Source organism: Saccopteryx bilineata, chromosome 3 (assembly GCF_036850765.1).
Source record: "Saccopteryx bilineata isolate mSacBil1 chromosome 3, mSacBil1_pri_phased_curated, whole genome shotgun sequence".
Taxonomy (NCBI): Eukaryota; Metazoa; Chordata; class Mammalia; order Chiroptera; family Emballonuridae; genus Saccopteryx; species Saccopteryx bilineata.
This window is the reverse complement of record NC_089492.1, coordinates 156120608-156192696: the sequence shown is the minus strand read 5'-3', so window position 1 is coordinate 156192696 and position 72089 is coordinate 156120608.

Genomic DNA, 72089 nt, shown 5'->3' with positions numbered 1-72089 from the left:
TCATCAGATCTGTATGAAACCACAAAATACTTCAAATAGCCATGGGAATCCTGATAAAAAAAAAAGAACAAATCTTGAGGTATCACACTCCCTGACTTCAAATTTTACTACAAAGTGATAATAATCAAAAGAGTGCGGTATTGGCAGAAAAAAATAGACACACAGAACAATAAAACAGAATTGAGAGCCCAGAAATAAACCTGCAAATAATTTCCAACAAAGGAGCCAAAAACACACAATACAGAAAAAAAAAACTCTTCAATAAATGGTGCTGAATAAATTATAAATCCACATGCAAAAGAATGAAGATTGTTACTTGTCACCAAACACAAAAATTAACTCAAATTGATCAAAGATTATTTACTATTTGTTGCAAATTTGTACCCTTAAACATCATTCCTGCCTATTCTCTGTCCATAATTTGTTTAATCATGAGTTAATACTGAAATTTTCAATTCACCTTGAAGAAATTTTGCCTTTCTTCTTTGATTTTACATTTGTAAAATGTAATTTCTTACTCTAAAAATATTTACCGAAATTACTCATATGTAAAATAACCACAAAGTAAATTACCAACATCACTACTTACAACAAAATTACTGAATGGAAACCCTGGCCAGTTGACTCAGTGGTAGAGCGTCAACCTGGCATGTGGAAGTCCTGGGTTCATTTCCTGGTTGGGGCACACAAAAGAAGCACCCATCTGTTTCTCTGCCCTTCCCCCTCTCCTTCCTCTCTCTCTCTCTTCCCTTCCCACAGTCAAGGATCCACTGAAACAAACTAGGCCCAGGCACTGAGGATGACTCCATGGCCTCCATCTCAGGTGCTAGAATGGCTCCAGCTGCAACGGAGCAACACCCCAGATGGGCAGAGCATCACCCCCTGGTGGGCATGCCAGGTTGATCCAGGTCGGACACATGTGGGAGTTTGCCTCCCCGCTTCTAACTTTGGAAAAATACAAAAAAAAATTACTGAATGAATTTTAACACTGCTTTGCAGCTCTATTTGTCTCACAAAATATTTCACTATGGATACAAAAGTTAAATGATATCTTCTCAAATTACTTGAAATAGTACTTTTCTTTGTGTGGATTATGTCACCAAATAGACAAAGAGTAGGTTCATGCACTTCAAAGTGTTTTGAAATTGCATATTTTTGAATCTGCAAAATATTGACAATTCAAAGAAGACTTATTTTCACCTTATACTTTATACTCTCTATCCTTTCCTTTAGGTAATGAGTTACATTTATCTTTTAGTTTATCTCTCTAGTGTTGCTTTTTGAAATTACAAGCAAATAAGTAATCAATTATGCTGCTTCTCTTATATTCTATATTTTGCTGTTTGCTCTTCATGAATACAGATCTTTCTTATTCTTTTTTTTTTCTTTTTGCCCCATATAATTTCTTTGAGTCAGTGCTCTACTGATTATTCTCACAGTTTTCTACTAATGGAGACACCTGGGATATTTCCAGTTATTTTCTAATACTAATATGTCACAATAATTTTGTGTGTATACTTTATTATATTTTGGGTGGTATATCCATGGGACAGATTCCTAAAACTAAGATTTGTGAATTAAATGGTAAATTCAAGCATAATTTTTCTAGACATTGCCTAATTATTCTCTCTCAAGGTTGTATTATTTTATATCTTTACCATCAACATATGATAGACCCTGTTTCTTACAGTCTTGCCTACAAATTATGCTAACAATAAAGAGTGTTTTGTCAGTGTGTCTAAGTGTACTCTTGAGTTTCTTCCATCATGAAGGAAGTTGATCATTTTTTTCATGTGTTTAAGGGCCATTTCATTTTCTGTGCAAATTGCCTGCTATCATGCCCATGTTGCCATCAGATTACTCACTTTTTTCATCTCAAATCTTTAAAGTTCTTTATTGTTAATGGCATTCACTGTCTATGCTACAACTTTGTCAATGTTTGTCTTGAATTTTTGTATAGTAGGTTTTGTTCACATGGGTTTTTGAGATGGCACTTGATATTTTGAAGACATGCCTAGTTGCAGGGCCTCCTCTGGACAAGTTTTCAGACCCACAAGTTTCCCTGGAGAGGTCTGAGAAGCTGCTACTTAGACACAGTGAAGCTACTGTAATTGATAATCAGACACAGCTCTGAGTCCCCTGAATCCTCACTTCATGAGCCAGTCTAGTCAGAAGTGTCTTGACAGAAGGAGGTCTAGGCTTGGCCCCTTTGTCTTCAATGCAGTGGAACCATCTCTCCAGAAGGAAGCCCTCTGGTCACAGATGCTTCCAAGACCCTCAGAAGCAGCTTGGATCCTGCTGAGGTGCCTCCATTCCTACCTAGAGCTGCTCATCTCAAAAAAGAGCAGTGGCTGTGTTGTCCAAAAAAAGAAATAGTATATTCATGTCACCAGGCATTTTCCCTGCCTGGGTCTGAGGAACAACCACGTTCTTCTGACTTAATGAAGGCTCAACTGGAGTGTGTTATGTTTATGCTGTTAAGGCACAGAAAAATGGCTCCCAGGGACTACATTATGTTGTATGCTCTGGCACACAATTAATTCAATAGATAAATTTCTAGTGACTGACTTACTCTAAGGCCCCAATGCCTAGTGGGAGTCTGTGCCTAGGATAATGGGCAGAAGGTGGTGGCTGTTGGTTCAGAGGAAAGCACAATGGTATGTTCATGTGACCTGAAGCCCAAGGAGACTGAGAGGAGTATCAGGTCATTTCACCCTATGGTCAGAGAAGGAAAAGTGAAGACAACATTTGATGACATCATAATCTTGTCTACTCTCATCCCTGTCACCATCTCACAATTTAAAACAATGATAATATTGTAATAACTATGTGTGATGCCATCGGTACTAACTAAACCTATTGGATTGATCACTTTGGAAGGTATATAATTGTCTAATCAATATGCTGCACACCCAATACTAACACAGGGTGGGGAAAAAGTAGGTTTACAGTTGTGAGTACATAAAACACAAAATTTATTCTTAAATTTTTCATTAAAAAATATTGTAAACCTGCTTTTGTCCCATCCTGTATAATATTGAATACTAAGTGCAATTCAATAATCAAAAATTTAAATAATGATAAAATAATATTATTACAAGACATAGTTTTATATGAGCTTTAAAATTTACAAAGCACACTCACATTTTACGCTCGCAGAAAGCACATTAGTGTGAGAGGAGGTGTGTGGAAAGACACTGCAGAAACCAGAAAATTGAAACTAAGTACAACTCATGAGCACACAACTAGCAAAGGGGCAGCTGCCACCTGAACCCAGACTGAACCAGCCTGAAGAAGGGATACACGTGTAGTCCCAGGCCGCCCTGTGTTTAGCGGGGCTCATGCTTGCTTCAGTGCTCTGCTGTTGACATTTTAAGATTCTTAATTTTCATACAGAGGACCCTATATTTAATTTTATACAAGGTGCCACAAATTATATAGCTGGACCTGCCCAGATTCCATGTTTTTTTCTTCTTAGAATGAAAGTAGTAAATCAAAACTTATTAAAACAAGAGTTCTTGAACATCTTTTGTTTGAAATATAATTGATAATTTAGGTTTTGTTCAGAAACAATAGCCAGATTATTGAAAACCCTAACACCCACCAGATGAAGTTCTGGCTGCTTTACCAGATTTAGTTAGCCCCAGCCTCGGGCCATGTGCAGATAGGTGCCTGATGACCACTTTCTATAACATTCTTTAGTGCTTAAAATGCATAAGAAATAACTTTGTTATTTAAATCAGCCCCAACTCCTTTTTAAACCAAATACAGTGCAAAGATTTGTTTAAAAGAAAAGAAAAAGAAAAATATTTATTTCCTTCAAATTTTATTGTACTGAATATTGATTTAATATGTAGACCATAATGTGGAACTCTAAAATATATTTTTCTCCAAAAAGACATATATATGAAAGGTGTGTTTGTGTTAATATGATTTAATCAACAATCTCTGGTTTGCTGGAGCATTCTTGTCACTTTCAAATATATCTCATATGACAGTACAATAGAAGTCTCATTCATGGTGTTCTAGGATCTCAAAAAGCTTCTGTTTACAATACATCTTTAATTTTTTTTCCCCAAATATATAAGTTGCTAACATTTGAAAATTCATGGAGTAATAAATTTAAAGACTATTAGGGCCCTGGCTGCCTAGCTCAGTAGATAGAGCGTGGGCTGGCAGATGGATGTCCTGCATTAGATCCCCAGTCAGGGCACACAAGAAAAGCAACCATCTGCTTCTCTTTCCTCCCTCTCTGCCTTCTCTTCCTCTTCCCCTCCCATAGCCAGTGGCTCAATTGGTTTAAATTGGTTACCCCAGGCACTGAGGGTAGCTTGACTGGGTTGAGCCATCAGCCTTAGGTGCTAAAAATAGCTTGATTGATTCAGCATCAGCCTTAGATAGGGGTTGTAGGGGCACATACAAGAATCTGACTCACTATCTCCCCTCTTCTCACTTAGGAAAAAAAAAGAATGTTGAATGACAAGAAAAAAAAAGAAAATGAACAAAGATAAATCCCAATCAATGTATATTTGCTTATTCTCAAAGCAGTTTATATGAAACCTCTTATATTCTGGGCTCCTTACTAAGCACTGAAATTCAAAGAAAAATAATATAAATATAAAACATTTTCTAGAAAATATCATTGGGTGTATCCTAATGACTGACAGAATATATAAATATATAAACTACCTATTGTTTTCTTTGCTATTATGTGCAATAAACTCAAATAAGCTGTAAAAACGTTGAGAGAGAGAAAGGCTTCCTGACATCCATCAGTTGTAAGAGCATGATGGCCAGTTTACCCAGTTTCTCAAATAAGTCGATTAGAGGATACCCAATTTGATTTATTTTTCACTTGGAAATTAACAGAAAATGGATCTTGATATAAATTCCTCTGCAGGTTTTATTATATTGACATTTTCAGTGGATAGATAATATATAGAACCCTGGGGTATATTACTATGAAAGATGCTATTGATTCTATCAGCAGCATTGTCCTGCAATTTTCCCTTATAACTATTTATGCAACTCTCCGTGATTTGTATTTCAGTGTAATCATTTTCTGTGGTGGCTCCAATTTTTTCTCCATGGGTTACCTAAGCTATGTACTGGAACAAGGCTTGATTTTAAGCTCAAAGATTTGAGGTTTCGTGTTAGAATAATGGAGAGGAGATCAAAGTTTTAGAGTGGGAATTAATTGTTAAGGATGAGAAGGAAATATTAGTCTTTTATTTTATTAGTTTCATGAGGTGGATCAGAGATAAGCAGTGGCAAAGTAGGAGAGTACAGATAAAATCAGAGGCATTTCCAGAAGGGTAGTAAGAGAGGAAATTAGCAGGAACCTGAAGCTTGAACAAAGTTGCCTCTACTTTTCCTTGATCTTGTTCCCTGTTGGCTCCTCTGGGAGCTCCTTTGGAGTACTTTGTAGGCAAAAGCATCATGACTGGCCTGGAGCAAGGTGGGGGGACAAGGGTTGGCTTTCCCTTGTTTAGCTGAAGTATAGTGATATCAAGGTGATTGCACAAAAATGTTCATTTACTCTTTCTTCACCCACAGTGAGGAAGAAACAAACAGAAATGCACATGGATAGACATCAGAGCCCCTGGTGTTCAGGCGCATCAGAATCAGAAAAGTGTGTTCACATCCCGAGGCCCTCTTAAGGAAGGTCTGGGGAATTGGAGATGAACACTCTGATGGGGCTTACTCCACAGAGGAGAACAAAAATCCAAGAACTGTAGCTCATCATTTTGCCGCAACTCAATCTCCAAACTCAGTCTGAGAATCATGAGTCAGTGTATTTGATGCAGAGGGGGGCATGCAGTGCTGCCATTGCCTAGTAGCCTGTCACAAATGCAGCAGTGTCCTGGCTTTCCTGTAGATTGAAATTGCCCACCCTTGAAATTGTAGCCCCTTCTCCATCCAGTTATGAGAGGAGACCTTGGCCAGGGCTCTTAGATGCTTGGCCTTTTTATTTTGTGCCTCAGTGGAGAGATTATCAGCCCCAGTCTTGTCAGTGACATTATTTTCCTTCCCTTCCACATTCCTACAGGAACAGAGATGCAAGACTCCCTTAGAGTTCGCTTTCTTAATCTAGGAAATGCACAGAGCCTCTTGCCTTGTAATACACAAGCTGTCTCATTCATAAAATCTTGTCCTGGAAAATGCTTCATTCATTCCTGCAGAAGACCCACAATTGGGAGAGCAAGAGCATTCAGAACCTTGGGAGCTGGAGGACAATAGCAGAGTGTTTGACAGCAGCTTCCAGGCTGCTTTAGCAAAACGCACCAATGCCAGGGAGAGATTAAACCACCGCCGTTCTTTTTACTTGTCTCTCTGAAGCAAGAGTCTCTTCGCCTACAACAGAGATGTCAAATCCTCAGGACCTGAGTGAGAAAATGACATATTTCGCCATGGATTTGCAAGAAGTCATATCCTTCAAGACAGCAAGGCATTTTTCTTGAAAACATTTGCTGTTGAAGGAGAAAACAACAATTGGGGGATTTTGTGGTCAATCAGAACTGCACTGGTCTCCTCTCAAAATGCCCACAGTGCACACCCATGCCAGGCCTCGGAGACAGGCTGGCCTTTTCTGCTACCCCAAATGCACATGCCTCCGTTTCAGAACCTAATCACAGGCAACTCAAATCCCACCCCCTCATTATCTACATTAGTAATTGCAAAATAATAAACATGACAAAATTCAGATTAGCAGGGCATCCGGTGTAACTCTTTTTGCAGAGAGAGTCCTCTGGAATCCCAAGCATAATAGGTCTGTGTTTATTTCTCCACCAGCAGCATAATGTGACTGATTTACAGGAGTTTAACTCAAGTGTTAATCTGACAGTGACGAAGAGCTCCTCACTGGCACAGTCACTTACACTATCATATTAGTTGCCTCCTCTATTAAAGCAGTGTGGTCGATAATTGCAATGCTTTTATGTCTAGTGGTCTGACAAGCCTCTCTTCAAGTCACATACAGGCGGTCTAGCTCTCCGCTCAGCCCAACAGTGGCAAATAATTTAAACTGAGAAAATATTGTTCTCTTCATATTGTGAAGCAAGGGCAGTTCAAGGAAAGTGAGACTGTGCATGGCGACCTGCTGGTGTGTAGTAAAAAAAGATGGACATGATACTGGGCTGGGAGGACAATTAAATCTATTTTGCACCAATGTGTTGCTGGACAGATGAGTTTCCACATGGCAGAGCTTTATGATCTTTAAGGTAGACTGAACTAATAGATTGGTGTGGAGCGCACTGGAGTTAGCAAGGATGAGAAAGCAGGCAATAGTACATTTGAACTACAGGTTTCTCATATGCTCTGCGTCATGCTGAGTTTTTATAGCTCCTGGCATTCAAAAAGCCTGTTTCAAAGAGGTTTGCGCTAGACTGGGCAAGCAGTTTTGCTCTGCAGATATTGTCGCTACCGATTTAGTGGAATGCAATTAGGAAGCCTAAATTAAGTGGTAATGGAGAACCAGCTCTTGAAACTGGGGTTTCCACGGCAACCACTGCTTACAATACAGCCTTCAGTTAGTTTTCCCACTTTATCTGCAAAATGCACAATTGAGCTTTAAAACAGCTCGGTGCTGAAAAACGCACAGTAAACAACTGTTTGCAATGAGAATTTTACACTGTCTTTAAATACAACAAACTATCACAGAAAATTTGCTTGTCTGCGCTAATAAAGCAAAATCTGAGTTTCCAATCAGTGAGCAATTTTTAAATTTATTATTCCTTTCCTGTTCGGGGGTTTACCTTTAAGGGTAGATGTCACAAGTCATTAGTTATCTTAACTTTGGTCATTCTTGCTCCATTTTCAGCTCCCCTGACAATCCCTGCATCCTAGTGGGACCCCTTGCTCACGTGCATTTTCTTCCTTCAAGTACAGAATTAGTTGTCTTAAATAAACATGCTGTGTGCTCTTTCTCGAGGTTCTCTTTATATCTTGATAATGCTATATAACACTTTACAGATTTTCTTACATGTCCTCTTTGTATCAAATTGTAGACTTGTAAGACTTTCATATTTACTGATTTGCATATATCCTTTTTTCCTATTACTACTCCTTTGAGTCTCTTAAAGCTCACATTCCATTTCTCTAGACATTCAGTGTTAACCAGCTAGGAACTTTTATGCCAACATATGTAGACAAGACAGAGTTCAAAAAAATATCAAACGAGGTATAGTTTTAAACACATAGTTGTTAAAAATAACCATGAAGAATTTGTACTTTTGTAAAATCCATTCTTTCATGGAAGGGCAGCAATATTTTATTACTCCATGGTTGCCGCTTTTGTTTAGGTACACCAGGAAAACACACGTACATATACGATTCTATGTATGTATGCATTTTCTTGTATAAGTGCCAGCACTAAGGGTATGAGCACTAGAACATGTCTAGACAGACTCAGGCGGCCTTCACAAAACAGAAGGTAACATCGCCCCACAGTTTGTGACCTCTCAAGGTTGTCATATTGTACGTATGTTATTTTCAATGTAAGAATATGCAGAGAGAAGGGCAGAAAACATGTGTGTATCAATATATTACTTTTCATTTATGTGGTTTTTTGGGAGAAAACTAGATTCTAGTATCACTTGTCATGTCAGACCTCCCTTTTATATGTTCGCTATAGACTTGGCATGCCAGCTGGGGAGCATGCCCTTCCCAGTAAACCTGAACCTTCAGCAGTACAGCATTGGCTATTTCAATTCTGATTAGTTGCACAGTATTCAGTTTTGACCTCACACATATTTAGTTGTTTCCATTGCTTTATAGAGAACTCCATTACTTATCACAACTCAGTGATACTGTCAAATCAGCTTCCACAATTTTTACATTTTCAGAATGTAAATATTGAAAAAAACGAAGAAAAAAACACAAAGGATTACATAAAACATTTGGGCTGCTATTTTAATAAGGCTCATGGTATTTTAAAAAGGGTCTTTGTTGTGTATCTTGACATTATTATAAGTGCAACCAAAAAACATTAATATTGTTCTTTGTTTTTAAAATACGTCAGTTAACTTAAATTCTTTAGAATTTAAACTTTGAGAAAGCAGGCTGGATGAAGCAGAGGATTTAATCAGTGTCTTAGAGGACAAGATAAGTGAAAGCATGGAAGCAGAACAGCAAAAAGAAAAGAGGTTCAAATAGCCTGAGGAAACTGTAAGAAAGCTCTGTGACAACTTGAAGAGAAATAGCATCCACATCATATGGGTTCCTGAAGGAGAAGAGAAAGAACAAGGGATAGAGAACCTGATTGAAAAAATTATAGCAGAAATTTTCCTAAATTGATGCAGGAAAGAGTCATACAGGTTCAAGAAGGAGAGAGAACCCCATTAAAAAAGAACCCAAAGAGGTCTATACCAAGACACATCATAATCAAAATACCAAAGCTAAGAGATAAAGAAAGAATACTAAAAGCTGCAAGAGAAAAACAGTCTATCACCTACAAAGAAGCCCCTATAAAGATGACATACAATTTTTCAACAGACACACTTGAGGCCACAAGGGAATGGCAAGAAATATGCAAAGTAATGCAGAACAAGAAGCTACAACCAAGACTTCTTGATCCAGCAAGGCTATCATTTAAAATTGAAGGAGAAATAAAAAGCTTTTCAGACAAAAAAAAGCTCAAGGAATTCATCACAACCAAACCATTACTGCAAGAAATGTTAAAAGGCCTAATGTAGAGAGAACAAAGTGGGAAAAATATCTAGTAAAAGGATTGTAAAGTTAAAGAAAAAATGGCAATAAACAACTACATAGAAATAATAACCTACAATGTAAATTGATTAAATGCTCCAATCAAAAAACTTAGGGTAGCTCAGTGGGTAAGAAAACAGGACCCATATATATGCTGTCTATTGGGAGACCCACCTCAATACAAAACATATACATAGACTGAAAGTAAAAGGATTAAAAAAATTATTTCATGGAAATGGAAATGAAAAAAAAAGCTGGGGTAAACAATACTTATATCTGTCAAAACAAATTTTAAAACAAAGGCTATAAAGAAAGTCACTACATAATGATAAAGGGAGCAATCCAACAGGAAGATATAACCACTATAAATATCTATGCACCTAATATAGGAGCACCTAAATATATAAAGCAGACTTTGATGGACATAAAGGTCCAGATCAGTACTATAATAGTAGAGGATTTCAATACCACACTAACATCATTGAATAAATCCTCAAGAAAGAAAACAAATAAAGAAACAGCAGAAGTGAGGGACACACTAGATAAACTGGATTTAATAGATATCTTCAGAACATTTCACCCTAATGCAGCAAAATATACATTCTTTTCAAGTGCTCATGGTACATTCTCTAGGATAGACCACATGTTAGGGCATAAAATGAGCCTCAACAAATTTAAGAAGATTGAAATCATATCAAGCATCTTCTCTGACCACAATGGCATGAAACTCGAAATCAACAACAATAGAAAAAATAAAAAACACTCAAACACTTGGAAGCTAAATAGCAAGTTATTAAATAATGAATGGGTCAACAATGAGATCAAGAAAGACATCAAAAATTTTCTTGAAACAAATGAAAATAAGCATACAACAACTAAAAATGTATGGGACACAGCAAAAGCAGTCCTGAGAGGGAAGTTCATAGCATTAAAGGCAAACCTTAAGAAGCTAGAAAAAGCTGAAATAACATAACCCTGTAACTAAAAAACTAGAAAAAGAATAGCAATTAAAGCCCAGAAGAAGTAGAAGGAAGGAAATAATAAAGATCAGAGTGAAAAAAAATGACATAGAGGCTATAAAGGCAATATAGAAGATCAATGAAACCAAGAGATGGTTGTTTGACAGGGTAAACAAGATAGATGAACCTTTAGACAGACTAACCAAGAAAGAAAGAGAGAGGGCTCAAATAAATAAAATTAAAAATGAGAGTGGAGAAGTAACAACTGACACAGTAGAAATACAAAAGATTGTAAGAAAATATTATGAAGAATTGTATGACAAAAAATTAGACAACATAGGTGAAATGGAAAAATTCCTTGAAAAATATAATCTCTAAAACATCAATCCAGAAGAACCAGAAAACCTAAATAGACCAATTACAACAAATGAGATCGAAAGAGTTATCAAAAAATTCCCAATAAACAAAAGCCCTGGGCCAGATAGCTTCACAGGTGAATTCAAGGAATATTAAAAAAATAACTAACTCCTATCCTTCTCAAGCTATTTCAAAAAATTTAACTGGAGGGAAGATTTTCAAGCTCCTTTTATGAGGCAAGCATAATTCTGATTCCAAAACAAGGCAAAGACAACACAATAAAAGAAAACTATAAGCCAATATCATTGATAAATTTAGATGTTAAAATTTTCAAAGAAATATTAGAAAACCAGATCCTGCAATACATGAAAAAAATCAAACATCATGATCAAGTGGGACTTATTCCAGGGAGGCAAGGCTGGTACAATATTTACAAATCAATCAATGTGATTCATCACATAAACAAAAAAAGGGAGAAAAACCACATTATAAATATTAATAAATACAGAAAAAGGCATTTGATAAGATCCAGCACCATTTATGATCAAAACACTCAGCAAAGTGGGAATACAGGGAACATACCTCAACATAATAAAGGCCATCTATGACTGACCCACAGCCAACATCATACTCAATGGACAAAAGTTAAAAGCAATCCCCTTAAGATCAGGAACAAGGCAGGGTTGCTCCTTTCACTACTCTTATTCAACATAATTTTGGAAGTCCTAGCCACAGCAATAAGACAAAAATAAGAAATAAAGGCATATAAATTGGAAAAGAAGTAAAACTATCATTATTTGCTGATGATATGATACTTTACATAGAAAACACTAAAGTTACAATCAAAAAACAACTGGAACTGATAAATGAATTCAGTAAAGTGACAGGATATAAAATTAATACTCAGAAATCAGAGGCATTTTTATACACAAACATGATCTGTCTGAAAGAGAAATTAAGAAAACAGTCCCCTTCACTATTGTAACAAAAAAATTACAGTACTTAGGAGTAAATTTAACCAAGGAGGTAGAAGATTAGTACTCAGAAAATTATAAAACATTGATAGCAGAAATCAAAGAAGATACAAACATGTGGAAGCATATACCGTGTTCATGGTTAGGAAGAATAAACATCATTAAAATATTTATGTTACCCAAAGCAATTTATAAACTTAATGCAATTCCTATTAAATACCAATGACATACTTCAAAGATACAGAAAAAATATTCCAAAAACTCATATGGAACCAAAAAAGAACACGAATAGCCTCAGCAACCTTGAAAAAGAGGAATGAAGTGGATGGTATTACACTTCCTGATATCAAGTTGTACTATAAGGCCACTGTACTTAAAACAGCTTGGTACTGGCATAAGAACATGCATATAGATCAATGGAACAGAACAGAGAACCCAGAAATAAACCCACATGTTTACGGACAACTGATATTTGACAAAGGAAGTAAAAGCATACAGTGGAGTAAAGACAGTCTCTTTAAAAAATGGTGTTGGGAAAACTGGACAGCTACCTGCAAAAAAATAAAACTACACCACCAATTTACACCACTCACAAAAATAAACTCAAAATGGATAAAGGACTTAAATGTAAATTGTGAAACTATAAGTATCCTAGAAGAAAACTTAGGCAGTAAGCTCACTAACATCTATTGCAGCAATATCTTTGCTGAATCATCTCCACAGGCAAATGAAATAAAAGACAGGATAAACAAATGGGACTATATCAAACTAAAAAGCTTTTGCACAACTAAAGACAATATGAACAGAATAAAAAGACAAACCACACAATGGGAGAACATATTCTACAATACATCTGATAAGGGATTAATAACCAAAATTTATAAAGAACTTGTAAAACTCAACACCAGGAATACAAACAATCCAATAAAAAAAAAATGGGCACAAGAAATAAATAGACACTTCTCCAAAGAGGGCATACAGATGGTCAATAGACAAATAAAAAAATGTTCAACATCACTAATCATTAGAGAAATGCAAATTAAAACCACAATGAGATACCACCTCACACCAGTCAGAATGGCGCTCATTGACAAAACAACACACAAAAGGTGCTGGCAAAGATGTGGAGAAAGGGGAACCCTCCTGCACTGCTGGTGGGAATGCAGACCAGTGCAGCCACTGTGGAAAACAGTATGGAGATTCTTCAAAAACTTAGAAATGGAACTGACCTTTGATCCAGCCATCCCACTTATAGGAATATATCTCAAGGATACCATATCACCGACTGAAAAAAAGAAACGCACCCCCACGTTTATGGCAGCATTGTTCACAATAGCAAAAATCTGGAAACAGCCCAATTGTCCATCAGTGGACGAGTGGATTAAAAAACTGTGGTACATATACACAATGTAATACTATGGGGCTATGAAAAAGAAGGAAATATTACCTTTTGCAACAACATGGAGGGACCTGGAAACTATTATGTTGAGTGAAATAATCAGGCAGAGAAAGAAAAATATCATATGACCCAACTCATTTGTCGAATCCAAGGAATAATGAGAACTGAGGAACGGAATTGAGACAGAGGAGGAATCAAAAGGACCAGAGGAAAAGAGGACAGGGGGAAAGGGGATGATAGGATGGGATAAACCTGAAGGGAAGGGGGGAGGGCACTGTAGGGAGAGGGGCAAGGGAGATGTTGAGGGGAATAGGGGGTAGGAGGGAGGCATTCAGGGTGACCCTAGAATCTATGTAAACACAATGAATTAAATAAAATAAATAACAGTGGTACGTGTACACAATGGAATACCATGGGGCCATGAAAAAGAAGAAAATCTTAGCTTTTGCGACAACATGGGTGGACCTGGAAACTATTATGTTAAGTGAAATAAGCCAGTCGGAGAAAGAAAAATACCATATGACCTCACTCATTTGAGGAATCCAATAAACAATATGAACTGAGGAACAGAATAGAAACAGAGAAGGGATCAAAGGGACCACTAAGAAAGCGAACAGAGGGAAAGGAGATGATAAGAAGGGGTCAGAAAAGAGAAAGAGATTGGTGAAATTATACACACATACCACAATGTTATAGAGAGCAGAAAAGTTAATCCTGGAGGAAAAGGGGGAGGACACTGTGGGGAGGGTTGGAAGGGTTGTGGGGAACAGTGGAGAAGGGGGATGCATTTGGGAGGACACTAGAATCTATGTAAACACAATAAATTAAAATTTATAAATAAATAAATAAGATGAGGAATGGAGGAAATGGAGAAAGTTTCTTAACTGGACAGAATGGTTTCAAGGTGGTATTGATAGCAATTCTGATCTGAATGAATATTGTCACATTTGATTTCAATGGAATATAAGATCTCAGAAAGAAAGATGTAAGCAAGTTTTTTGTGAAGGATATTAAATGCCTAATATACAAGTTAACACAATTAAAAACTACCGTAAAATAAAATTAAAACAAAAAAAGAGATGCAAAGGAATAATCTTCCACAAAAATACCATCTTAAAGCAATAACCTCATAGTAGCTAACTTAATACTATGTATGCAATTATTTATTTTCAACAGTTCTGGATATTATTTGGTCTCCTAATAAATTAGAGATGTATCAATTCATAATTAAATACTGTTTCAATATACTTCAGTGCCTTTAGACAAACGTTGTTGTTGGAGCAGCCTATGCTAAAGGAAAATTGGCCAGATATTTTTGGGGGGTGGGGGGTCATATCTCTGACTTTGATTTATAATGTTCTAACTAATTTTGGTCAAACAAATTGTGTTCCTGTCCTATTTAAAAATAGCTTCACTGACCTTTCCACCTGAGCACACCTGTATTTGGTAAGCTCAGGTGAAAATTTTGTTCTTGCTAAAGCCCAATAAACAAATTCTTTTTGTGAGTTTTCCTAGAATATCATGCCTGGCTAAGCCATTGTGTCATTATGAAGAGGCCAAGTCTGCACTTACCTTATGTCCTCCTTGTTGCACTGTCATATACATGGACATGCCACTTTTCCAGAGCACAGTCATTTCCAACACTATAGTTTATTTCCTTGTGGTCAGCACTTAGTAAGTAGTCTCTCCATATAATTTAAAGGAACTGAATTAAGTTTAACACTAATCACTATGACATATTTTGCTATGTGATTATTTGCTAAAATAATTGTTTCCTGGCCATACTGTAAGATTTTTGAGAATAAGATTTTTCTATTATTTATCTTCACATCATCAAAATATAAAAGTTCACCTAATGTGATGGTGTTGGAAGAGATTTCAAGGAATGTAAGCATGTGTAGAGCACATGAAAAGTATGTTGGAATAGTTGCTAATGCAGTTCCTACCAGGAACAGAACGGGATCTTTATCATTATGCTAAAGGATTGCATCAAGAAGATAAAACGATGATAAATTGAGAATGAATCATTTTAGAGTCAAATATAATTTTGGGGCTTGACTCCATGGGAATGACTGTCATTTAGTAAAAACATGTTTAGGCTTTGGAAGCAAATAGAGCAAATTCAAGTACTACCTCCAGGCCATTCTGCTTCCACGATCCAGAGAAATACTCTTTTCTCTCCTCTTAAGCTAAGAGAAATAAAATTATCCTTGGAGTTGAAGGTGAAGATTAAATAAGATTGAACACAAACAGTGTTTAGAGGATCAGAAGCTCTACATATGGTTTAATGTTTTTTTCTGTCCTGGTTTTCAGTGAGTGTAATCCCTGATTTTTATACTGAAACATCAAGAACTCTGGTCTTCATTTAAAATGGTTTATTTTGGGGAGTGATGTCAGAGAAATGGCACCGTGAGGAGCGATACCGATAAATCTCCCCAAAATTTTAACAAGTTCTTCAACCAGAGACAGAAAAATCTATCTTTGGAGCATCTAGAAGTCCCACACACTGTACATGAAGGTATGATTGGGCAAAAAATTGACTAAATATATAATCAACCTCGACGGAAATAAGATGAAGAAAGGAACACTCCACCTTCCTCACTAACCTAAGGAAGGGCTGCTTTCACTTGAAACTGAGATAGAGGGCTAAGGGTGTGGAGGGATCGAGCCAGGCTGTGGCACAGACATCTAAGCCAAGGAAAGATTGTGCCTGCAGCGACTCAGCCAATGCAAGCTAACACCCACGCCAGACCCTGGCAAAGAGGGGTGAGTGAGAGCCGCCATTAGACCCAATATCCTGGTCAGCGAGCACGGATAGTGTGTGAGAGGTTCCTCCTAGCGCCCTGGGAGTGGGCGCCTGTGTTCCCGGACAGAGGGGCAGAGTCAGAGGCCTTTGTGTGGGCTGTGACTAGAGTCTCCGCGTGGTCCCTGCACCCTGAACAGCAGCGCATGGGGAGTGCGCGAAAGTGAACTTCCCTACACCCAAACTTCTCCAGGCGGGCAGGACACCTCACCTCAGGCAAGTGGCAGCCGCCATGAGTTCCGATATCCTGGTCGGTGAGCACGAATAGTGTGCAAGAGGTTCCTCCTAGTGCCCTGGGAGTGGGTGCCTGTGTTCCGGGAAAGAGGGGCAGTCAGAGGCCTATGTGTGGGCTGTGACCAGAGCCTCAGTGTGGTCCCTGTACCCTGAACAGTGGTGCGTGGAGAGTGAGTGAAAGCAAACTTCCCTATGCCCAAACTTCTCCAGGCAGGCGGGGTGCCTCACCCAGCCATAAAAGCTAACAGCCTGGGGTGTGCGCAAGCAGCTTGCAGTCTGACTTGGGAGCAGATCTGTGGATCCAATTACTGAAGTTAGCTTAACCCACAGTCTGCTCACCTCCCAACTGACCTATGCAGCTCTAACTGACAAAATCTCTCTCAGTTTAGCAATCTAAGACAAGAGGCATGATATTTTTTAGTGCCTCTTGCTATGCACATAGGGGTGGGGGCAACTTCTGATTGGCAGAGCTTTCATACTTAGGGCTAAACATTAAAAAGAGGCATTGGCAGCTTTTAAGACCACTGTTTTGTGAACAGCGACTAGGCCATCTTCTACCCAGCCCAAACAGGTTACAAAGTGCAAAAAGCCTGCGGAAAGTGGTCCCACACAGTGCTGAGGCATACTGGACACACCTGGAGGCACATAGAAAGGCACCTTGAGAGCAATTGGCTCCCAGCCCTGCTTAATTATGCTGGTGGCTCTGACTGACAGAGCCTTACCCAGAGCCCCGCGCTGAGTGGGGATAGAGTGGGGATTTGCCAGCTTTTTGAGCCTCTTACTCTTGAGACAGAGGCAGCAGCAACCCCATAGCTGGATCATCAGGCTGTTAATTCAGGAAGGACAGACTAGGAGAGAGGCTCCAAGAAAACGGACTCTCTCTTTGTCAGAGCTTGCAAATGCTAATGAGCCTCGACTGCCAATGAGACTGAAGCCTAATATATGACATTGCCATAGAGACTTGTCAACTGCAAATCTCTACCTAAGTGTGCCACAGGAGCAGAGCCTGGGGTACAGACCAGGAATAAGGAGAGGGAAAAAAAAGGAAGGAGATAGCCTCTCAAAATCAAGAAATATCCACAGACTTTCTAACCTTTTCCATTTTTTTTGTTTGTTTCTTTCATCTGCTTGTCTTGATTATTTTCTTTTTCTTTCACCCTGGTCGTTTTATTCTCAGTCCGTCTTATTCTTTCCTCTTCTTGAACTACATACCCATAAGTGTTACATTTCCCATTTTCTTTCTTTTCTTCTTCCTTTCTCTCTATGAAAGTTGAACTCCAAAACACTTAACTCTCTCTCTCTCTTTTTGTTCTTTTTTCTTTTTTTGTTTTTTTCTCTTTCTATTTTTCTCCCTCTATATTAGTTTATTCTTTTCTCTTTTACTGTTCCTCTCATTCAATCCTCAATCATGAACAAATTATTTTATTTGGAACTCAAACTTTTTCTTTGTGGCACATTGGGTGCTTTTTACTTCGCTTTTTAACTCATTAGCATTCCTCCCAACCCTGGCTCTCCATTCTATCTAGTTTTTGCTCCACTTAATACAATAGTAGTTTTTTAGTTTTCTTTTTCTTTTGTCCTGATTTCCTCTTATCTCTCTCATTATATCTCTAAATCGACCATCACTTACAAGCAAATCATTTTATTCTTGACCCAAATTTTTAACTTTTTTGCATTTTGTGTGTCCCTACCTCCTTTTTCATCCCTTTATCACTTCTCCACAACTCAGGTCCCCTGTTATACGTAGTTTTGTTCCACTTAACACAGTATAATTCACAGTTCATTACAATATCTCTCAAGAGAGAGGACAGGAGAAAAAAAAAGGGGAAAATAATTTTTTTTTTACTTTTTATTCTTTATTAATTCTCATTAGTACTATCAACAAAACCATCATCCTCAGATGCCATTAAGGAAAAGGAAATCAAATATCATGAATACAAAAAACAGAATTGTAGCTCAGATAGATAAGGAAAAATCTTTGAAGAAAAAATTTAATATATTGGAAACCTTAGAGCTAAATGACAGAGAATTTAAAATAGAAATCCTAAAAATACTCAGAGATATACAAGAAAACACAGAAGGGCAACTAAGGGAGCTCAGAAAACAACTCAATGAACACAAAGAATATATAACCAAGGAAATGGAAACTATAAAAACAAATCAAACAGAGACAAAAACCTCAATTTATGAACTGAAAAACAAGGTAACAACCTTAGCTATTAGAACAGGCCAGATAGAAGGTAAGATTAGTGACATAGAAGACAAGAAACTTCAGGCACAACACAGAGAAGAAGAAAGAGACTCAAAAATTTTTTAAAAAAATGAGAAAGCCCTACAGGAATTGTCTGACTCCATCAGAAAGACTAACATAAGAATAATAGGTATACCAGAGAGAGAAGAGAGAGAAAATGGAATGGGGAACATATTTAAAAAAATAATAGATAAGAACTTCCAAGGCTGTGGAAAGAACTAAAGCCTCAAATTCAAGAAGCAAAGAGAAAACCGAGTTTTCATAACCCCAACAAATGTACTCCAAGGCACATCATAATGAAATTGGCACAAACCAACAACAAAGAAAAAAATTTCAAGGCAGCCAGGGAAAAGAATATAACATATAAAGGAAGGCCTATTAGATTATCATCGAATTTCTCAGCAGAAACTCTACAAGCTAGAAGAGAGTGGACCCCAATATTTAAAATCCTGAAAGACAGGAACTTTCAGCCAAGAATACTATACCCATCAAAGCTATCCTTCAAATACAAAGGAGAAATAAAAACATTCACAGATACAGAAAAGATGAGGGAATTTATCATCAGAAAACCCCCACTCCAGGAATTACTAAAGGGGGGGTCTTCCAACCAGATTCAAAGAACAAAATAAAACAAAACCACAAGTAAAAGCTCCACCAAGAACACAATAAAACCAAATTTAAACTGTGACAACAAAAACAAAAAAAGGGGGGGAGAGGACGGAGATTAACAGTAGCAAAGGACGATGAAGTGCAGAAGTACTCATAAGGTAGTGTACTACAATTAACATGGTAGGTACTCTTTTCTTTTTTTTTTTTCATTTTTCTGAAGCTGGAAACAGGGAGAGACAGTCAGACAGACTCCCGCATGCGCCCGACCGGGATCCACCCGGCACGCCCACCATGGGGTGAAACTCTGCCCACCAGGGGGCGATGCTCTGCCCATCCTGGGCGTCACCATGTTGCGACCAGAGCCACTCTAGCACCTGAGGCAGAGGCCACAGAGCCATCCCCAGTGCTCGGGCCATCTTTGCTCCAATGGAGCCTTGGCTGCGGGAGAGGAAGAGAGAGACAGAGAGGAAAGCACGGTGGAGGGGTGGAGAAGCAAATGGGCGCTTCTCCTGTGTGCCCTGGCCGGGAATCGAACCCAGGTCCTCTGCATGCTAGGCCAACGCTCTAACGCTGAGCCAACCGGCCAGGGCCTGGTAGGTACCCTTTTCATTACTTAATGGTAACCACCATTGAAAAAACCACCACAGAAGCACATGACTTAAAAAAGGTAGCAACAAAGGAAAGAAGTATAGAATACAACCAAACAAAAACAAATGATAGAAAAAAAAAGAAAAGAATCAAACAAGATATAAAACTAAAAGAAAGCAATTTATAAAATGGCAATAGGGAACCCACAAGTGTCAATAATTACACTAAATGTAATAAATAAAACCACATATATATGGTCAAATAATTTTTGATAAAGGGGCCAACAACACACAATGGAGAAAAGAAAGCCTCTTCAACAAATGGTGCTGGGAAAACTGGAAAGCCACATGCAAAAGAATGAAACTCGACTACAGTTTGTCCCCTTGTACTAAAATTAATTCAAAATGGATAAAATACCTAAATATAAGACCTGAAACAATAAAGTACATAGAAGAAGACATAGGTACTAAACTCATGGACCTTGGTTTTAAAGAGCATTTTATGAATTTGACTCCAAAGTCAAGGGAAGTGAAGGCAAAGATAAATGAATGGGACTACATCAGACTTAAAAGGTTTTGCTCAGCAAGAGAAACTGACAACAAAGTAAACAGACAGCCAAATAAGTGGGAAATGATATTTTCAAACAACAGCTCAGATAAGGGCCTAATATCCAAAATATACAAAGAACTCATAAAACTCAACAACAAACAAACGAACAACCCAATAAAAAATGGGAAGAGGACATGAATGGACACTTCTCTCAGGAAGAAATACAAATGGCCAACAGATATATGAAAAGATGCTCATCTTCTTTAGTTATTAGAGAAATGCAAAATAAAACTGCAATGAGATACTACCTCACACCTGTTAGATTAGCTATTATCAACAAGACAGGTAATAACAAATGTTGGAGAGGCTGTGAAGAAAAAGGAAACCTCATTCACTGTTGGTGGGAATGTAAAGTAGTACAACCATTATGGAAGAAGTATAGTGGTTCCTTAAAATACTGAAAATAGAACTACCTTATGACCCAGCAATCCCTCTACTGAGTATATACCCCAAAAACTCAGAAACATTGATACGTAAAGATACATGTAGCCCCATGTTCATTGCAGCATTGTTCACAGTGGCCAGGACATGGAAACAACCAAAAAGCCCTTCAATAGATGACTGGATAAAGAAGATGTGGTACATATACACTATGGAATACTACTCAGCCATAAGAAATGATGACATTGGATCATTTACAACAAAATGGTTGGATCTTGATAACATACAGAGTGAAATAAGTAAATCAGAAAAAACTAAGAACTGCATGATTCTATACACAGGTGGGACATAAAAACAAGACTAAGAGACATGAACAAGAGTGTGGTGGTTAGAGAAGGAGGGAGGGAGAGGAAAAGGGGGAGGGTAAGGGGCACAAAGAAAACTAGATAGAAGGTGACAGAGGACAATCTGACTTTGGGTGATGGGTATGCAACATAATTGAAAGACAAGATAACGTGGACATGTTTTCTTTGAATATATGTACCCTGATTTATTGATGTCACCCCATTAAAATTAATAAAAAAAATTTTAATGGTTTATTTTTATTTTAATAAGTTTCAAGTCTTTTGTATTTTTTCAATTATTGAGTTTAATTATTCTTTCAAAATTATTTTTTCTTATTTATTTTTGTTTCCTTCTTTTTTATTTATTTATGTACTTATTTTGCTTTTATTTCTACCATAATAGGTCCTAAATCTTAACATCTGGTAATAACCTACAAGTTTGGATGACATTTATGACACAAAATATAGTCTAAAGATTTGTTTTTATAACACATTTTCATATTCATTAGGAAAATTGAATTTTTATTTTTGCATAATATCTTTTTGAATATTTAACCTTTTCCCCCAGCATTTTGCTTTACAGTAGCAGCACCAATATCTGATTAATTGCTCATATAAAGTATAAGGAGGCCATGGTCGGTTTGCTCAGTGGTAGAGCATTGGCCTGGCGTGTGGAAGTCTCAGGTTATATTCCCAGCCAGGGCATACAGGAGAAGTGCCCATCTGCTTCTCTGCCCTTCCCCCCTCTCCTTTCTCTCTGTCTCTCTTTTCTCCTCCTGCAGCCAAGGCTCCATTGGTGCAAAGTTGGCCTAGGCACTGAGGATGGATCTATGGTCTCCACCTCAGGTGCTAGAATGGCTCTGGTTGTAATGGAGCAACACCCAGATGGGCAAAGCATAGCTCCCTAGTGGGCTTGCTGGGTGGATCCCATTTGGGCACATGTGCAAGTCTGTCTCTCTGCCTCCCCACTTCTCACTTCAGAAAAATACAAAAAAAAACCCCAAAAATGTATAAGGAACAAATTTTGTTTGCTTTTTAGAAATCTTTAGGAGAGCTGATATTTTGTCTCCCAAGCCTAACACATAATTCTGTAGTCGTTGAATAAAAATTAAACAAATGCAGAAAAACATCTATGATAACATTGTTGCCTCATTATGAAATGCATATTTTCAGTATCTAGACACTAGCAAAGCATATATCTCTGTGTTATTGAATTTAACAAAAAACTTAAAAGAATCCACGGTCAATTCATATGGACATTCAAAGCCCTTTAGGTCCTCATAACTATACACTGGATTAAAGCCCAAAACTTATGGCATTTGTGATGAATCATCTACTTAGCTCCAGTTATTACATAAGCATAGAAAACTCATACAAGCTCAGTACCTTGTGACTATTACTTCATTTAACCCTTGTTATAGTACTGATTTCACAGTCCCATTGCACCAATGAGAAAACTGAGACAGAAAGATTCAGTGACTTGTCCAAGGACAGAGGGGGGCCAAACTTTGACACCTGGCAGTCAGGCTCCTTCATCCATGCAATACACTCTGGTGCCTCACAGCCAAATAATAGTAATAGTAGCAAATGTTAGCCCTGGCCAGTGACTTAGTGAATAGAGCACTGGCCTGGCATATGGATGTCCTGGGTTGAATTTCCTGTCAAAGCACACAGGAGCAGTGACCATCTGTATCTCCCCCATCTCCCCCTACTCCCCCTCTTCCTCTCCCATAGCCAGGGGCTCCATTGTTTCAAGCATGACCCCAGGAGCTGAGGATAGCTCAGTTTGTCCCAGTGCATCAGCCTCAGATGCTAAAAATGGCTTGGTACTTGAGCATCAGCCCCAGACTGGGGTTGCCAGATGGGTCCTGGTCAGGGAACATGGAGGAGTCTGCCTCACTATCTCCCTTCCTATTTCCTTAAGAAAAAAGAAAAAGAAAGAGAGAGAGAGAGAAGAAAAGAAAGAAAGAAAGAAATATAGAAAGAAAGAAAGAAAGAAAGAAAAAAAGAAAGAAGAAAAGAAACAAATGTTTGTGTTTATTTTCCTGTCTTTGTTGTACAAGGCTACAAATGTGTAGTCTACACCTATATGCTTTTTGTGGGGTTTTTAGTCCAATAATAATTACAGGAGTTGAGAGTACTATTCCGTGCACATGCCTCACCTATTATTCTTAACCACCAAACCCTCCACCTTTGTTACCTTGATTACTCTGCCAGTTTAAGACCTTCTCAGTGATCTTCTTCTCTTCTAATGCTGCCATCAACCACTGCCACATACCTCCAAATACCTACCCAAACATCTTCTCCTTTCTAACCTCCCCCAATATTCACAGCTCCTCATTGGAGGAGCAATGCTACACTCTCCTATGTCTCTAAAATACCTATTTATCATTTGCAGATGAGATTTTTTTCTATTAAAATACTTAAACTATTTTTTTTACTTCTTTGGGAGAAAAAAAGCTTGAAAATTAATAAAATTATGTTAGATTATCTTGTTCTCTAAAGCCTTGTTTTGAACACTGAAAGTTCTATGTACAAGTTCTCTAACATGCACTGATGCATTACAAGAAATGAAACATGATTCCCATTTTCCTGACAATACTTGAAAGGAGACTATCTGGTGCCTCGAGATGCAAATCCACTGATTCCATTCTATGAAAGTGACAAAGGAGATTACCAAAGATACTCTTCTTTTAAGGAAATTTTTTTTGTATATTAGTGCACATTTTTTCAATAGAGAAATTTCTTCCTTCAGATTTAAGCTACATTCAAAAACATTGTGTTTGCAACTGAGGTTTTCAACAAAACAATATGATCATTGGAAACCAAGAAGCATCCTTCCTTCCTATTGCCACCTGGTAGGAACAATAGTCAAGGAATTCTCATTGTGCAGAAAGAGTCCTGGTCTGATTGTTTAACAGATAGTCAAGATCATAACAGAATGAGGTGGGCAATATTTACTTCTCTCTGAACCAGGAAAATGCATTGCTTCTGTTCTCCCTCAACTGAAGGGCAAAGTGGAACCTCGTGTATCCATTCTACACTCACTGCACAGCTGCTACAGGAACCATGCTGTGCAGTGTGCATGGGAAGACAGATGTGTGCACACATAAATAAGGTCCAAAGTAATAAGATCTGTAGTAAGAGCAAATGCAAAATGTTATGGGAGCAAGGCTGAGAGAGTGACTCAGGAAACCTCTGGATAGCTCTCTTGCAGGCAGTCTTTATATGACAGTTTTCCAGTTGACAGAGAGATGGAAAGACTTAACACCAAGAAAAAATTAGCACATGAAAAGGCACAGAGGCATAAATATCCTGTAGTATTCAGGGAAGAGCAAGAAGCTAGATGTAGCTGAATGTTTGTAAGGGTAGGAAGTAAGAGGCAAACCAGTTGCTTCTAAAGGGATACACAGGTAAAGACATGTATTTGTTCAAGTGACAAATCCTTTCTGACACATACTAGAGCCAGGCCCATAACAGATCTATAGAAGTAAGCAAGCAGACTTGACCCTGGCCCTTAGGGAATATTCTCCCTAATGGAGAAGTCAGGCTTTAAAGAAATCACTGAGCATTGACCAGAATGTGGAGTTCTGAACAGCATTGCCATGCCTTGTTACTTTAAGGTTTCCCAGTGCAAGAAAAATCAAACTTTGTTTTTACCAACCAAAAAAATTGTCATAACCCAATTTGTCAAGTTGTCAAGTATTACAAATCTTTTGAAATGTGTAATTTTTTTTTTGCCACTTGACACACAACAGCAACAACAAAACCAGTAAGAAATAAATGTAATAAAAAACTTTTTCCTCACCTAAATGAGAAAAAATGCAAGTCTACTTCATGGTTTAAAAAGAGATAACACCATCATCAAGAAACATACTGTCAGTAATATCTTCACCCTAGACCTCATGTCAGGTTCTCCATTAAGAATTTTGCTCATCCCCTCTCATTAGTCTTCACCACAAAACTTTTAGTGGCTGCAATATTTCTGTTCATGTTACAGATGAAAAAACTGATAATTAGAGAGGAAAGGAAAATACCCACATTTTTCAGGGATTATTAGGTACTGGTTCTGAGCTACCATCAATTCCTGGGGAACTGGAATACCACTGTGGTCCGACAACCAAGTAGGGAGTTATAAAGATGAGGTGTGAGATAATAACAAATGTTATTTTAAAATGTTTCAAGTAACTTTGTTATCGAAGCCTCCTGTGGTTTGCACCTTCTTCTTAAGTGTGTAGCTGGAATAACCATGCTTGGAAATTGACCTGGAGCATGAGGACAGGCCAAGAGGAAAATTTCAAAATTGTATTTCCAAAACATATCTTCATACAAAATAGTAAAGCAATAGCAATACTACACATTACAGGTGGAACAACTGAGATAAGGATCACCATCAAAGATTGATTCTAAAATATTCAGGGAGATTCCAAGATGGTGATGAAATAGGCAGACATTCCAACTGCCACCTGCAAGGACCAAATTGGATTACAACTTAATTTAAGAACAATCACCTTGAAAAACCAACTTTGGACTAAATGAAGAGTCTATAAACAAGGATCACAGAAGAAGTCACACAGAGACTGGTAGGAAGGGCAGAGATGTGGAAAGTGTTGCCCCGCTCCCAGGAGTGAGGGGTAGCAGAGGGTCCAGAGGGACTCTCACTGTGGGGAGGGTTGCTCGAGAGGTGTGGGTCCTTAGCCCCAGCCTAGAGCCCAGAAGAGGTGCCCACACAGCATTTGGAAGTTGAAAGAGCCAGATTTCTGTCTGCAAGAAAGAGAGCTCTAGGAGATGCAGTTCTCAGAGATGCAAGCTCCATATTAAAGGGTCCACACAAAAAATCTTGTCCACAGTCACTTACCCTGGGCTCCAGTGGAGGGAGAGCTGAGAGGACTAGAGTTGCATAAGGAAAGTGTAAAGTTGGAGGCCCAGGGAGAAACACTGTGGGGGAGAGCCACCGGAACCCCTGTGATGAGTCATTCACCAGTACTGCAGTCGCCATTTTTCTTGGGTGGAGCAATCCCCTCTGAGCAGCAGCAGCCTGGGGAAAAGCAACTGATCTGCCCTTGGGAGTCTCTCCTGCCCACCCATGGAGACCTGGTTGTTCTGAGAAGTCAGCCAGGAGGCAGGGGTGCGTCAGTGACTCAGTTTTCTGGTTTTAAAAAGCTCCTGCCGGAGCTTTCTCCCACATGCTTCTGAGTCTAAGATAGGTGCTTATGCCCCACAAGAGACTTAATGGAAAATGTCCCACCTGACCAAGTGGTGATGCAGTGGATAGAGCATTGGACTGGGACACAGAGGACCCAGGTTAAAAAGCCCTGAGATGGCCAGCTTAAGCATGGGCTCATCTGGTTTGAGCAAGGCTCACCGGCTTGAGCCCAAGGTCGCTGGCTTAAGTAAAGGGTTACTTGGTCTGCTGTAGGCCCCAGGTCAAGGCACATATGAGAAAGCAATCAATGAACAACTAAGGTGCTGTAACAAAGAACTGATGCTTCTCATCTCCCTCCCTTCCTGTCTGTCTGGCCATATCTGTCCCTGTCACAAAAAATGAAAAAGAAAATGTCCTGTCTGCAGGCAGATGACACCTCTGGGTCTCAGTGGCCATACCTACTGGATTCCTGAGGCCACAAGCTACTGAGGTCTGTGAAAAAAGTCTGGACAGGCTGATACCTGGGGCTGAGAGGCAGAGCCACACTCACCACCCTTCGTAATCTCTGAATTGCTGCAGACTCTAGACTCTACCAGAGATTTTTTCCAGTGGCCAAGCCCAACAAGCAGCCAGAAGACAGGCAGCAGGAGGCAGAACTCAGGGAACCTTGGCCTTTTAAGCGGAACTTTCCCCAGGCCTAGTGTGGGTAAAAGCCAGCCTAAGTGTGCAGCTTGGTATTTTCATGTGCACCTGGGCTCAGCAGAGGCAGCCACAAACTATGGATTGCTTGTATGTCTAAGAAGATTGCTGAGGGCCAGTCACGGGCAGTGTCTTCCACTGGTATGTACTGAGTTCCTGCTGAGGAGGCCCAGCTCAGGCATATCCAGGGGCCAGCTATGGAAAGCATCAGTTCAGGACATAACAACTCTTGCTAGAGTGGTTACCTAAGGAAGGGCTCCTCAAACCTGGCCTAGCTGAGGCAAGTTCCACTGTGTGTAATCAGCACTGGCACAGTGGTTCATGTGCTTAGGAAAGAGTGGAGCTTCACAGTCAGCTGATCTGGTGCTGGATATCCTGCCTTTCTGGGCTAGATTCCACAGGGGGAAGGGACAGAAGCTTGGAGCATGTACAATTAACATGTGGGTCTTTATGAGCCTATCTTGGATCTGGTTGAGAGGTTTAGCCACATTCCTGGGGAGAGGGCAAAGTCTGTCTTCCTCCCTGAGACAGGGGTCTCACCAGTTGAAAGAACTTCTGCAGATGGAACAGTCAGCCACACTTGGTCTGCACCTGCTGCTCACCTTGTTAGGAAGAAATAAAATTTGAGTATCCACCAGCGGCTGAGGGATTAGGTTCTTCAGTAGGGGGCCACATTCCCTGTACTGAGCTCTTGACCAAGAGACCCCTGAAGTAAGGGGTCCCACAAACTTTGTATTCACAACCTCAGCTGCCTTAACCCACCAAGCGTGCAACCTGTAGAGGGGTTGGTTGGGTGAAGCCAGTCTGAGTCCACACTATAGTCTTACTACAGAAGACTCTGTGGGAAGACCAGGCAGCTACAAGAGGAGGAACAGTTGAAAAACGGAGACAAATCTTACAGGGTTTGAGGCTTTTAAGGAGCTGCTTTCATCCCTAAGCAGGAGGAAACTGATCCCTATACAAAGGTTGGCCCCTTCCACAGTACCCAGGCACAGAAAATAGACACAGACAGTGAAAAGTGCAGTAGCTACAGACAGGTAGCCCACAGCAGGTTACAAACAACAGTTGATGCCAACCCAAAAGATCTAGAACCAACACAACTGGTAGTGGATGACAGACAGCACCAACACTAGACTCAACTACCTGCACAAGCAGCACACCCAAATATGGAGTCTAGCGGTACCAGACACTGTGGAGAATAAATAGACCCCACAAGAAAGACATTACACAGTGTATAATACATATGATCATGGATGACCCTTAGAGCTAGCCAGCCTGAAGGGATGGATAACCATACCCATGAAAAGGCCAACTGCATTCAATACTCACATACAATAGGAAGGAAAATAGTATCCTCAAGGAGAATTCCTAGAACAAGGAAAACAGGTGGATTGGAGGTCAGTACCACCAAGCCAATCTTCCTCATAAAGACACCACAATAATTTCAAAGTCAAACAGCTCTACCTAACACAGAGAAAAAAAATGAGCAGATAAAGAAATGCAACCCAAATAAATCAACAAGAGAAATATCCAGAAAAAAAACTAAATGAAATAGAAGTAACCAAACTACCAGATGCAGAGTTTAAAACAATGATTTTTTCAGATGTTCAAGGATTTTAGAAAAACAGTATGTTGACATAATGAGCACCTAAATAAAAAGATAGCAAGCATCAAAAAAGACATTGAAATCATAAAAAATAACCAGTCAGAAATGACAAATACAATATCAGAAACGAAGACTGCACTAGGAGGAATCAACAGCAGGCTGGATGTAGCAAAGGATTGAATCAGTTATTTAGAAGACAAGATAAACATAAGCACAGAAGTAAAACAGCAAAACAAAAAGATAAACAGAGAGTCTGAGGAAACTCTAAGAGAGCTCTGTGACAACATGAAGAGAAACAATATCCTCATCGTAGGGGTTCCTGAAGGAAAAAAGAATGAACAGGGGATAGAGAACCTGCTTGAAGAAATTATAGCTGAAAATTTCCCTAAATTGACAAAAGAAAAAGTCTCACAAGTTCAAGAAGCACAGAGAGTTCCATTAAAGAGGAACCCAAGGAGGCCTACAATGAGACATAATTAAAATGCCAAAGTTAAGAAACAGAAAAAGAATACTAAAAGCTGCAAGAAAAAAGAAGTTAATTACCTACAGCAGAGCCTCCATAAGGATCATATCTGACTTATCAACAGAAACACTTGAGGTCAGAAGGGATTGACAAGAAATATTCAAAGTGATGCAAAACAAGAACCTACAACCAAAAATACTTTACCCAGTAAGACTATTGTTTAAAAGTGAAGGAGAAATAAAAAGCTTCCCAGACAAATAAAATATTCAAGAAATTCATTACAACCAAACCAGTACTTCAAGAAATGTGAAGGGGCCTGCTGTAAAAAGAGCAAAGGATAAAAAGAAATTGAGAAAAAGAGAATTGTAGACTTAAAGAATAAAATGGCAATAATAAGTACTTATCAATAATAATCTTCAATGAAAATGGATCAAATGCTCCAATCAAAAGACATAGGGTAGCTGCATGTATAAGAAAACAGGACCTATGCATATGCTGTCTACAAGAAACCCACATCAAAACAAAAGATGCACATAGACTGAAAGTAAAGAGATGGAAAAATTTCATGCAAATGTAAATGAAGAAAAGCTGGGGTAGCAATACAATCATTGCTTGCCATATTGCAGTTCATTTTTCACAGTCTCGCTGTATCATGGATTTTATAATCGTATATATCTAATTTTGTATCATGGATTTTTTGCTATATTGTGGGATTTTGCGGTATGTAGGTATTTTTATATATTTTTATTTCCATTAGTTTTGCAGTAAAATAAGCATTTTCTAGTGTTGGGAGGTTAATAACAATGTGGGAAAGGTCTATAAAAATGTGGTGAGGGTTTATAAAGCTTTAAAATATATATAAATAATAAAATAAATAAAAGGTTGCTACTTTGCAGATTTTTGCCTATCACAGTGGCATTTTTGAACCTAACCCTCATGATAAACAAGGGACCACTGTACTTATATCTGACAAAATAGCCTTTAAAACAAAGGCTATAGTAAAGGATAAAGAAGGTCACTATATAATGATAAAGGGAGCAATCCAACAGGATGATATAATCATTGTAAATATTTTATGTACCTAAATAAGAACATCTAAATATATAAAGCAGATTTTGATGGACATAAAAGCAAGATCGACAGCAATACTATAATAGTAGGGGATTTTAATTCCCCAGTAACATCAATAGATAGATTCTCCAGACATAAAATTAACAAACAGTGGCCTTAGATGACACACTAGATCAACTGGATTTAATTGATATCATAAGAACCTTTTACCCCAAAGCATCAGAATATACATTCTTTTCAAGTGTTCATGGTACATTCTCTAGGATAGACCACATGTTATGGCACAAAACGAGTCTCAACAAATTTAAGAAGATTGAAATCATATTAAGCATCTTCTCTGCTCATGATAGCATGAAACTAGAAATCAACTATAATAAAAAAAACTGAAAAAATATTTAAACACTTGAAGGTTAAATAGCATGTTATTAAATAACAAATGGGTTAACAATGAGATTATGAAAGAAATCAAAAATTTTCTTAAAACAAATGAAAATGACCATGCAACAACTCAAAATCTATGTGACACAGTAAAAGCAGTCCTAAGAGGAAAGTTCATAGCATTACAGGCATTCCTTAAGAAGCAAGAAAAGGCTCAAATAAACAACTTAACCCTACACCTAAAAGAACTAGGAAAAAGAACAACAAAGATAGTCGGGAGGAAGTAGAAGGAAGGAAATAATAAAGACCAGAGCAGAAATAAGTGACATAGAGGCTAAAATACAATATATATATGATCAATGAAATCAAGAGCTGTTTCTTCAGAAAGGTAAACAAGATAGATGAACCTTTAACCAGACTCATCAAGAAAAAAAGAGATAGAACTCAAATAAATAAAATTAGAAATGAAAGTGGAGAAGTAACAACAGACACCACAGAAATACAAACTATTGTAAGAAAATACTATGAAGATCTATATGCCAAAAAAATTGTACAACCTTGGTGAAATGGATAAATTCCTAGACTTACAGTCTTCCAAAACTCAATCTGGAAAAATCAGAAAACCTAAACAGACCGATTAAAACAAATAAAATTAAAAGTTATCAAAAAAACTCCCAGCAAACAAAAGTCCTGGCCTGGATGGCTTTTACCAAATATTCAAAAATGAATTAAAACCTATACTTCTCAAGCTATTTCAAAAACTGCAAGAGGAGAGAAAACTTCCAAGCTCCTTTTTTGAGGCAAGCATTATCCTCATTCCAAAACCAGGTAAAGACACTATTAAAAAAAAAACAAAACTATAGGTCAATATCCCTGATGAACATAGATGCTAAAATTCTCAAAAAAAAATAGCAAACCAGATCCAGCAATACATGAAAAAAATCATACATCATGATCAAGTGGGATTTATTCTGGGGAAGCAAGGCTGGTACAATATTTGCAAATCTATCAATGTGATTCATAACATAAACAGAAGGAAGGAGAAAAATTGCATGATAATATCAATAGATGCAGAAAAAGCATTTAATAAATTCAGCACCCATTTATGATCAAAACTCTCAGTAAAGTGAGAATACAGGGAACACACCTCAACAAAATAAAGGGCATCTAACAAACCCACAGTCGTCATTATACTCAATGGGCAAAAATTAAAAGCAATCCCCTTAAGATGAGGAACAAGGCAGGGTTGCCTCCTTTCACCACTCTTCCTCAACATAGTTCTGGAAGTCCTAGCCACAGCAATCAGACAAGAAGAAAAAAATAAAAGGCATCTAAATTAAAAAAGAAAAAGTAAAACTATCTTTATTTACTGATGACATGATACTGTACATAGAAAAACCTAAAGTCTCAGTCAATAGACTACTAGCCCTGATAAATGAATTCAGCAAGGTGGCAGGATATAAAATTAATATTCAGAAATCAGAGGCATTTTTATACACCAACAATGAACTGTCTAAAAGAGAAATTAAAAAAAATACAATCCCCTTCACTATTGCAACAAAAATAAATAAATAAATAAAGTATCTAGGAGTACATTTAACCAAGGAGGTAAAGGACTTGCATTTGAAAAGTTATAAAACATTGATAAAAGAAACCATGTTCATGGATAGGAATAACATCATTAAAATGTCTATATTACAGAGTGACTTCAGAGAAATGGCACCATGAGGAGCGCTACTGATAAATCTCCCCAAAATTTCAACGAGTTCTTCAACCAGAGACAGAAAAATCTATCCTTGGAGCATCTGGAAGTCCCATACACTAAAAACAAAGGTATGATCAAGCAAAAAATTGACTAAATATAAAATCAATCCTGTAGGAAATAAGATGAAGGAAGGAACACTCCGCCTTCCTCACTAACCTGAGCAAGAGCTGCTTTCACTTGGAACTGAGATAGAGAGCTAAGGGTGTTGAGGAAACCAGGCTGTGGCACAGACGTCCACGCCAAGAAAAGAGTGTGCCTGTGGTGACTCAGCCAACACGAGCTAACGCCCGCACTGAACCCCAGCAAAGATGGGCAAGCAAAAGCCACCATTAACCCTGATATCCTGGTCAACAAGCATGGATAGTGTGCGAGAGGTTCCTCCTAGCACCCCAGGAGTGGGCGCTTGTGTTCCGGGACAAAGGGGCAGGGTTAGAGGCCTTTGCATGGGCTGTGAACCAGTCTTGGTTTGGTCACTGCACCCTGAACAGCGGCGCACGAGGAGTGCATGAAAGCGAACTTCCCTACACCTGAAGTTCTCTGGGTGGGCAGAGCACCTCACCCAGCCATTCAACTAACATCCCCAAGATGAAAAAATATGAAAGCGTTAGGGGGAGCGGTGTGCAAGAAGCTTGTAGTCTGTCTCTGGAGCAGATCTTCAGATCCAATTGCTGTAATTAGCTTAACCCACAGTCTGCTCACCTCCCAACTGACCTACGTGGCTCTAATTGACAAAATCTCTCTCAGTTCAGCCATCTAAGACAAGAGGCATAATATGTTTGAGTGTCTCTTGCTATGCACATAGGGGTGGGGGCAACTTCTGATTGGCAGAGCTTTCATACTTAGGGCTATACATTAAAAAGAGGGGCTTGGCAGCTTTTAAGACCTCCTGTTCTGCAGGCAGTGTCTAGGGCATCTTATTCCCAGACAAAACAGGTTACAAAGGGAAAAAAGCCTGCAGAGAGTGGTCCCAGAGTGTGCTGAGGCATGCTGGACACACCTGGAGGCTCATAGAAAGGCACCTTGAAAGCAATTGGCTCCCAGCCCCACTGATTACCCTGGCGGCTCTGACTGATAGAGCCTTACCCAGAGCCCTGAGCAGAGTAGGGATAGAGTGGGGATTTGCCAGCTCTTTGAGCCTCTTACTCTCCAGGCAGAGGCAGCAGCAGCCACATAGCTGGATCATCAGGTTGCTAATTCAGGAAGGAGAGACTAGTAGAAAGGCTTTGGGAAAATGGACTCTCTCATTGTCGGAGCCTCCAAATGCTAACAAGCCTCAACTGCCAACGAGACTGAAGCCTAATATATGACATCACCGTAAAGACTTACCAACTGCAAATCTCTAACTAAGTGTGCCACGGGGGCAGAGCCTGGGGTACAGAGTCACCGACCAGAAGAGGGAGAAGAAAAAAAAAGCAAGAAGATAACCTCTCAAAATCAAGAAAAATCTACAGACTTTATAACTTTTTCCATTTTTTTTGTTTCTTTCATCTTCTTGTCTTTATTATGTTTTTTCTCCTCCACCTTGATCTGTTTATTCTCTGCCAGTCTTATTCTTTTCCCTTCTTGAACTACATTACCCATAAGTGTTACATCACCCATTTTCTTTCTTTTCTTCTTCCTTTCTCTCTATGAGAGTTACACTCCAAAACCCTTAACTCTCTCTCTCTCTCTCTCATTTTCTTCTTTTTTCTTTTTTCTTCTTATCCTTTTTCCCTTTTCCATTTTTCTCCCTTTCTATTAGTTTCTTCTTTTCTCCTTTACTTTTCCTCTCATTCAATCCTCAATCACGAACATATTATTTTATTTAGGCCTCAAATTTTTTTTTCTTTCTGGCATTTTGGGTGCTTTTGACATTGCTTTTTAACTCATTAGCATTCACTCCAACCCCAGCTTTCCATTTTACCTAGTTTTTGCACCACTTAATACAATGGAATTTTTTTTTACTTTTTCCTGTTTCCCTCTTATCCCTCTCATTATATCTCTTAGTCGACCATCACTTACAAGCAAATCATTTTACTCTCGACCCAAATTTTTAACTTTTTTGCATTTTGTGGGTCCCCATCTCCTTTGTTACCCCTTTACACTTCTCCCCAACTAAGGCCCTCCATTATATATAGTGCTTGTTCCATTTAGCACAATATAATTCAGAGTTCAACACAATATTTTCTCAAGGATGGGAGAGGAGAAGAAACAAAGTGGGAAATAATAAATTTTCTTTTTTTTTCATTTCTTTCTTATTTACTTTTTATTTTTTATTAATTCTCATTAGTGCTAGCAACAAAATCATCCTCAGATGCATTATGAAAAAGGAAACTAAATATCATGGATGCAAAAGACAGAGATGTAGCTCAGACAGATGAGGAAAAATCTATGAAGAAAAAATATAATATACTGGAAACCTTGGAGCTAAATGAAAGAGAATTTAAAATAGAAATGCTAAAAATACTCAGAGATATACAATAAAACACAGAAAAGCAATTTAGGGAGCTCAGAAAACAACTCAATGAACACAAAGAATATATTATCAAGGAAATTGAAACTATAAAACAAATCGAACACAGATGAAAAACTCAATTCATGAACTGAAAAATGAGGTAAGAAGCTAAACTAAAAGAACAGGCCAGATAGAAGGTAGGATTAGTGACATAGAAGTCAAGCAACTTGAGGCACAACAGAGAGAAGAAGAGAAAAACTCAAAAGCTTAAAAAAATAAGAAAGCTCTACAGGAACTGTCTGAATCCATCAGAAAGACTAACATAAGAATAATAGGTATATCAGAGAGAGAAAGAGAGAAAATGGAATGGAGAATATATTCAAACAAATACTAGACAAGAACTTCCCAAGCCTGTGGAAAGAACTAAAGCCTCAAATTCATAAAGCAAACAGAACACCGAGTTTTTGTAACCCCAACAAACCTACTCCAAGGCATATCATAATGAAATTGGTACAAACCAATGACAAAGAAAAAATTCTCAAGGCAGCCAGGGAAAAGAAGAATACAACATATAAAGGAAGGCCCATTAGATTATCATCAGATTTCTCAGCAGAAACTCTACAAGATAGAAGAGAGTGGAACCCGATATTTGAAGTCCTGAAAGAAAGGAACTTTCAGCCAAGAATACTATACACATCAAAACTATCCTCCAAATACAAAGGAGAAATAAAAACATTCACAGATACAGAAAAGATGAGGAAATTTATCATCAGAAAAGCCCCAATCCAGAAATTACTAAAGGGGGTTTTCCAAACAGATCCAAAGAACAAAACAAAACTACAAGTAAAAGTTTCTCCAAGAACACAATAAAATGACATTTAACCTGTGACAACAAAAACAAAAAAAAGAGAGGGGAGAGGATAGAGATTAATAGTAGTAAAGGATGATGGAGTGCAGAAGCACTCATAAGATAGTGCACTACAATTAACATGATAGGTACACTTTTCATTACTTAATGGTAACTACCCTTGAAAAAAACACCGCAGAAGCACATGACTAAAAAAAGCTAGCAATGGAGGAAAGAAGTATGAAAACAACCAAACACAAATTAATGATATAAAAGCAAAAGAGAAGAATCAAAAAAGATACAAAACTAACAGAAAGCAATGTACAAAAGGGCAATAGGGAACCCAGAAGTGTCAATAATTACATTAAATTTAAATGGATTAAACTCACTAATAAAAACACACAGAGTAGCAGAATGGAATAAAAAAGAAAATCCAACTGTATGCTGCCTACAAGAAACACATCTAAGCAACAAGGATAAAAACAAATTCAAAATGAAAGACTGAAAACCAATAACTCAAGTAAATAACATCCAAAAACAAAAGCAGATGTAGCAATAATCATATTTAATAATTCTGACTACAAGACAACAAAAGTATTCAGAGACAAAAATGGTAATTTTGTAATGATTAAGGGGACACTAAATCAAGAAGACATAACAATTTTTAATATGTATGCACCAAACCAAGGAGCACCAAAATATATAAGACAGCTACTTATTGACCTTAAAACAAAAACTGAAAAAAATACAATCATACTTGGAGACCTCAATACACTGCTGATGGCTCTACATCATTTATCCAAACAGAAAATCAATAAAGATATATTGGCCTAAACAAAACACTAGAGCACCTGGATATGATAGATATCTACAGGATATTTCATCCCAAAGTGACAGAGTATACATTTTTCTTTAGTGTACATGAAACATTCTCAAGAATTGACCATATGTTGGGCCACAAAAATAACATCAGCAAATTCAGAAAAATCGAAATTGTACCAAGCATATTTTCTGATCATAAAGCCTTGAAACTAGAGTTCAATTGCAAAAAAAAGAAAAAAAATCCACAAAAATATGCAAAACATAACAACAAACTTTTAAAAAATGAATGGATCAAAGAAGAAATAAGAACAGAGATCAAAAGATACATACAGACAAATCAAAATGACAGTACGACCTATCAGAATCTCTGGGATGCAGCAAAAAGCAGTAATAAGAAAAAAGTTTATATCACTTCAGGCCTAGATGAACAAAAAAGAGAGAGCCCAAGTGAACCACTTAACTTCACACCTTAAGGAACTGGAAAAAGAAGAACAAAGACAACCCAAAACCAGCCAAAGAAAGAAAATAATAAAAATCAGAGCAGAAATAAATGAAATAGAGAACAGAAAAACTATAGAAAAAATTAATAGAACAAGGAGCTGGTTCTTTGAAAAGATCAACAAAATTGACAAATCCTTGGCAAGACTCACCAAGGAAAAAAGAGAAAGGACTGATATAAACAAAATCCAAAATGAAAGAGAAGAAATCACCACAGACATCATAGATATACAAAGAATTATTGTAGAATACTACAAAAAACTATATGCCACCAAATTCAACAATCTAGAAAGTGGGATAAGTTCCCAAAACAATACAACCTTCCTAGACTAGTCATGAAGAAGGAGAAAGCCTAAACAGACTAATTATCAAGGAGGAAATAGAAAAAAACTATTAAAAACCTCCCCAAAAATAAAAGTCCAGGCCCAGACGGTTATACTAGTGAATTGTATCAAATATTTAAAGAAGGCTTGGTTCCTAGTCTACTCAAAGCCTTCCAAAAAATTGAAGAAGAAGTAATACTTCGAAACACATTTTATGAGGCCAACATAACCCTCATACCAAAACCTGGCAAGGATGGAACAAAAAAAACCAACAACTACAGAATAATATGTATAATGAATACAAATGTTAAAACATTAATCAAAATACTAGCAAATCGAATACAAAAACATATTAAAAAAAATATATCTTGATCAAGTGGGATTCATCCCAGAATCTCAAAGATGGTTCAACATACGTAAAACGGTTATTATAATACACCATATCAACAAAACAAAGAACAAAAACCACATGATCTTATCAATAGATGCAGAAAAGGCATTCGATAAAATACAACACAATTTTATGTTTAAGACACTCAACAAAATGGGTATAGAAGGAAAATATCTCAACATGATAAAGGCCATATATGATAAACCATCAGCTAACATCATATTAAATGGCATAAAACTGAGGACTTTTCCCCTTAAATCAGAAACAAGACAGAGTTATCCACTCTCTCCACTCTTATTTAACATGGTGCTAGAAGTTTTAGCCAGAGTAATCACACAAGAGAAAGAAATAAAAGGCATTCATATTGGGAAAGAAGAAGTAATGGCTTCACTTTTGCAGATGATATGATTACTTGAAAAAATAAACCAATAGAGGAAGGTTGCAGGATAAAAAAGTAATATACAGAAGTCCATAGTCTTTCTATATGCCAACAATGAAACATTATAAAACAAACTCAAAAGAATAATCCCCTTCACTATTGCAACAAAAATAAAATAAAATACCTAGGAATAAACATAACAAAGAATGTAAAGGACCTATATAATGAAAACTACAAAGTATTGTTAAGGGAAATCTAAGAAGATACAATGAGATGGAAAAATATTTCTTGTTCTTGGATTGGAAGAATAAATATAATCAAAATGGCCATATTACCCAAAGCAATATACAAATTAAATGCAATTCCCATCAAAATTCCAATGATATTTTTTAAAGAAATGGAATTAAAAAACATCAGATTTATATGGAACTATACAAAATCTCAAATAGCCAAAGCAATCCTAAGGAAAAAGAATGAAGCTGGGGGTATTACAATACCTGACTTCAAACTATAGTATAGAGCCTTAACAATCAAAACAGCATGGTATTGGCAGAAAAAAAGACACTCAGAAAAATGGAACAGAGTAGAAAGTCCAGAAATAAAACCACATATATATGGTCAAATAATTTTTGATAAAAGGGGCCAACAACACACAATGGAGAAAAGAAAGCCTCTTCAACAAATGGTGCTGGGAAAACTGGAAAGCCACATGCAAAAGAATGAAACTCGACCACAGTTTGTCCCTTTGTACTAAAATTAATTCAAAATGGATCAAAGACCTAAATATAAGACCTGAAACAATAAAGTACATAGAAGAAGACATAGGTTCTAAACTCATGGACCTGGGTTTTAAAGAGCATTTTATGAATTTGACTCCAAAGGCAAGGGAAGTGAAGGCAAAGATAAATGAATGGGAATACATCAGACTAAGAACTTCCTGCTCAGCAAGAGAGACTGACAACAAAATAATCAGACAGCCAAATAAATGGGAAGTGATATTTTCAAACAACAGCTCAGATAAGGGCCTAATATCCAAAATATACAGAGAACTCATAAAACTCAACAACAAACAAATGAACAACCCAATAAAAAAATGGGAAGAGGACATGAACGGACACTTCTCCCAGGAAGAAATACAAATGGCTAACAGATATATGAAAAGATGCTCATCTTCATTAGTTATGAGAGAAATGCAAATCAAAACTGCAATGAGATACGACCTCACACCTGTTAGATTACCAATTATCAACAAGATAGGTAATAGCAAATGTTGGAGAGGCTGTGAAGAAAAAGGAACCCTCATTCACTTTTGGTGGGAATGTAAAGTAGTACAACCAGTATGGAAGAAAGTATGGTGGTTCCTGAAAAAACTTCAAATAGAACTACCTTATGACCCAGCAATCCCTCTACTAGGTATATACACTCAAAACTCAGAAACATTGATACGTAAAAACACATGCATCCCCATGTTCATTGCAGCATTGTTCACAGTGGCCAAGACATGGAAACAACCAAAAAGCCCTTCAATAGATGACTGGATAAAGAAGATGTGGCACATATACACTATGGAATACTATCCAGCCATAAGAAATGATGACATCAATTCATTTACAACAAAATTGTTGAATCTTGATAACATTATACGGAGTGAAATAAGGAAATCAGAAAAAAAAAACAAAAACAAGAACTGCATGATTCCATACATAGGTGAGACAAAAAAACAAGACTAAGAGACATGGACAAGAGTGTGGTGGTTGGGGGGTGAAAGAGAGGGAGGAAGAGTGAAAGGGGGAGGAGGAGAAGCACAAAAATACTAGATAGAAGGTGACGGAGGACAATCTTATTTTGGGCGATGGGTATGCAAAATAACTGAACCACAAGATAACCTGGACATGATTTTTTTGAACATATATACCCTGATTTATTGATGTCACCCCATTAAAATTAATAAAAATTTATAAAATAAATAAATAAATAAATAAATGAAAATGTCTATATTACCCAAACAATCTATGGAATCAATACAATTCTTATTAAAATACCAATGACATACATCAAAGATACAGAACAAATATTCCAAAAATTTATGTGGCACCAAAACAGAACATAAATAAATTTCAGCAGTCTTGAAAAAGAACAATTAAATGGGAGTTATCACACTTCCTGATATCACATTATACTACAAGGCCATTGTACTCAAAACAGCATGGTACTGGCATTAAAACAGGCAAACAAATTATTGAACAGACAAGAGAACCAATAAATAAATTCACACCTTTATGATCAATTGATATTTGACAAAAGAGGTAAGAGCATAAAATAGAGTAAAGGCAGTCTCTTTAATAAATGGTGTTGAAGAAATTGGGCAGGTACATGTGAAAAAAATGAAACTTGATCACCACCTTACACTGATCACAAAAATAAGCTCAAAATGGGAGTGATGTCAGAGAAATGGTGCCGTAAGGAGTGATACCAATAAATCTCCACAAAAATTCAACAAGATCTTCAAGTAGAGACAGAAAAATCTATTCTTGGAGCCTCCAGAAGTTACATACTAAACATAAGATACCGTTAAGAAAAAGCAAATAGAATATCATGGATACAAAAGACACAGAGGTAGCACAGATAGATGAGAAAAAATCTATGAAGAAAAAAATTAATATACTGGAAACCTTAGAGCTAAATGAGAAATTTAAAATAGAAATCCTAAAAATACTCAGAGATATACAAGAAAACACAGAAAGGCAATTTGGGGAGCTCAGAAAACAACTCAATGAACACAAAGAATATATTACCAAGGAAATTGAAACTATAAAACAAATCAAACAGAGATGAAAAACTCAATTCATGAGCTGAAAAACGAGGTATCATGCTTAGGTAATAAAACAGGCCAGATAGAAGGTAGGATTAGTGAAACAAGCAACTTGAGGCACAACAGAGAGAAGAAGAAAGAGACTCAAAAATCAAAAACAATGAGAAAGCCCTACAGAAATTGTCTGACTCCATCAAAAAGAATAACATAAGAATAATAGGTATATCAGAGAGAGAAGAGAGAGAAAATGGAATGGAGAATATATTCAAACAAATAATAGATGAGAATTTCTTGATCCCAACAAACCTCCTCCAAGACACATCATAATGAAATTGGCACAAATCAACGACAAAGAAAAAATTCTCAAGGCAGCCAGGGAAAAGAAGAATACAACATATAAAGGAAGGCCCATTAGATTATCATCAGATTTCTCAATAGAAAATCTACAAGCTAGAAGAGAGTGGAACCCAATATTTAAAGTCCTGAAGAAAAGGAACTTTCAGCCAAGAATACTATACCCATCAAAGCTATCCTTCAAATATAAAGGAGAAATAAAAACATTTACAGATACAGAAAAGATGAGGGAATTTATCATCAGAAAACCCCAACTCCAGGATTATTAAAGCGGGTTTTCCAACCAAATGAAAACAAAACAAAAACAAACAAAACCACAAGTAAAAGCTCCACTAAGAACACAATAAAACCAAATTTAAACTGTGACAACAATAAAAACAAAAAAGGGGGGAAGGACAGAGATTAACAGTAGCAAAGGACAATGGAGCGCAAAAGTACTCACAAGATAGTGCACTACAATAAACAGATTATAACCCTTTTCATTACTTAATGGTAACCACCATTGAAAAAACCACCAGAGAAGCACATGAATTTAAAAAGATTGCAACAGAGGAAAGATGTATGGAATACAACAAAACAAAAACAAAAGAGAAGAATCAAACAAAACTAATAGAAAGCAATGTATAAAATAGCAATAGGGAACTCACAAGTGTCAATAATTACATTAAATGTAAATGGATTAAACTCACCAATAAAAAGGCAGAGTAGCACAATGTATTATAAAAGAAAATCCAACTGTATGCTGCCTACAAGAAACTCATCTAAGCAACAAGGATAAAAACAAATTCAAAATGAAAGGCTGGAAAACAATACTCCAAGCAAATAACATCCAAAAAAAAAAGCAAGCATAGCAATACTCATATCTGATAGTGCTGACTACAAGACAGCAAAAGTACTCAAAGACAGAAATGGCCATTACATAGTGATTAAGATGACGCTGAATCAAGAAGACATAACAAATCTTAATATATATATGCACCAAACCAAGGAGCACCAAAATATATAAGACAGCTACTTATTGACCTTAAAAAAAAACTGACAAAAATACAATCATACTTGGAGACCTCAATACACCGCTGACAACTCTAGATCAGTCATCCAAACAGAGACTCAATAAAGATATATTGGCCTTAAACAAAACACTAGAGCATCTGAATATGATAGACATCTACAGGACATTTCATCCCAAAGTGACAGATTATACATTTTTATCTAGTGTACATGGATCATTCTCAAAAATTGACCATATGTTGGGCCACAAAAAAAACATCAGCAAATTCAGAAAAATTGAAGTTGTACCGAGCATATTTTCTGATCACAAAGCCTTGAAACTAGCATTCAACTGCAAAAAAAAGAAAAAGAAACCCACAAAAATGTCAAAACTAAACAACATACTTTAAAAAAATGAATCAGTCAAAGAAGAAATAAGCACAGAGGTCAAAAGATATATACAGACAAATCAAAAGGACAATACGACATATCAGAGTTTCTGAAATGCAGCAAAAGCAGTGATAAGAGGGAAGTTCATATCACTTCAGGCCTATATGAACAAACAAGAGAGAGCCCAAGTAGACCACTTAACATCACACCTTAAGGAACTGGAAAAGAAGAACAAAGACAACCCAAAACCAGACAAAGAAAGGAAATAATAAATATCAGAGCAGAAATAAATGAAATAGAGAACAGAAGAACTATAGAAAAAATTAATAGAACAAGGAGCTGGTTCTTTTTTTTTTTTTTTTTATAATTTTATTTTTTTAATGGGGTGACATCAATAAATCAGGATACATATATTCAAAGATAACAAGTCCAGGTTATCTTGTCGTTCAATTATGCTGCACACCCACCACCCAAAGTCAGATTGTCCTCTGTCACCTTCTATCTTGTTTTCTTTGTGCCCCTCCCCACCCCCTATCCCTCTCCCATTCCCCCCTCCCCCCCATAACTACCACACTCTTATCAATGTCTCTTAGTTTCACTATTATGTTTCACCTACGTATGGAATAATACAGTTCCTGTTTTTTTCTGACTTACTTATTTCGTTTCGTATCATGTTATGAAGATCCCACCATTTTGCTGTAAATGTTCCGATGTCATCATTTCTTATGGCTGAGTAGTATTCCATAGTGTATATGTGCCACATCTTCTTTATCCAGTCATCTATTGATGGGCTTTTTGGTTGTTTCCATGTCCTGGCCACTGTGAAAATGCTGCAATAAACATAGGGCTGCATGTGTCTTTACGTATCAATGTTTCTGAGTTTTTGGGATATATACCCAGTAGAGGGATTGCTGGGTCATAAGGTAGTTAGTTCTATTTTCAGTTTTTTGAGGAACCACCATACTTTCTTCCATAATGGTTGTACTACTTTACATTCCCACCAACAGTGTATGAGGGTTCCTTTTTCTCCACAGCCTCTCCAACATTTGCTATTACCTGACTTGCTAATAACAGCTAATCTAACAGGTGTGAGGTGGTATCTCATTGCCGTTTTGATTTGCATTTCTCTAATAGCTAAAGAAGATGAGCATCTTTTCATATATCTGTTGGCCATTTGTATTTTTTCCTGAGAAGAAGTCTATTCATATCCTCTTCCCATTTTTTGACTGGATTGTTTGTTTGTTTGTTGAGTTTTATGAGTTCTTTGTATATTTTGGATATTAGGCCCTTATCTGAGCTGTTGTTTGAAAATATCATTTCCCATTTAGTTGGCTTTCTGTTTATTTTCTTATCAGTTTCTCTTGCTGAGCAAAAACTTCTTAGTCTGATGTAGTCCCATTCATTAATTTTTGCCTTCACTTCTCTTGCCTGTGGAGTCAAATTCATAAAATGCTCTTTAAAACCCAGGTCCATGAGTTGAGTACCTATGTCTTCTTCTATGTACTTTATTGTTTCAGGTCTTATGTTTAGATCTTTGATCCATTTTGAGTTAATTTTTGTACAGAGGGAGAGACAGTAGTCCAGTTTCATTCTTTTGCATGTGGCTTTCCAGTTTTCCCAGCACCATTTATTGAAGAGGCTTTCTTTTCTCCATTGTGTGTTGTTGGCCCCTTTATCAAAAATTATTTGACTATATATTTGTGGTTTTATTTCTGGACTTTCTATTCTGTTCCATTGGTCTGAGTGTCTATTTTTCTGACAATACCATGCTGTTTTGATTGTCGTGGCCCTATAATAGAGTTTGAAGTCAGGTATTGTTATGCCCCCACCTTCATTCTTTTTCTTTAGGATTGCTTTGGCTATTCGAGGTTTTTTATAGTTCCATATAAATCTGATGATTTTTTGCTCTATTTCTTTAAAAAATGTCATTGGAAGTTTGATGGGAATTGCATTAAATTTGTATATTGCTTTGGGTAATATGGCCATCTTGATTATATTTATTCTTCCTAGCCAAGAACAAGGTATATTCTTCCATCTCATTATATCTTTTTCGATTTCCCTTAACAATGGTTTATAGTTTTCATTATATAAGTACTTTACATTCTTTGTTATGTTTATTCCTAAGTATTTTATTTTTTTGTTGCAATCATGAAGGGGATTATTCTTTTGAGTTCCTTCTCAGTTGTTTCATTGTTGGCATATAGAAATACTATTCACTTCTGTATGTTAATTTTGTATCCTGCGACCTTACTGTATTGGCTTATTGTTTCTAGTAGTCTTTTTGTGGATTTTTTGGGGTTTTCGATGTATAGGATCATATCATCTCCAAAAAGTGATACCTTTACTTCTTCTTTTCCGATATGGATACCTTTTATTTTTTGTCTTCTCTGATTACTCTGGCTAGAACCTCTAGTACCACATTAAATAAGAGTGGAGAGAGTGGACAACCCTGTCTTGTTCCTGATTTAAGGGGGAAAGCCTTCAGTTTAGTGCTATTTAATATGATGTTAGCTGATGGTTTATCATATATGGCCTTTATCATGTTGAGATATTTTCCTTCTATACCCATTTTGTTGAGAGTCTTAAACATAAAATTGTGTTGTATTTTATCGAAAGCCTTTTCTGCGTCTTTGATAAGATCATGTGGTTTTTGTTCTTTTTTTTTGTTGATATGGTGTATTACGTTAACCGTTTTACGTATGTTGAACCATCCTTGAGATTCTGGGATGAATCCCACTTGATCATGATGTATTATTTTTTTAATATGTTGTTGTATTCGATGTGCTAGTAATTTGTTTAGTATTATAGCATCTGTATTCATTAGAGATATTGGTCTGTAGTTTTCATTTTTGTGCCATCCTTGCCTGGTTTTGGTATGAGGGTTATGTTGGCCTCATAAAATGTGTTTGGAAGTATTGCTTCTTCTTCAATTTTTTGGAAGACTTTGAGTAGAATAGGAACCAACTCTTCTTTGAATGTTTGATAAAATTTGCTGGTATAGCCGTCAGGGCCTGGACTTTTATTTTTGGGGAGGTTTTTAATGGTTTTTTCTATTTCTTCTCTACTGATAGGTCTGTTTAGGCTTTCTGCTGCTTCTTGACTCAGTCTAGGAAGGTTGTATTTTTCTAGGAATTTATCCATTTCTTCTAGGTTGTTGAATTTAGTGGCATAAAGTTTTTCATAGTATTCTACAATATTTCTTTGTATATCTACGGTGTCCATGGTGATTTCTCCTCTTTCATTTTGGATTTTGTTTATATGAGTTCTTTCTCTTTTTTCCTTGGTAAGTCTTGCCAAGGGTTTGTCAATTTTGTTGATCTTTTCAAAGAACCAGCTCCTTGTTCTATTAATTTTTTCTATAGTTTTTCTGTTCTCTAATTCATTTATTTCTGCTCTGATTTTTATTATCTCCTTTCTTCGGCTGGTTTTGGGTTGTCTTTGTTCTTCTTTTTCTAGTTCCTTAAGGTGGAAAGTTAAGTGGTTCACTTGGGCTCTCTCTTGTTTGTTCATATATGCCTGAAGTGATATGAACTTCCCTCTTATCACTGCTTTTGATGCATCCCATAGATTCTGATATGTCGTATTGTCATTTTCATTAGTCTGTATATATCTTTTGATCTCTGCACTTATTTCTTCTTTGACCCATTCATTTTTTAAAAGTATGTTGTTTAGTTTCCACATTTTTGTGGGATTTTTTCCCTCTTTTTTGCAGTTGAATTCTAGTTTCAAGGCTTTATGATCAGAAAATATGCTTGGTACAACTTCAATTTTTCTGAATTTGCTGATGTTGTTTTTGTGGCTTAATGTATGGTCAATTCTTGAGAATGATCCATGTACACTGGAGAAAAATGTATGCTCAGTCACTTTGGGATGAAATGTCCTGTAGATGTCTATCATATCCAGGTGCTCTAGTGTTTTGTTTAAGGCCACTTTGTCTTTGTTGATTCTCTGTTTAGATGACCGATCTAGAGCCGTCAGCGGTGTATTGAGGTCTCCAAGTATGATTGTATTTTTGTCAGTTTTTGTTTTAAGATCAATAAGTAGCTGTCATATATTTTGGTGCTCCTTGGTTTGGTGCATATATATTAAGAATTGTTATGTCTTCTTGATTCAGTATCCCCTTAGCCATTATGAAATGGCCATTTTTGTCTCTGAGTACTTTTCCTGTCTAGTAGTCAGCATTATCCGATATGAGTATTGCTACACCTGCTTTTTTTTTGGATGTTATTTGCTTGGAGTATTGTTTTCCAGCCTTTCACTCTGAATTTGTTTTTATCCTTGTTACTTAGATGAGTTTCCTGTAGACAGCATACAGTTGGATTTTCTTTTTTAATCCATTCTGCTACTCTGTGCCTTTTTATTGGTGAGTTTAATTTGTTTACATTTAGTGTAAATATTGATACTTGTGAGTTCCCTATTGCCATTTTATATCTTGCTTTCTGTTAGTTTTGTGTCTTGTTTGATCCGTATCTTTCGTTTTTCTCTCTTTTGTTTTTATTTGGTTATATTCCATACATCTTTCCTCTGTTGCTATCTTTTTTATCTCATGTGCTTCTGTGGTGGTTTTTTCAATGGTGGTTACCTTTGAGTAATGAAAAGGGTCCCTACCCTGTTCATTGTAGCAAACTATTTTGTGAGTACTTTTGCACTCCATCGTCCTTTGCTACTGTTAATCTCCATCTTCTCCCCCTCTTTCTTTTTGTTGTTGTAACAGTTTAAATTTGGTTTTATTGTGTTCTTCTTGGAGCTTTTACTTGTGGCTCTGTTTTTTTTTTTGTTCTTTGTATCTGATTGGAGAAACCCCTTTAGTAATTCCTGGAGTGGGGGTTTTCTGATGATAAATTCCCTCATCTTTTCTGTATCTGTGAATGTTTTTATTTCTCCTTCGTATTTGAAGGATAGCTTTGATGGGTATAGTATTCGTGGCTGAAAGTTCCTCTCTTTCAGGACTTTAAATATTGGGGTCCACTCTCTTCTAGCTTGTAGAGTTTCTGCTGAGAAATCTGATCATAATCTAATGGGTCTTCCTTTATATGTTGTATTCTACTTTTCCCTGGCTGCCTTGAGAATTTTTTCTTTTATGTTGGTTTGTGTCAATTTCATTATGATATGCCTTGGAGTAGGTTTGTTGGTGTTAAGAAAACTTGGAGTTCTGTTTGCTTCTTGAACTTGAGGCTTTAGTTCTTTCCACAGGCTTGGGAAGTTCTCATCTATTATTTGTTTGAGTATGTTCTCCATTCCATTTTCTCTCTCTTAAGGAGCTGGTTCTTTGAAAAGATCAACAAAATTGACAAACCCTTCACAACACTTACCAAGGAAAAAAGAGAAAGAACTCATACAGATAAAACCCAAAATGAAAGAGGAGAAATCACCATGGACATCACAGATATACAAAGAATTATTGTATAATACTATGAAAAACTTTATGCCACTAAAGTCAACAATCTAGGATAAATTTCTATAACAATAAAACCTTCCTAGACTGATTCAAGAAGAAGCAGAAAGCCTAAGCAGACCAATTAGCAGGGAGGAAATAGAAAATACTATAAAAACCTCCCCAAAAATAAAAGTTCAGGCTCAGACGGTTATACTAGTGAATTCTATCAAACATTCAAAGATGACTTGGTTCCCATTTTACTCAAAGTCTTTCAAAAAATTGAAGAAGAAGCAATATGTCCAAACATATTTTATGAGGCCAAGATAACCCTCATACTAAAACTGGGCAAGGACAGCACAAATAAAAAACAAAAAAAACACCACAGGCCAATATCTCTAATTAATACAAATGCTAAAATACTAAGCAAAGTACTAGCAAATCAAATACAACAATATATTAGAAAAATAATATATCTTGATCAAGTGGGATTCATCGCAGAATCTCAAGATTCGTTCAACATACGTAAAACGGTTACCATAATACACCATATCAACAAAACAATGAACAAAAACCACATGATCTTATCAATAGATGCAAAAAAGGCATTCTATAAGATACAACACAATTTTATGTTTAAGACTCTCAACAAAATGGGTATAGAAGGAAAATATCTCAACATGATAAAGGTCATATATAATAAACCATCAGCTAACATCATATTAAATGGCACAAAATTGAAGGCTTTCCCCCTTAAATCAGGAACAAGGCATGGTTGTCTACACTCTCCACACTTATGTAATGTGGTGCTAGAGGTTCTAGCCAGAGCAATCAGACAAGACAAAGAAATAAAATGCATCCATATCGGAAAAGAAGAAGTAAAGGTATCACTTTTTGGAGATGATATGATCCTATACATCGAAAACCCCAAAGAATCCACAAAAAGATTACTAGAAACAATAAGCCAATACAGTAAGGTCGCAGGATACAAAATAAACATACAAAAGTCCATAACCTTTGTGTATACCAGCAATGAAACATTTGAGAATGAACTCAAAAAAATAATCCCCTTCAAGATTGCAGAAAAAAAAATAAAATACCTAGGAATAAACATAACAAAGAATGTAAAGGACTTATATAATGAAAACTACAAACCATTGTTAGGGGAAATCAAAAAAGATACAATGAGATGGAAGAATATTCCTTGTTCTTGGATAGGACAAATAAATATAATCAAGATGGTCATATTACCCAAAGTAATATACAAATTTAATGCAATTCCCATCAAAATTCCAACGACATTTTTTAAAGAAATGTAACAAAAAATCATCAGATTTATATGGAACTATAAAAAACCCCGAGTAGCCAAAGCAATCCTAAAGAAAAAGAACGAAGTTGGGAGCATTACAATACCTGACTTCAAACTATATTATAAAGCCTTAACAATCAAAACAACAAGGTATTTGCAGAAAAATACACATTAAGACCAATGAAACAGAAGAGAAAATCCAGAAATAAAACCACATATATATGGTCAAATAATTTTTGATAAAGGGGCCAACAATACACAATGTAGAAATGAAAGCCTCTTCAACAAATGGTGCTGGGAAAACTGGAAAGCCACATGCAAAAGAATGAAACTCGACCACAGTTTGTCCCTTTGTACTAAAATTAATTCAAAATGGATCAAAGACCTAAATATAAGACCTGAGACAATAAAGTACATAGAAGAAGACATAGGTTCTAAACTCATGGACCTTGGTTTTAAAGAGCATTTTATGAATTTGACTCCAAAGGCAAGGGAAGTGAAGGCAAAGATAAATGAATGGGAATACATCAGACTAAGAACTTCCTGCTCAGCAAGAGAAACTGACAACAAAATAATCAGACAGCCAAATAAATGGGAAGTGATATTTTCAAACAACAGCTCAGATAAGGGCCTAATATCCAAAATATACAAAGAACTCATAAAACTCAACAACAAACAAATGAACAACCCAATAAAAAATGGGAAGAGGACATGAAGGGACACTTCTCTCAGGAAGAAATACAAATGGCCAACAGATATATGAAAAGATGCTCATCTTCATTAGTTATGAGATAAATGCAAATCAAAACTGCAATGAGATACCACCTCACACCTGTTAGATTAGCTATTATTAACAAGAGAGGTAATAGCAAATGTTGGAGAGGCTGTGGAGAAAAAGGAACCCTCATTCACTGTTGGTGGGAATGTAAAGTAGTACAACCATTATGGAATAAAGTATGGTGGTTCCTCAAAAAACTGAAAATAGAACTACCTTATGACCCAGCAATCCCTCTACTGGGTATATACCCCCAAAACTCAGAAACATTGATACGTAAGGACACATGCAGTCCCATGTTCATTGCAGCATTGTTCACAGTGGCCAGCACATGGAAACAACCAAATAGCCCATCAATAGATGACTGGATAAAGAAGATGTGGCACATATACACTATGGAATACTATTCAGCCATAAGAAATGATGACATTGGATCATTTAAAAGAAAATAGTGGGATCTTGATATCATTATATGAAGTGAAATAAGTAAATCAGAAAAAAACAAGAACTGCATTATTCCATATGTAGGTGGGACATAAAAATGAGACTAAGAGATATTGGTAAGAGTGTGGTGGTTATGGAGGGGGGGGAGCAGAAAAGGGGAAGGGCACAAAGAAAACTAGATAGAAGGTGATGGAGGACAATCTGACTTTGAGTGATGAGTATGCAACATAAGTGATTGGCAAGATGACCTGGACATGTTTTCTTTGAACATATGTACCCTGATTTATTGATGTCACCCTAGTAAAATTAATAAAAAGAAAAAAAACTGGGACTATATCAAACTAAAAAGCTTTTACACAGCTAGAGACAATAAGAACAGAATAAAAAGACCAACCACACATTCGGAGAACATATTCAATAATACATCTGATAAGGGATTAATAATGGGCAAAAGAAATGAATAGCCATTTCTCCAAAGAGGACATACAGATGGCCAGTAGGCATATGAAAAAATGCTCATCACTAATCATTAGAGAAATACAAATTAAAACTACAATGAGATATCACCTCACACCAGTCAGAATGCCACTCATCAACAAAACAACACACAATAAGTGCTGGTGAGGATGCAGAGAAAAGGGAATCTTCCTGCACTGCTGATAGGAATGCAGCACTCACAAAAATAAACTCAAAATGGATAAAAGACTTAAATGTAAGCCATGAAACCATAAGCATCTTAGAAGAAAACATAGGCAGTAAGCTCTCTGACATCTCTCGCAGCAGTATATTTGCTGTTTTGTCTCCACAGGCAAGTGAAATAAAAGACAGGATAAACAAATGGGACTTTATCAAACTAAAAAGCTTCTGCACAGCTAAAGACAATAAGAACAGAATAAAAAGACAAACTACACAATGGGAGAATATATTTGACATTGTGTCTAATAAGGGGTTAATAACCAAAATTTATAAAGAATTTGTAAAACTTAATACCATGAAGACAAACAATCTAATCCAAAAATGGGCAAAAGAAATGAATAGACATTTCTCCAAAGAGGACACACAGATGACCAATAGGCATATGAAAAAATGTTCAACATCACTAATGATTAGAGATATGCAAATTAAAACCACAATGAGATATCACTTCACACGAGTCAGAATGGTGCTCATCAATAAAACAACACAGAATAAGTGCTGGTGAGGTTGTGGAGAAAAGGGAACCCTCCTGCACTGCTGGTGGGAATGCAGACTGGTGCAGCCACTGTGGAAAACAGTATGGACATTCCTCAAGAAATTAAAAATCAAACTGTCTTTTGACTTAGCTGTACCACTGTTAGGAATATACCCCAAGAACATCATAGCACTGTATGAAAAGAAGAAATGCACCCCCATGTTTATGGCAGCGTTGTTCACAATAGCAAAGATCTGGAAACAGCCCAAGTGTCCATCAGAGGATGAGTGGATTAAAAAGCTTTGGTATATATATACTATGGAATACTACTCAACCATAAGAAATGATGACATAGGATCTTTTACAACAACATGGATGGGCCTTGATAACATTATACTGAGCGAAAGAATTAAATCAGAAAAAACTAAGAACTATATGATTCCATACATAGGTGGGACATAAAGATGAGACTCAGAGACATGGCCAACAGTGTTGGGGGTATAGGGTGGGGGGAGGAGAGGGAGGGAGGAGGGGAGGGGAGGGGCACAAAGAGCATGGCTTTTCAGCATTTGCCATAGTCCCCCTTTAATCTATAGACAGACAGCAAATATTTACTTATGGTTATGGTGTTTCCACTATAAAGACTGCTGTCTTAGGGACAAATACTGATGAACTATTTCAGCAGTTCCTCCTTCTTCAAAGACTTATATGTCAACATAGAGCTCCATGTTTCATAGGACATACTCAAGCTCACTCCATGCTCCCTGGAACTTCAACACAAGGGAATGCCCTTTTTTTCCTTTTTTCCTATTTTCTTTTTGTTGTTGTTGTTGTAGTTTTTTCTTTTATTTATTTATTTTTTGTATTTTTCTGAGGATGGAAATGGGGAGGCAGTCGGGCAGACTCCCGCATGGGCCTGACCAGGATCCACCTGGCATGCCTACCAGGGGGGGATGCTGTGCCCATCTGGGGTGTAGCTCTGTTACAACCAGAGCCATTCTAGTGACTGGGGCAGAGGCCATGGGGCCATCCTTAGTGCCCGGGGTGGCTTTTCTCCGGTGGAGCCTTGGCTGCAGGAGGGGAAGTGAGAGAGACAGGGAGGGGAGGGAGAGGGGGAGGGGTGAAGAGGTAGATGGGTGCTTCTCCTGTGTGCTCTGGCCAGGAATCGAACCCGGGAATCCTGCACACCAGGCCAATGACTCCTACGGGTCTACCATAGCATGCTTTTTACTTAAAAAAAAAAATTACATTTCTTTTGAAGGCTGATGAACAGGAGACACCAAATCTTTTTCGCCTGCAAATTACTACCTTCTTTATTAGATCCAGCTAATAACACTGTTTTGTCTTTTTCCAAATAGCTCCAGATATATGAAAAAGATTTATATAGGCGGATGGGGATCCTCAAACCCCTCAGCGAGATCTTCTGAGCATGGCTTTTAAGATACCTAGAGGCAGAAAAAGCTCAATAGAGATCAGGGAAACTACCAGCTTTTAGAATACACCCTTAAAGACTCCAACGCCCCAAAGGGGTCTCATAGAATGCCATCTGGGTCCTGCTTCAATAGTGGAAAGGAAGGTCATTGAGCTAAAGCCTGCCAGGCTTACATGCCTCTGCTGTGAGGAAACAGGGACACTGGAAGGTAGGCTTCCCCCTCGCTCCTCTAAGGGAGGGTTCAGTCTCTTCCAGCCCTGCTCCAGCCACCTATGACCTAACCTTGCCCAGAAAGCTGGGGTTTGCCACTGAAGGCTGAAGGTGCCCAGGGCCATCGGCCCCATCTACGACACTGTGGACGAGCCTAGGGTATTTCTTCCAAGAAGCAGGTAAACTGATCTCATTTGCATAAGGCCGCTTAACTATGTTTTGCCTGAATAGTCAGGTTTTTATTCTTCCCTCAAAGTTCTCTGTTGTGGGTGTTGATAGTCCTATTTTCTGCTGCTTTGCTTAGTATATAGTGTTTCCTTTATCCCTCCTACCTCAATGCCCCACTCATATTTCAGGCTGGGACCTACTCCTAATTTAGAGCTCTCCTTCCCCCTTTTGCCAACTTGTATTATGAATTTACCTCTGCCACCCAGCTTAGTGTATCCCAAGGTTCTCTTTACCATGCCACAGTCGCAGAGCTCCAGGGCAAAGCAACCTTGTCTCAACTCTCCAGGCAGAGGAGAACAGAAGCCCCTATCCACGCATGCTGCAAATGGCTTATCCAGTCTACCTGAATCATTACCAGCTAGAAGCAGCTGTCATTGGGACTTGGACATGAGCTGCAAAGTATAGAATGGTGACAACAATTCCAGTGCCATGCAGACTTTTTCTGTGTGGACTTTTCCTGGACTCCTCCTCTCTGTGACAGCTCCTAACAGACTGAAGTGTGGTTGGGTTGCATTTTTCAGGGATTTGGCATGGTGTTAGGGCCAACTTGGACTTGGTGAACATGTTAAGGACACTACTCTTTTATGGATTCTTGCTGTATTGGCCAAGAGTTTGCTAAAAGGCTTTTAATCACTGTAAAAAAAATAGAAGACTGGATAAAGAAGATGGGGCACATATACACCATGGTATACTATTCAGCTAGAAGAAATGATGACATCAGATCACTTATAGCAGACTGGTGGAATCTTGATAACATTATGCGGAGTGAAATAAGCAAATCAGAAAAAAACAAGAACTGCAGGATTCCATACATTGGTGGGACATAAAAGCGAGACTAAGATACATGGACAGGAGTGTGGTGGTTACAGGGGGTGGGGGGAGGGAAGGAGGGAGAGGGGGAAGGGGAGGGGGAGGGGTACAAAAAAAACTGGATAGAGGGTGACGGAGGACGATCTCTCTTTTGGTGATGGGTATGCAGCAGAACTGAATGACAAGATAACCTGGAAATGTTTTCTTTGAATATATGTACCCTGATTTATTGATGTTACCCCATTAAAATAAAAATTTATTTATAAAAAAAAAGCTGCGGTATAACACACAGCTGTGCATTAAAAACACTGTGGAATACTACACAACCATGAAAAAGAAGGTAATCTTACCTTTTGCAATGTCATGGATAGACCTGAAGATTATTATGCTTTATGAAATAAGCCAGGCATAGTAAGAGAAATAGCATATGATCTCACTTATATGTGGAATATAATGAACAAAGTGAACTGAGGAACAAAATAGAGGCAGAGGTGGGGTCACAGAGAGCAGAAGGACAGATGTCAGAGGGAAGGGGGATGAGGGGATGGGATCAGAGAAGGTGAAGGGACTAGTGAAATTATATATATTATATAACACAGACATACAGATAACAGGACAGCAAATCCCAGAAAGAAGGAGGAGGGAGTTAGGGGGGTAGGGAGTGTAATGGGGACACTGGGGTGGGGAGTGAGGGTGTTATATTGAGTGGGACACCTGAATCCATGTTAACACAGTAAATTAAAATTAATAAAAAACTTAAAAACAATAAAAATAATATATTCAAGAAGATTGATTCTTATCTCAACCCCATGATTTCAAATTTTTAGTTTATGCATATAAAAAATGGATCTTAAAAGTTGCTGAATTTTTCAAAACTAAATTGGATGGTGGTATTAAATGTCCCTGCTATTTTTAAAGCAATCTCATCATTTTAGAAAAAAATATTTTGAGTTGTATTAAGTAATCACACCCTCTTATGTTAGAGTTATGTGAGTTCTGTCACTGTCATAAATTATTCCAGAGACCTTGATCACCTTCCACTGCATAAAACAGAATGTTACTAACAATTATCCTAGATCTCTTCGTGAGACACAGGAGTGCAAGAATCAGAGCAAAAAATTCAAAGGTTTGCTCCTTCATCGAAAGTTCAGCAGTTCCAGTTGTCTGGGACCTATCAGGAGAGCCTCTTCAAAATGTAATACAATATGCTGCATCATGAGTCTATTACAACTAAACAAGTGTTCTCTTTGAACTTTGGAGGCAATCAATATATATTATATTCATTTGTGCTGCTTCCATCTATTTCCCAAGTGAACCATAAGGGTAGCACCTTTTATTGAGGCCAAAGACACCAGGAAGCTCTCCAGATGGTCCAAGTAGCTGCAGATATTTGGACCTTGAGATACCACAGATCTAGTTGTGCTAAGAGTGTATGAAGCATGGTTGATACTATACAGAGCCTGTGGCAAACCCTAATAGGAAAATTATAGTCCAGCTCATAGGGCTTTGAAGCAAAGTATGTTCCCAAGACCATAATAATTCTTCTTTTGAGAAACAGCTCAGGTTACCTCACAATCCTGGTAGACTGAACACTGACTGTGGGACAAGGAACCGTGTGTCCTGAGTTGGCCACCAGAACTTGCTGTCATTTGAGCTACCAAGTCATAAAGTTGAATATGCCCAGCACTCAAGCATGCCAGTTCCAAGCATCATAGGCAATTCTTTACGGACAGCTAGTCTAAAAAGAAAAAAAATGGAGCCTGATTTGTAGACTGTTCTGCATAATAATGCTGGTAACAAGCATGCTGATCAAAACAGCACTCTTTGGAAGACAATAGAAAAAGAAAATCCTATTATTTGGCAAACCTTCAACAAGTACATCTGGGGTTTTGTTGTTGTTGTTGTTGTTTTACTTTGTCTAGACAGAGAAATAACCAGAGTACAAACCTACAATAATTTGTGGGAGATAGTTAATTGTTTAACCATATGGTGAAAAGTTTGGAAAAACCAAGAGTGAAGGATTAGTGATAAAGGAAGTTTGGAGAATAAGTATATAAATACATATATTAGAATGGCCTCAGAGTGAGGTGTGAATGCTCATGAAAAGATGTCCTTTTGGACAAGGTTCTCAATAATCAGAGGAGCAAGATGAAAATACCATGGACATCTGTCAACCTCTTTTCCCAGGTACATCAATGCTTTCTCAATCGACTAATGAACTGTAGCCAGGGTAGCACAAATGGGAGTGACACATGGATTTTTCTTCTCCAAGACTGGTCTAGCTGGCCTCATAACCCAAACTCCAGCCAGCCACCTGTTCCAAAATGAGGGGGGGCCTCAAGGTGTTCCCTGGCTTGGAAACATATGGATATGGATGCTTCCTTTGCTGCTCACTTTCCTTCTGCCAACAACAGCCCAAGATTTATTGAATGCAATATTCACAAACATCATACCCAAAACATTGTTTCTGACTAAGGAACTGACTTTATATCAGAATGGTCTCCTGAACCTTCAGTTAACTGGCAAAGTTAAGGTGCTATCATAGCATTGCAGTATATGGTCTGGACCAGCAATCTATGTATGGCACTGTTTCTTGCTTTCTTGAAAATGTTTATCCAGCATGCAAGAGAAGGAAATAAGGTGGGCTTGTCTCTTTCCCACTTAACCATGCACCTACAAAATCTATCTGCTTCCTGTGCCTGTAGCTTGGGGTTTTATTTTTTCAGAGGTTTCAGGACCCAGGAAGAAATGCTTCTAGAGAATGCAGAAATGGCATAATGATGTATAACTTGAAACCAGGGACACCTGTTGACCATCCACGGTGCACCTAACAAGTACCCCTTGGCAGTGTGTGAACATCAGTGAAGGCTACTAGGATTTACCGCAGCAGACTCTTGATTGAGCAGCTTCCTGACTGCTTTCTTTATCACAGCACAGGTAATGCAATTCTGGGGCCTGTTTGCTTCCCTACAGGCTCAGCCTACGGACAGAACCTCCAGCCGTCCCTTAGTCATAAGCATCAAGTAACTGGAAATAAATTCCTTTCTGTTTAAATGAGCTAGTTAGCTTTGGCTGTTTGCAGTTGATCAATAACAAATCAAGTGATGGAAGTACATTTTGGTAACATGTGTTAAAACCCCTTAAAATATATCATATTTCCCCATGTAAAAGATACTCCCATGTATAAGACACACCTTAATTTTGAGGCCCGAAATTTGGAAAAAAAATGTATTACATAAAGTTATTTAATTCAAATTTTATTCATCATAAAATTCGTACAACTCTTTGTCCATATGAAAAAGCAGGAAATGCAAGCAAAAAAATCCACAACCAACCACTGTATATGACACACCCAGTTTATAGACCCCAAATTTTTTGAAAAAGGGTACATCTTATACATGGGGGAATACAGTATGTGCTCATTGACACAGAATTCCCTTTAGGGATTTTTTTCCAAGGAAATAAATAGACAAGTGCACAAAAGTCCATGTGCAGAAAGATATGTTTTTCTAATTCAGAAAAATTGAAGTTAACTTCAATCTCTAACAAATGTGTGATAATACACAAGAGCAATCTATAGAATCAAAATCAAACCAGAAATTTCATAGTGATATTCTACCTCTCAACAGAGATGAAAAATCTTAAAGAAAACATAATTCATAAACACATGTAGCTCAGTGTTTAACTTTCTATAATGGTTATTCTTTTGTCTTGTACTTGGAGAAGAGGAGAAGGAATAAGAAAGAGCAACCAAAAACCTAAGATGCTTTGTATATAATTTGCCATATTTCTAATTAAAAAGTAGAATGTGCATTTTAGTATAGGAACTAAAGTTATAGTGCACATTTTGGCCATTTCTTTGTTTCACAGCCATTTATTGAGTGTCCACCATATGCCATAAATGCTGAGATGAACAAGATGAAAAAGACACAGGCTGACAGAAAAGATGTTTTTGGTAGAGTAGGAGGGACTAGGCTTAGTGGTTGAATTCCAAAAGGTGGTCTCACTCACATTGGTGCTTGCTCTAGCTGTCACCCTTCCTGCCCTTCAACATGTTTGAGGGAGCTGCTAGTATATCAGAAGGTAGTCACCGTTCAGCTCTACTGAAGAGTGTCTTAAATTATTTTCCTTCTGCTGCATTTTATATACAGGGGTGTTGCCACATAATAACTTTAAAATATTTTCCTGATCTTTATTTCTTATTTCTATAGCTCAGGGTTTTATTAACATGTTTCTCAGAATCAGCTTCTAGGGGACACAACTTGTGCCATGGAGGAGGTGAGCAGCAGTCAAGGTTCTGAATAAACATTAAAGGTAAGACAAAATGGATTTGCTGATGGATTTGATACGATGTTAAAAAGAAAAAAATACCTGTGGTGGCGCAGTGGATAAAGCATCAACCTGGAATGCTGAGGTCACCAGTTGGAAACACAGGGCTTGCCCAGTCAAGGCACATATGGGAATTGGTGCTTCCTGCTCCTCCGTCCTTCTCTCCCTTCTCTTTCTCTCTCTCTCTCTCTCTCTCTCTCTCTCTCTCTCTCTCTCTCTCCTCTCTTTCTCTCCTCTCTAAAATAAATAATTTTAAAAAATTTTAAAAGAAAAATCAGTGATGAAACACCAAGTTTTCTGTCCTAAACAAGTGGAAACATAGAATCACTATTAAAGGATATGAAAAAGATCTTGGGAGAGGCAGATTTGGGAGGCTCCACTGTTGCAGAGTAAATGCTGGCATAATTTGCAGCATGACACTGTCATTGTGCCCTTGACTGCAGCAGGTTTATTTCAGTTGATGAATATGTGCAGTGCCATATCTCACGGCATGCGTTCTCCATAGCTGGCCATGCCTGAAGTGGAGCCAAGAAACACTGAAGTCCACCAGGCTCTCAGTGGAGTAGAAGACTGCTACAAATAAGCCTGTCTTTACCCAATAACCACGTTCATGTATGAAAGCTTCTTGGGCCCGCTTTCTTTAGTCATCAATTCACAAATAGAGTTTTACAAGATAGAAAAAAAAAAGAATAATGTCATCAACTGTGTATTTGGGTTTCTAAAACTTAACACTCAACTCTTGGATATATGAGGGAAGTTTCAAGGGCAACCTTCCACATACTACCTTTATGAATGTGAGGTTCTACAGTTAAGTAGTCCCTCTACATTCATAGTTCCACCAACTGGTACTTACTTTTCATATAGTCTGAGCCCTACTATGTCCAAGATATGATCTCTATTCAAGAATACTTAAGTAGAGTGGGAAGGGGGAAGACACAGATTAACATGTTGAATGCAATTATTAAATCTAGGCTAGGGGATGCCTGACTAGATGGTGGTACAGTGGATAGAGCATCAGACTAGGACACAGAGGACCCAGGTTTAAAACCCCGAGGTTGCATCTTGAGCATGGGTTCATCCGGCTTCAGCACGGGTTCATCAGCTTGAGTACTGAGTCGCTGACTTGAATGTGGAATCATACGCATGACCCCATTGTTGATGGCTTGAACCCAAAGTTTTCTGGCTTGAAGCCCAAGGTTGCTGGCTTGAGCCCAAGGTTGCTGACTTGACCAAGAGATCACTCGCTTTGTTGTAGCCCCCCAGTCAAGGCACATGTGAGAAAGCAATCAATGAAAACTAAGGTGTCGCAACAAAGAATTGACGCTTGACATCTCCCTTCCTGTCTGTCTGTCCCTCTCTCTGTCTCTCTCTCTGTCTCTCTGTCTCTCTCTCTCTCACACACACACACACAATCTAGGCTAGGGGAAATCAGTTCAGATGAGACACAAAGATAGAGACAGTGAGATAGGGAGAGAGACTGAGAAATCAATAGAGACTGAAGAGAAACGAGGCTGAAAGACAGGTAAGACAGCATGAGCACAGAAAGATGAAAACAAAAGATGTCCTAGTAGAAGAGGGCAGTAACCTCAAAGAGGACCTTGAGCTGAGAGCAACACAGGAAACAGAGAAACAACATTGAAAAGTTCTTCAAAATGTTTCTCATCTAAGTTGTTATACAAACACTGGCAGTATGCTATAATTATGCCTGTGCCTGTATTCTGTGTTTCACACTTGTCCTAATCAATCCTCGGTACAATATCTGGAACTTGGCATTATTACAAGAGAAGGAACTGAAGCTTAGTGATATTAAGTAGGTTGGCCAAGGTCAATAACCAGAAAGTACTAAAGTTAGAATCAAAACCCAGATTAGTACAGGTCCAAGGCCTGTGATTACTCTCTCTGCCTCTCCAGAGGCAGCCTGACTTTTCATTTCATAAAATCCAAGTGCAGAAGAACTTCTTCTTGGTTTCTGTGGCCGTAATCAGATCCAGCCTAATTTCCAGAATGATCTAGGTCTGCCCAAGGGCAAATTTTGCAGGAAGGACACCTGCTGATGAGGTGACTGATTGCTTTCTCGGCTGGGTCTGTCACCTTAGAGTTCCCTGGAGAAACTGGGGCACAGTAGCCCAGCCTCAGCCCTTAGAGACACCACCCTTCAGCTTTCTGTGCTGCAAGGGAATTCTCACTCTCACTGAATCTCCATGGACAGTGAAGGAAGCAAGGACTCATTCATTATCATCACCATGCTAAATACAGTAGTGGAAGCACTGTTTACCTGGCCAACACTTTGAAAACTAGTGCTGACATTGCTTAGGAATTACGCAGATGGAGGACCTTGTCTCTCTCCACATGGACATCAGGAGGGAAAATATTATTGCCTACAGGAGATATGGGCATATTTAGTCATCCCATTATTCACCTTTGAAAGTGAGCTCCAGTCCCCACCCTAAAAATCTGCAAAATGAGAGAACCTACAATAAATTAATGAGCTCTTTGCTTCTAGCTAGGGTAATCTTATCACTTATCTAAGCCTGGACACTTCTAAGGGTGTAAGGGGCTGTCATTAATAAATATACTACAAAACATATGGAAAATAATTCTCCTTTCACTTCTCAGATTATCTGGGGAAACTAGACTTTAAAAATGTTGGCCCTGGCCGGTTTGCTCAGTGGTAGAGCGTCGGCCTGGCGTGCAGAGGTCCCGGGTTTGATTCCCGGCCAGGGCACATAGGAGAAGCGCCCATCTGCTTCTCCACCCCTCCCCCTCTCCTTCCTCTCTGTCTCTCTCTTCCCCTCCCACAGCCGAGGCTCCATTGAAGCAAAGATGGCCCGGGCGCTGGGGATGGCTCTTTGGCCTTTGCCCCAGGTGCTAGAGTAGCTCTGGTCACAACAGAGCGACGCCCCAGAGGGGCAGAGCATCGCCCCCTGGTGGGCGTGCCGGGTGAATCCCAGTCGGGTGCATGCGGGAGTCTGTCTGACTATCTCTCCCCGTTTCCAGCTTCAGAAAAAAAAAATGGTATTAGTTGTTAACCTTGTAACCACTATTAAGTACATTATATGTAATCCAAAATAAGGAGTAGGATTTGGATTAATGAAATTGAGACAGGATGATAATTCAAGCAAGAGATGCAGCCATGCTGAAGTTACAGTTGTATAATTATGCATAATATATTGAAACAGAAGTAACCCTAACAAGTGGAGGGGGCACTTTTAACCACAAAATGATCAATAATATCACACATACACACACACACACAAAAGTATAATTTTGCCCATATTCCTTTGCAAAGAAAATCTATTTTCACATAGCATAGTGGTTGCCATACTTTGAGTTTTTTATTTAAAAATACTCCAGCAGTAGAGTTCCAGATGTATCAGTAAGCTATAGCTGTGTAACAAACTGCCCCCAAACTCAATGGCTTAAAATATGAATGTTTATTATCTCACAGTTTCTTAGGGTCTGGGGTCCAGGAGAGACTCAGCTGGGTGGTTCTGGCTTGTGATCTCTCATGAGGTTGAATTTATTACATAAGCTGGTGGCTGCACCATCTAAAGGCTTGACTAGGGTTGAGGGACTCTGATCCTTGTTCACTCATGTGGTATTATTTCTTCCCTGACTGTTCACAGAGGCCTCGGTTCTTCACTGTCCAGTGAATGTTCTTCACTATGGAAAGATTCACACATGGCAGGTCACTTCCTCCAGATCCCATGATCTGAGAATAAGAAATTGACCATGATTGAAACTGAAGTTGTTATAGAAACTAAACTCAGAAGTGACCACCATCACTTCTGCTGTCTTTTATTGTCTACATGGCCAGCCCAAACCTAATCCCAGTTCTCCACAGGTAAGGCAATCCTGCAGCCTGTCTAACATGTCAACATGACATTTTGCTCAATTCTGTATCACTATCCAACATCATGCTTATTTCATAAGCAGAAATGAAATTTTAATTTAAAATACTAAGGTAAATATAAAATTGGCACAAAGGCAATATTTTACCTTAAATTCATATAACTGTGCAAAGCACTCTACATTTTTCTTATTTTTCTAATTTTGCCAAGAAAAATTCTATATCTGTTTGCTTTATTACAGTTGCTCATCTTTCCCAACTAGGACAGGTATTTTTTATCTAATTGACTGCTCTACACCCAGTCAGGACAACAGTCATTACCATAAAGTAGGACACAGAGAAACACTGAATAAATGAATGACAATCACTTTAACTTGGTTGTTAATTAGCAGCAGACCAAACTTGGGAACAATGAACTTGGCCCTCCATCCTGAAATTACTCTTTCTGCCCAAAAGAACAGAGCTAGTCCAGTTGAAGGCACACAGTCTGGGCCAAATCAGTAACCTCACAGAGCCTCAAGTTGGAGAGTCAAGCTATAGCACAGGCAGAAACACAAGCCACTTGTGAGGTATCATGAGGCAGAAATTTGTCTATTATTTCAAAAAATCAACCTTCTGTGAATAACACTCATAAGATCTGCTCTTTAAATGGAGCTTATATCCAGTACAGGTGTGGATACTAAAAATAGTAGTCTTAAAGGAAGGAAGTTCTCATCACTAGCTGAATTTCCACATCCTTTTAAAGAGTTATGCCACTCACTAAGGCGAGGAGGGGTAAAGCTTTTACTCAGGAACACGGAGCCAATTCCAATCAAGGTCAATGCGTTCTTCTCGTGTTCTTTACCAGATCACATCATCTGGGATCATCTGCACCCTCACTCACTTCCTAAGAGAGAAAGACTCATCCCAGGGAGATCCTGGGCTCCTTCCCCCAGGCCCAGGCCCCAACAGAAAGCCAGGACTGCTTCTACCTCCAGAATCTACCTGAAAGCCCCACCCGACTGCAAAAAGCCAGAGCCAAGGTGAGCTCAGCATACCCTGTGCAGTGTATTGCTGAAAAAAATACCTTCTCCCAATAGAAGGCTTGGTAAACATGAGTTAAAATACAGCCTCAAAATGTGCACCAAGGGGAAAACCCTTAAGCTTTTCTTAATTCTGACACTTTGTTTTATGTAACAGGTGCATTTCTTTAGAAATAAAAAAAGAATTAATTTTAAAACACACACAGGGTAATTGGAATTCACTAGAGGGTTAGCTATTTAGAGAAACCCTGTTGTAAATCCTTTCACAAACTGAAGAACATTTACGTAATTACCCTCTAATTTACGTGCTCAGTAAGGTCAACTATCTTAATGTCTGGCTTTCTTAATTTGAGGCCCACAGCATTTACACACCCTCTTTAAAACTTGTTATGGCCAACCAAAGTATTTCTTTCTTTCCTTTAACAGAAAAAAACAAACTGAAAACAAAACAAAAAAAAACCCTCACAGTATTTTGGTGAAATAGGCAGAAGATATCTATTACTCTAGCAACTGTTGTAATCCACCTTTATTCCAAAGAGAATTTTTATCAGACTGACCTAGGCTTAATATGATCTACAGTCAAATTATCTTATATTAAAAAAACACATTGTGAGCACACAGATATCAAAAGTTTCTATAATTTGTATTCAACCTAGCCAGCCATATATAATATTTAGTTAATTAATCTGGTGATTAACCATGATGCATTTTTATTATTGCTTACTGACAAGAATAAGTTAATAATAAAAATATTAGAAAATATTTGAAGTATTCTTAAAAGTAATTATTTAACCAATAAGTTATCTTTTAAAACAAGCTAGAAAAGAGTCAATGAAATATTTCTTCACATCTGTGACAATGTAACTATCCAAATTTGGTTTTTATTGGATAGAAACAAGCAGCAGAATATACCAGAAATTAAATATCTCCAAAGGAACAAAATACAGTTGAGAATTGGGGGCATGAAGAAACTGCTTGGCCATCAAAATGAAGAGCTTGGAAGAAGGAAGACAGACAACAGAAATGTGCTTGTGAGCCTTGTGAGCAAGGCCACAAAGAGCCAGCAGGATTTAGTTCTCCCCTGGCAAAGGAACAGAGCCACTGGCCACTGGACCAGCATGGCCATTGCTCACCTCCAGGAACACCATTCACATGGAGTCCAGTATGAATGGCACCAGATCATGGCTCAGAGACAACTTCTCATATGTGTGACCAGTGCCCCCTGGAGTGTTCCATGGCCCCCCACTATTCTCTTCTTTTCAAATTCAGGTCCACAAAGGCTCTGGTCTGAACATAGGATGAGGGGAAAAGATTATTTGACCATTCTGAATTCACCCCGACCATACTCAAAATAAAAGTGTGGCAACCTAGACAATAGAAGCTTTTTTTTTCTTTTAATTTTTCCAATGATTTGAGAGAGGAGTGGAGAAGCATCAACTCATTATTCCACTTAGCTGTGCACTCTTGATTGCTTCTTGTATGTGCCCTGATCAGGATCGAACTTATGACCACGGTGCACCAGGACAATGTTTTATCCACTAAGCAAACCAGCCAGGGCCAACAATAGAAGCTCTTAAGTCTTCTACACTACTAGCAACTTCTCCAGGCACACAAAATGTCAAGACTCATTGCTGGGGATGACCTCTCAGGGTGAACTACGAAACAGCAGTGTGGCCAGAGAGTGTAGTGAGAGCTGTCACTGGATAGGACAGTGCAGGTCCTAATGCAAGTCATTCAAATCCACGTCTTTTACAAATATGAGCTGTGCTGGAGACCAGATTCAGATGACAGGCTACCCCAAACTGGCTGATGTCAGAGAACAACATCAAGGACCTTTTATAGTACATGACAGCTTCCCAGGAGAGAGAATAGCACACTCAACTGATTCATTGCTGCTTGGTTATTTTTTTGCTCCATACAATTAGAATAACAGCAATATCATCATTGCTGCATCACCATCATCATCCTCACCATCACCATCACAGCTAACCTTTCCTTATTGGTCAGTACCCATAGTGTTGTTTGTCCAGCACCACTGTATGCATTACTACCTCAAACCCTGTCCCTCCACCCCAGTGCAGCACTGCCTCAGTGGCCAGGTCCAATGGCTGCAAGCTTTCCTTCTCAGGTGCAACATGAAAAGGCTTCACAGCCGCTCTTTGCATATCCTATATCCTGCCCCAGGCTCTTCTGATGCCATAGTGGGCCCACAAAACCCTGCTCAAATTCCCAAATATGCATGAGAAGTGCCAGGGTACTGACAACCTCAGGATCAAAGGCACACAGTTCTGAGACACAGAAGGCCCCAGGGACTGAGCAGCCAGCCATTCACCAGGACCTCTGCAGTGAACTTCTCTGCAGTGAACCCCTCATATATGTGTTTTTGCTCCCTCCAGGCCTAGGACACTCGCCTTTGTCTTCAGCCTCTGCTTTCAAGGGGTCCAAGCTGGAATGGTTAGTAGCAGATCATTCCTAGAAAGCAGATGCTCAGCATCAGACATTGAGCTGGATCTCTGGCTTATCAGATGGCAATAAGGATGCCACGTCTGGAGATAAATGTGTTGTCTCATCACAGCCAGGGACTCTTGCCTGTGCTGGCTTGGGACGTGGGATGGGGGCAGGCAAAGCATAGGGTAGCAATTACCATGGCACTTAGAAAGCACTAGGCAGTGGTCATTGTAAACACTGTGGAGGGAGATGGTTTTGGAAATCTTAAAAAGAAAACAACACGTGTCATTACGCATTTGTCAAAACGACTTAATAGTAACACAAGGAGTGAATTTTAATGTAAACTATAAACTTTAGTTAAAAATATTATCAGTATTATGGATAGTATCAATATTATTAAGCCAACGAATATTGGCTCAACAGTTGCAACAAATAAGTGTACCACACTAATGCGAAAGGAGGGTGGGGATGAGTTCACGGCTTACACAGGAGCTCTGTACTTTCCATTCAATTTTTCTATAAACCTACAACTGCCCTAAAAATTAAATATAATTTTTTAATTAATGTATAAACAGTAAAAAACAGCAACAACAAAAAAACTACAGCAGACTCAGATCAGTCAGCTCTTATCTCAAGGATCAAAAGCAAGGGACTCTCCAGGGCAGCAAGTCAGGAGAAAACCCTGCCATACAGATTGCTGAGTTCCCTGCACTCTTAGAGAAGGTGGCAGGGATGCAGGAGCCCGAGCACACAGCCATGGCAGACCTCCTAGGCTGATGTTAGGGGAGGGGTTCTGGTTGGAGTCACTGCCCGAGAATCTTGAACGACAGATTTCTTTGAACCCTCTGTACTACAGTCCTCCTCAATAGAAGAGGTGCCCTTCCCCTTGCCAAAGGCCTGTAAGGTCTCAATGGGACATGTTCTTCATACGATGATGCTTGTCATCCTCAAGCGATGCTCCTTGCCACCACCCCACGTTGTCTCAGTCTTGCATGGGCATGAAAGTCACATGCTGTGAACACAAAGAGCTCACATGCTGAAAGGACTGCAGGATGGGAAGACTATGCACCCGCAGAACCCAGGACATGTGTGGACAAGGAGAACCCAACGTAAGTCTGGGCTGGAAAGAGATTGTTGATATGGGCAGCCACTCATGGGCATGGGTCCTCACACCTGCTCTTCATGGCTTCTTGAAGTTGAAAAAAAGCTAATGACCTATACTATGGACATAAGAGAATCATCTTGACAAGGGGTGAAGAAGAGTCAGAAGGCTCAGGGAGGTGAGAATGTCCTAAAGGATTTATTAAGTGCAGAGTCTGGAGAACCTGTTTCTAGCTCCAATACCCTGGAGAGGTTCCAGCTTTGTGGTGCTGCTCCACAAGGCTGTCTTTTGTAGGCAGAGTCAATGGTGGGAGAAGCAGCAGCACTGAGCCTGGACAGCTCCCCCATCAGCGGAATACCAGAGGCCAGGAGGCACCACTAACCATCAGCTGCAATAGCAGTACTGACTGCAATTGGAAGACAAGGCCAGAAGGCAACCAGGACACCTCTAGAGAACTGTGTGATTAGTGAACAGATCAAATAGTGTCCTGAGAGCAAATAGATGAATAACTTGTATATTAAAATAATCATTATCATAATAATTGGTGGATGCAAGTTTGACATCAACCATTACAATGGAAAGTTGTAGCCCATCCCCAACCCCAGTTTTCAGAACTAAGTCAGCTCACAGACCATGAGCCACTGATTGAAGGGCAAGCCCAGTCCTTTTGAGGGAGGACTCCATGATGGCCTCACAAGTACATACAACAAAAATTCCCTCAGTGCTTCCCTACATAGACCTTCAGCTGGAATAACTATGTCCTGGAAAAGGGATTATCCAGCCTTTCCAGGGCTGATAAACATGGGGTCTGGGTTGACACATCAAAAATGTCATCATAGACCCCTGACAGAGTGAGGCAAGTGATGGAGAGAGCTGCCCTAAGTTCATCTAGAGGCAGGAAAACAACCCACATGGCAGCATTTCCCTGGACTGCTGGTCAGGACTGCTAGTGTCACTCGGATACAAACTATCACAGCTGGCAGACCTTAATAGTTTACTGTGGAGTCTTCCCTGAGAATCTAGCCCAGGTGTTATTGTTTCCTTGCACAATATGAAGCCTCCCGTCATCCATGATGCCAGCCTGGCTCCCAACCCCTTACACACACATATATACATACTCATTTACACCAAAACCACCTACTTGCCATCCTCATAAACACCAAACTCCTCAAGCTCCAGTACCTGTGAACATCCAGTTCTCTAACTGATGAACTTATACTTCAAGGCCAGTTTCAACATCATCAATAATTTAAAGCCTTTACCTCCACAGTTTTCTCCTTAGTATGGCTTCTCTTCATTGCTCATCACATTGAGTTTTGGGTTGTGCTTGAGTTTTGGGTTGCATAGTCTAGATGTGGTTTATAGAACTGTGTGGGCTACATGGCAAAAGAAAAGGGTATGATGCATAGCAAAAGGCACATGATGGTTGAATGGTCTGCATGTCATAGCAGGCTGACTGATGGCCCACAGTGATGTCCACATCCTAATCCCTGACACCTATGAATATGTTCTCTCTTACATGGCAAAAGGGATTTTGCAGATATGACTAAATGAAGGATCTTGCGATGGGGAGGTTGCCCTGGATGATCCAGTTCAGTCCAGTGTCATCACAAAGATCCTTCTAAGAGGGAGGCAGGATGGTGAGTGTCATGGAAGGAGGTGAGATGACAGGAAGAGTCTGAGTGATGTAGCTGTCAGGCAAGGCTTAAAGGCAGCCTCTAGAAGCTGGAAAAGTCAAGGGTTGGAGCCTCTACTCGAGCCTTGGGAAAGAGTGCAGCTGTTCTGATGCCCTCCAGGAAATGCTGTGAGACCCTTGAAAACGTCTGACTGTCGGAGCTGTGAGATAACAAATGTGTGCTATTTTCAGAAAACCACTGAGTTTGTGGTGGTCAGATCAGCAGCCACAGGAGACACCCATGTGTCTCATATAGAAGATTCAAAGGTTCTGAAAAGCAAAGATGAGTCAAGACCACCTTGTATCTCTAGTGACTATCTCAGTATCTGGCAGAGTATGAACTGCAGAAATGTTTGTTGAGTGAAATAAAAACCACAATGAGGTCTCACTTCACACCTGTTGGAATGGTTATTATGAAAATTAAAATAATTAAAGATAATAAATGTTGGCAAAAATGTGGAGAAAAGGAAACCTTTTGACATTGTTGGTGGGAATGTAAATTTGTGCAGCTGCTATGGAAAACAATATGAAGGTTCCTCAAAAAATTAAAAATAGAATTGCCATGTGACCTAACAATCTGTCCTTTGAATATATACCCAAAGGAAATGAAATCAGGGCCACAAAAACGCATCTGCACTCTTGTGTTCATTGCAGCATCATTTATATTAACCAAGATATAAAAACAACCTAAGTTTTCTGTTGATGAATAAATAAAGAAATTGTGGTGTCTATATGCAACAGAATATTATTTAGCCTTAAAAGGAAGGAAATCTTGTTACTTGTAACAACATGGGTGAGCATGGAAGACATAATGGCATGTGAAATCAGCCAAAGAAAGAAAAAAAAGTGCATATTTTATGTACATAGGGAATCTAAAATAAAAGTCAAATACACAAAGGTAGAAAGTCTAATGGTGGTTACCAAGATCAGAAAGTTGGGGAAATGGGAGACATTGGACAAAGAGTATGAAGGTACAGTGTTGTAGGATGGATAAGTCTACCCAGCTAAAGCACAACATAATGACTATAGTTAATAATACATACTATATTAAATACTGGAAATTTTTGAAGGGAAGAGATGTTGGGTGCTCTCATCACACTCATACACAGAAAATAATAAATATGTAAAACCAGTTCACTATGTATACATCAAATCATGTTTACCTTAAATATATACAATTTTATTTAAAAAAATAAATACACAGCCTTGGCTAGTTTGCTCAGTGATAGAGTGTCGGCCTAGCTGTGGAAGTCCTGGGTTCGATTCCCAGCCAGGGCACACAGGAGAAGCACCCATCTGCTTCTCCACCCTTCTCCCTCTCCTTTCTTTCTATCTCTCTCTTCCCCTCCTGCAGCCAAGATTCCATTGGAGCAAAGTTGGCCCAGACGCTGAAGATGGCTCCATGGCCTCCACCTCAGGCCCTAGAATGGCTCTGGTTGCAACGGAGCAATGCTCCAGATGGACAGAGCATCGCCCCCTAGTGGGCATGCTGGATAGATCCCACTTGGGCACATGTGGGAGTCTGTCTCTCTGCCTCCCTGCTTCTCACTTCAGAAAAATACAAAAATTAAATAAAATAAACTAAATAAAAAATAAATACACATACATTTATAAAAAGAAATGTTTGCTGAATTAAATTAAAGTGAACATAATTATCAACTATCTTTTATTGATTTCACTGCATATTTCACTATTAAATACTGATATAACCTTACTGGGAAAAAGCTGGGTCTTCAGTATGTAGAAAATCATAACTAAAATTTATTCAGCAATTACCAACTGTTCAATCAACAATAGTCCTCTTTTTTTTATTTCATCTTTATCTTTGTTTTTAACTTCTCTTACCTTTAAATCCACATATTTCTGGACTTTTAGATTTAGATATTTTGATTCACTAATAACTAAAAAATATCTGAAACATAACTCATAAATCACAAACACTATCCATTTTCAACTTAAAAGCATCTGAAATGAGTTAAATACAGTGTGTCCATAAAGTCATGGTGCACTTTTGACCAGTCACAGGAAAGCAACAAAAGATGATAGAAATGTGAAATCTGCACCAAATAAAAGGAAAACCCACCCAGTTTCTGTAGGATGATGTGGTAGCACGTGTGCATGCGCAGATGATGAAGTAACACCGTGTATACAGCGGAGCAGCCCACGGCCATGCCAGTCAAGATGTGGATGGTACAGAGGAAAGTACAGTGTGTTCTGTCACTGGCTAAATTCGAATCTATGACCAAAGTGCAATGTGAATATCGACGCGTTTATAACGAAGCACCACCACATAGGAATAACATTACTCGGTGGGATAAGCAGTTGAAGGAAACCGGCAGTTTGGTGGAGAAACCCTGTTCTGGTAGTGACATCAGTCAGTGACAAGTCTATAGAGGCTATACGGGATAGCTACCTAAGGAGCCCTAAAAAATCTGTGCGTGAACCCACATTGAACTGCACTGAATAGGTATGAAACTGGGAGAGTTTTTCTTTTATTTGGTGCAGATTTCACATTTCTATCATCTTTTTTTGCTTTCCTGTGACCGGTCAAAACTGCACCATGACTTTATGGACACACTGTATTAAGTTCCTAAAAATTGTTTTAGCTTAGGCTTTGACTAAGGATAGAAATTAAGTGGCACAATTTCCAGAAAATTACATATAAAAAAAAAAAGAAAGCATTCTGCTTCATATACTTTCCATTTTTAAATATTAACCATGCTTGAGCTTCTCTAAAACTTAACCTGAGGACCAAAAGGGCAAGTTATCACTGAAAACCCACCTCTAATTAACCTGTATGAGAAAAGCAAAAGAATGGGGACAATAGGCAGTTCTATGATCTGCCAGAATTAGAATTCAGAATTAGAATAATGATTGGAGTTAAAATCCATATTCCTAAATGTACAAAAGAACTTTGCCATTTTTATATAGAAAGCACATCCTAATAAAATACAGCCAGGGGACTTAATCACAGGTAATGCTGTCACTGTGGGACAAGGTAGACCACAAATCACCAGACTATAACAAATGATAACATGACTAGCTCTTTAACACTGCTTTTTGTGCAGTTCATATATATATATTTCTTGTCTAGCCTCCACCTTCACTCCTTCCTCATTGTACACTTATTACTTTCCCTTTACTCTTCGTTATCTCTCTCTCTCTCTCTCTCTCTTATTAATTAGCCAAATAGGCATCCCAACAGAATCAGAAGAATCCGTTTAGGGTGAGAGAAAACTTTCTAAGACCCACTGACCCAAAGTGGACATTAGTCTATACTAGTTCAGTCCTAACTTACCATTACTCTGAGAAAGGTCCCTGGGCCACAA